We start from the raw sequence: 72,089 nt of genomic DNA on the forward strand, positions 1-72,089 counted from the left end.
TTCCCCATGACCTCTTCTGGCCAAACCACAAGGGGTGTCCTCAAGAATTGCTCAGGTTGGGGTTGGGTAAGGACTGAGTGAGGATGGTGGTTGCTGGCTGAGGGGAGCACACATCCTCAGGACAGCCTCTGAAAGGGAATTTTCTGGGCTTTCCCAGATGTTTCATGGGAAAGGCATTGAAGGGCAGTTTCATTCCTCTTCCTCCTCAGTTCTTTCCTCCTTCAGTTTCCTGGAGGGGGGAAGAGACCTCATGTAGCTCCTTATGGGCCCACTTATAAGCTTTTAAAAGAAAATGTTGCATGGCTTAGCTTTCACCCTGGGTTTTCTGGACTGTGATTTTACTTTATTTACAAGCTTACCTAAGCTTCTAAAAGTATAACTGGCTCTGGGAGAGAAATGGAGGCATCAAAGCCCAGAAGTGAAGATCCTGCAGGCTCTGTGGAGGTTTGTCTTTGGCTGTGCAGGATTTTCTCAGGTGATGTTCAGATCAGTTTCTCAGGATTCAGATTTAGTCCTAGACTGCAAAAACAAGTAGCAGTGAAGGCTCAGCATCCTGTAAGGCCAAGGGAACAGTTGGCCTGCTCAGAGTCTGTAAAGTCTTTGTTGCTTTCTGAACAAAGCGGGGGCAAAGTAGCATGTTGGAAGTTTCTAAAACATTTAAGTTCTACTCTGATTATTTTAATTTTACTGAAAGCATAGTCTGACTTGGAGGCAGGAGGCAAAACATGAAAGGCATACTCTTTTAGCTTGTATCATAGAAAAATGAGACATAGGAGATCATGCTGTGATTCAGATTAGACAGGACCTAATATGTGTTCGCACCCCCCACCACACATGTTCCTTCCCCATCCTCTTCCTTAGTGTTTTTTGAATGAGATGACCAAATTCAGATCAATTTTACAAGACTCTTGAGGTTACAAATATATCAGATTTCAATATGGATTCATAACATAAGTGGTATTTTATAAAATTTGACATTTATTACTTTCTTTAAATTAGGGGGGAAAAAAAAAGTTGAGGCAGAGTTAATTTCTGTGTAACTTCTGAACAGAATGTGTCTGCCACATCTCCACTGGGACCTCCGTGGTAATAAGGGACATTGGGGTGCCACCTTCCCCTGCAAGAGACAGCTCTCTACGCAAACAGGCGTGTGCTATGAGCAATGCTGCCCTCTCGTGCTGACATTGGAAGGAGCCCGTCATCGTGCCAGGCCTGCAGAAATTGTGTTCTCCCAGGGCTGCTTGCTGCGTAGGATGGTGTCCAGTGATAAAGTTTTGCTAGTGAGGTTGCCGTCTCTGTGCATGGTAGTTTTTGCTTTAGCTGCACTGTTATTTTAATGGCAGAAGTGTCCAGAGCAGGATGTTCCTAGAGTTCAGTTTATCCTAGACCCAGATGAAGAGTGAAGTGTAAAATGAAAGATCTGCTTTTCAGTTGCATTAAGTCCAATCAGACCTGCCAGCTTTAACTTTCTATAGGTGTCTGCTTGGAAACATGCAGAGCAAGTCACTGCTTTGTTTTAACAAGTAGTGGTTTCTGGAGATCCTGAACATTTCATAAAAGCAAGCTTGCAATAATTTATATGTCTGTGGGATTGATAATTATAAAATGAAAAGCTAATTTACAAACTAAACAACTACTTAAAGAATCCCCTGAACTCTATGTTAGAGGGGGGAAAAAAAGTCAGACTTGATCCATAAGCTGACAATAGTAAGGAAATTCAGACATGAGCAGGGAAGTGTTCCATATGTTCTCCAATACCTAGGCACAACTGGGTGCCTCTTTAATGATGAGCTGAATGCTCCCTGTTGTTCCTAGGTACTGCAGAACATATGGCATGTTTTCCCCTTTAACTGTGAATTTCCTTGCTTTTGTCAGTAGGTGTCTTAACTCTATTGTATTTTAATTTAGGGTTTTTACCTCTGAACATAGTCCAAACTTGATCTTAGGCAAAAAGGAGAGTAGATACAGCTGTTGATAATCTCATATTTTTTTTGAAACTGTATTTTAATACATAATCTATATCTATATAGACACACCTTGTAATTGTTAATAAGGGCCCTTTGAGAGTTTAGAAGTCATTTCACTGTGCTCCAAACTTAGCATGGATGATAAATGACCGTTTAGTTGCCAATATAGCACAATATTTCAATTTCCTGCCTTCACAGAGGTATTCCAGAGGTTGAATGGAGTTCATACTCACAGTATGTGTTGTCTAGAACTCTATGATCTCTTGCTGGCAAATGTTAACCAAAACCTTTTCAATTAACTAAACACATTCCTCGTGGAAGCCAGCCAACATAATGCTGGACAAATAGAATTCCAGCAATATTTTGCAAAAACCTCCCCCTGCTTCTGACTCTAGGTGAGTGTAGGCAGAGTGAGTTTATTAACTGACCTGTAAGCTATGTGATTGATAAAAGAGTAATGTAACATTGAACTGAATTTTGCTTTACAACAGTGATATAACTACAATGCAGTTTCCTTCTGTTCTGCTGGAATCATAATTTATGTGGAGCAAACCTGAAGAAAGTTTGGCTTCCAATCAGCAGAGCAGAGAGCAGACTAACAAAAGCAAACAATACTGAGATATTAGCTTTAAGCAGACTGGATCAGAGTCTGAGGTTTGGTTCTGCTCACATTTTTTCAATATCCGTATAGGGGATAGCTACTTTAGTAGCTTTGTTGTTGGCTGATGGAACTAGAGGCAATAAAGTGGACTGCAGAATACCTGTTGCATTAGGAAAAGTGGGAGAAAAACTCTTCTAGAATGTTTCAAATAAACGACATTGCCTCTGCCACTGGGATTTTCTAAAAATAGTCTTGGAGGAGTGTATTTTGGATAGATAAATCTGCGTACCTGGCTTGCACATGTACTCTTGTATGTTGTTGACTGCTCATGGAGACGAGTGAGTAGGATGAAAAGACCTTTTGTCTGATCAGTTACAGCCATTTGTGTGCTCAATATTTGAGTGCAGTGATAACCAGGAATATTTATAAAAGACAGCTTGGTCTAGGGATACAGACAGAACTCCGAATTCTCTTTATTTACACCCTTCTTAAATTCATTTGTGTCAATAGGAATAAGTCTGAATAAGGCCCCAAACAGCTAAATGTATCTCTCGCTGAATATTTACCAGCTGGAACAAAGCATGAGGATATCAAATAGCAGCTACTGAGGGAGATCATGCCTTTCCCTCCCAAATAAACTACTGGCTCTGACTTTTAGTGTCAAAACCTGGGCCTACCATGGCTCCAGGACTTAGAATCTGATGGTTGATCTGTCCTAACCGAGAAATGAAGAGACAAGCAGTTCTTTGGACTAGAAATTAGAACAGGAATGGCACAGGCTTTCCAAGAAAAACATGCATTGCACCTGGCTTTAGGAATCACACTTTGGGAAGTCAGCAGAGCCCAGCTGGAAAGGTAACCCTGAGCTATCTACAGAGGATTGCCAGGCAGTCAGGCTTGCTGTCCTCAACACAAATTTCTCTCTGTGCCTTTATACTAAAGCACATAGTCACTATCCATTGATGTGTAGCGTGGTTCCCTGTCTATGTGTCCACATGCATGTACACAGAAATAGTTTCTATTGGAGGGAGCTAGCTGCCACTATGTACTCCACAGCCTCCTTTTTTTTTTTTTTTTTCTCTGAGGGCATGTTCTTCCTGAAAAGCAGAAACCACCAGAAAAATTATCCATATGGCTGCAGCTGGACACACTGTGAATCAGTCCTTTTGAGTGTGCAAAAATCAGTGTGTGCGTGTGTGTGTGGGGAAGGGTGTGCAAAATAGCCTTTTTTGCCCATGGAAAGATAATTTGCCTATTTTCAGTTGGAGTCTGTATAAGACACTCTAATGAGCCATGGCCTCCTCCACTTTTGTGACTGGGTCAGCAAATATATTGGCATAAGAGAACTACCTAGAACACACTGGGTTTTCATTGTAGTATCCCCCCTGTTCCTGTTCTCTCTCTCTCTTTTTGAAAGAGCCTTGTTTATAGCTCAAAAATGGAGGAGAAAAAAAAAGTTTGCTCATTGCTTTTCCACAGTGCAGCTGGCTCCCAAGCTAGCCGTGTCTTTAAAGGAGTACAGACACAGTAATCCACTAAATACTGTGTGCTCTCTTTGAATAATGCAGTGGATAATTACTTTAAAGACCACGCAAATGACTAAAGCTCAAACAAGTGTGTTTTGTGCTGCATGTTAGGTGCAGCTGGAAGCAGGTTATTTTGCTGGAGCCTGATGAAATTGAAGTGAGGAAGACTCTGCTTCGTCTGGCTCATTTAGGAGGAGTGATGCCTCATGCTGTTTGTGGTCTGGAAGTGTCATGAGACACTCTCAGGGACTCCAGGTCTCCTCATATTTTCAGTAGTCACTCTGGGTTGCAGGAGACACCAAGAGGCTCTTGGTGCAGTGTGTCGGAGATAAGGAAGACTATCTCTGTGTAGTGGTTTTGTTGCTTTCTGTCCTGGCTCAATGTAAAGTCATACCTTGTGTTCAGTACCCAGATGCACCATTCTGTGGAGCAGTAGCCCATTCTAGCTGGGATCCCTTGGGATTTATTTATTTATTTTCCATTCTTTTTTTTTTTTTTTTTTTTTTTTTTTTATAAATCCCTTCTATTTTTTCCAGATTCCATCCTCTCTACCTAACCCTAGGCAACTTGTATCCCTATGGTGTGCTCCACACTAATGAGAAATACTTTACTTTCTCTGCAATCAACTTTTACAATGTTATTGCCAATCAAAATTTTCTGGTATCCATTTTTCCAGTACCCTCTCTCCCCCCTCCCCCTTTTTTTGTTTTTCTTATTTTCTCTTGAATTCCCCCTTTAGCCTATCTCACTTCATAGTCACCACAACTTTTTAAAACATGTCTGCATGATGGTAAGAAGCTTTCATTGGTTGCATTCCTTCTCTTAAGGTGGGTTTTTACTTCTTTTTGAATGCTACCTGTTTGGCTTAAATAACCCCTTGAACCTTACTGTTTTCCCATGCTAATTTTATTTTTCTTACCTTCCCTGTTTCTTTGAAAGGCTACACATTCCTTCTGGGACTCTATTATGGTTGCTTAAGTAGCCTCCATGCTGAGTTGAAGGATTTTAATTTCCTCACTTCTGACTTCAGGGCCTTTTTGACTAGCTTCCTCATTTTTTTTTTTTAAATCCCCTTTCTAAAGCTTAATGTCACAGTGCTAGGTTTTGTTGCATTCCCTCCCACAAGGACACTGAACTTAATTACACTATGCCCCTTTGTACTTAGTGATTCAGCTATAGTTAGTTCTTCAACTCACTTTTGCATATCATTTTCACTGCCAGAGTATCTTTTTCTAGCTTAAAAAAAAAAAAAAAAAAAAAAAGAGAAAAAAAAAGCTTTCAACCATTATCTCAGTTTATAATCCAAATGGGACATTTCTGCAGAGAGCTCTACAGCCCAATGAATGTTGTCCTCTTCCAGTGTACTTCTCCAAAACTACATTAACTTGTCATAGCCAACATTGTGGTGGGAAAGCTGATAACTGCAGGTAGAAAGTTTGTAGGCTTGGTTTGGCAAAGACCAAGGACTAGACTTACTAGGTAAAATGGCCAGGGAGCAGACTATCTCTTCCACAGCTCTGTATCCTAAAAGTACATGTGGGATCAGTGGATATCCTTCCTATGGGTCTATTCACTCCTGGAGTTAGAAGATCTCCATTTGTTCCATAGGCCTTTTGGAGTTTAAAGCCGTTCCCATGACCCTAAGGCAAAGTCTCTTATCGTGGGTATGTTCCCGCAGTATGAATGTGAGACTTATGTGACTAACCCACTTTTTGCTTCTAGTCCTACAGAATCCAAGATGGACAGAGTACCCAATGCAGTGGTCTCCTTCCTGAGATTTGTATCTCAGAATCTGCTTACGGTGTCCAGGCATATGTTTATACTGCAATACCAAGATGGCAGCAAGAACTGATGTTTCAAGGAGCTGAAGCCCAGGACTGAATCACTAAAGATCAGCAGTTGTCTCCTGCAGGAAAGACCCTATCATTAGTGGCATTTCATGTCCCTGTAGCTTTAGATCAGACTCATAGTTCTTCGGCTCTCTTCTTTCTTTCAGGAGATTGATCTTTCTTACAGAAATGATAATGATGTCATTTCTCCTCTGATCTGTCTCACTGCTGTCGTCTGTTGACTTACTCTGCCCAATGATGTTCTGACAGCCATTGCTTACCATAGAGGTTCCCAACTATTGCACTGTGGTGAGAATAAAGTGTGGAAGTGCAGAGGGATGCCCAAGAAAAGGGGCAAATCCAGTGTACTCACTGCTGGCAACCAGTTTGTCTTGCCTCTGTTAAAAACCTTCATGTCTCATTCTCTTCTATCCTGAACAGGAATGTTATTTCCTTTTGGAGAGTGGTAGTACAGTTTTTACCTTCTTTCACCAAGAGTAGAAACACCTTGGCTGCTATCATGGGCAGAAGTTTCCTTTTGTTCAGGGGAAGAAGCTGGCATGGCTCCTTTTGACCAAAAGTTTTGCAAACTTTCCTGTCTGTGATAGGTCTCATGATGAAGCTGTGGGAGAAGACGCTTCTGCTTCTTGATGACAAACATTTTAACTGTCTGGATTCCCATACTGTCTCATCAAAGTGCCTGACTCAGTTTCCCAGAATTCTTCTCAGTGTGTTGTTAACAAAATGGGACAGTCTATCTTGTCTGTGTGCATCTTAACACTGCAGAAAGTATTCACAGCTAAACCTTCTGAAATGCTGATGGAGAACTGAGATCATTTGCTATTTTAGAGAATGTTCCTGAGAAAGGTTAGCCATCCACTTGATTGCAATACAAAGATATCCAAACCTTGGTCAAAGCAAATCTTGTTTTGCCCCTTCTTATGAATGACTCAATTAATTTAATGGAACTTTTCTACTTATTCAAGCTAGAAACTAGTTGCAGTTGCCTCATGTGTCAGACAGAAGAATGAAAGCCAGCAGCAAGAAATTCAGTGTATAAGCTGAAAGATCCCACCATAGGTATTTTAGAAGCAATCTTAGGCTGCTGAATTACTTCAGTACAACAATTTTCTACAATTTATAATTAGCATGAAGGAAATTACTCTAGCATGTCTTTGAGACATTTTAAAAATTTGCCTTTGGGGACATGGAATATGGTCAGAGGAACCAGGTTGTAATTTAATCTTCATTTTAAAGAATCTGCTGCCAAAAAGACAATTTCTGCAGCATTTCAAGTGAGGAAAATGGAAATTTAGGGGATGAATTTTAGGAACGAAATGTCTTGTAAGTGAATTTTGAAAAGTCCTTTTGCTAAGGCCTTACATTTGTAAGACAATTATTCTCATCATTTGGTATGTGGAAATGAAGAAATCTTTTTTTTTAAAAAAAAGTAAGACAAATGTGGCTTAAAATCACATTCTGACCCAATTTTCATGCCACTTGTCTACTAGAATGTTCAAGATAGTGGCAAATACTTCCAAAATAGTTCAACACGTTAGACGTTACCTGCTTTTGGAAGGCAAAAAATGCACTTAACAGAGGCAAACCTTTATTTAATTAGCCACAGTGTAAAGGTTTCTTGTATTCCTTTGCAGTTACACGGCCATGAGAGACTGTGGAGTACCTGAAGGGTAACTCCTACTGGGACTAATTCAGTCCAGACAGCTCCAAGTATGTTCATTAAGCTCTGGCTGGGTTTCACACAGGTGGGGAAGGTTAGAAGGCAACAGATAGAGAATGGTTCTGATTGTGTTAAGCATAAAACGCCATCTGTTTCACAAGTAAGAAGGGAACAAAATCTGCACGTCTTGAGGGATACTATCCCGCTGCTAGAAGTCAGCTCTCTTTTTTATTTATTTTTTATTTTCTTGCTACATTCTAGCTGCTTTACGCTGAAGCTTGAAAATGTAGAAACCGTGAGCTCATAAATCAGAGGACTGTTGAAAAGATGGTGAAGTTTAAACTACCACAGGGGCTTTTAGACCTGTAATACATCAGGAAAGAGGGAATTTTAAATAAGTATTATGGTTGGCATGAGAGAGGAAGAAGATAGAATGAGGTTTCATTCCAAAAGTTTTTAAATGGAAGAGTACAGGCTTAAAAATCAACTAATGTAACGGTTGAAAAGTTCTTCCTTGACTACTGTTCTCTTCTCAATTTCAAGTGACCAAGTGAAAAAAGTGGTTTTGGAATGGCACAGTAAATATGACAACATATTAACTACTTTATTGTTGAATTAGATAACTTTCTTAAGGATTGCTGGTATGAAGAAACATTGCAAGTAAATATATGTGGCTGAATGCCAGTGTGTCTGAGCTGTAGATTTGTGTGATGCTTGAGCTCAGCTTATGGCTGTATGGGGAAAGAGACAACTTTCCTCCTTTCCCTACTTGTGGAAAATTCTATGTGGGAAAAGCCATGGGTAGGAGCGGGTAGGAGCAAATATCAGCAAAGCTGCAAACTTCTGAAATAAAAGGTGCCTTGGAATTTCACAATGAAAGACCAATATTTCTGCAGATTTTGATGATGATGGTGTTCTTCATTGTCTGCCCATGTGAAGTACTTCATTATGAATCCAGGGGTTGAATGTCTAAGTCCCATTTTTTGTAATTTTGGCTTGCTATATACAACCCCCAATTTCTCATTAGTGAGGGTCAGTGTAAATAGTCAACAAAATTGTACTTCTTAACTCTTACAGATGTATCAAAAGTTCAGTGGGAGTCCCTCCTTTCTCTCTCTCCTTATTTTATTTTATTTTATTTTATTTTATTTTATTTTATTTTATTTTATTTTATTTTATTTTATTTTATTTTATTTTATTTTATTTTATTTTATTTTATTTTATTTTATTTTATTTTATTTTATTTTATTTTATTTTATTTTATTTTATTTTATTTTATTTTATTTTATTTTTGTTTTCTATGTTTTTAATATAGTTCCATTACTTAAACAGGTCTAATTTCCTGATGCATTAGCTCAGTAATGGTTTTGCCAGCTCTTTAGCTATTAAAAGCTGACCTAGTCTTGACTTACTCCAATGGGTTATTCACATTAGAAACAGGATTTCCAGGATCTAAGCCAGAAGTTGTACAGGAGTGAGTAAGAAAAACGTGGACACATCTCCACTGCCAGGCAGAGCCTTCGTGAAGGTAGAAGTGACTGACACAGGCTGGCATGTGTCCCTCTGACAAACAGGTGATGTGTAGTGATAGAGAAAAATCCCTAAGCAAGTGTTTATTGGTTGCTTCAGCTTTACTTCCCTGAGGAGAAGCATCATTGATATTCACTTCATAACCTTTGCAAAAGCCTGCGTTCTTCACCTTTCAACATCTGTCTTGCAAGACTAGCAGATTCAAAGGTTTTATTTTTTTATGTTTAGAGAAGGTTTTTTGTTTGTTTGTTTTGTTTTGTTTTGTTTTTTTTGTTTTTTTTTTTCTTCTGGTCAGTTAAAAAAAAAAAAAAAAGCCCATCTATATTTACATGAAACTAAGGACAAACCTCCTCTCCTTACCGTCCATCCTGTGTACGTTTCACTGAGGTTGAAGGCTCATGAGGCTGGAATGAGAGCTGCCTGTGGTTTTGGGTGTAGTACTGACCTCTTAAGTGGTATTAATGAGGGCTTCCCTATACTCTTCATCACCTATTTTCCTGCACAGACAGACATGTTCTTGGTGGTAGATGTGAATCAAAACACCTCAGTGTCTTCAGAGAAGTTGTATGAAGCTTTCATCATGCTTGAAATGCAGTTAAGACATAATCTTTTACCATGCTCTAGGGTCTTCAGTCATGTTTGCTGAGGCACTGTTCAGCAAACTGGGCATCCCTCTTATGGGGGGACTAGTGTGGAGCTGAAGGGAGATGGCTTCAGGCTGTTGGCACAGACACCACCACGCGGGGAAAATGGCAACCTGTCTGAAAAGCCTGAAAAAAAGTTCCAGTCAGTTTTGCAGCAGCTTTAGCCTATAAAAGACCTATTTCTGTGCCCAGTCAAGCAATCATTTTGTGACCTAACCTTGAGTTTATCACACAGAGTACAAGATATTAAGTTCATTACTTACTATAAGGATTTTGATCAAACGATGATTAGAAGCACTTAAAAGATATTCTGTAGCCTAAAAAAAATAAAATCCATCAGTATATAGCATCCAGCCGTGGAACATATGTGTGTGTAATAGTATCAATATTGAAAGCCCCTACTGTGACGAGCCATAGCAAAGCATTTTTAGTCAACATACTTCTGGGATCGCTAATGATTAATTAGTGTGTATCATAATGTAAAGCAAATGTCACCCCCGCTACCTGGGGCTGCTGTCATTTGAGAGGGGAAACTATTTCCAGTTGAGCACTGGCTGGAAAACGCAAAAAGCATCACAGCCTGCCATCTCGTGGGCAGAGCCCCGCAGCTCCCACGGGGAGAGGGACGCGTTTTTCTCCGCAGCCGCTTGCCTGGCCTCACTCTTGACACTGCTTGGAAATGGCCGACGGGTCTCACCACAGCACAAAATGTTTTAACAGGAGAAAATCTGCAATAACAAATGTTTTGTCCCCCTTCTTTTTCTGGAAGGTGGCTGCCCAAAAGGAAATGACTGCAAAGTTTAAATAATAACTGGGCTGACGTTTCTCATAGTTGCCGTGCAGAGCTGTGTAAATAAAAAGTAAGAATTAGGTGCCTAGGAACCATATTATTTACTGATGATTTCTCCCATAACTCACCTCATTTTTTGAGGGTGTTGCAGTTGAAACAATTTGCAAGATAACCACACAGCAGAGTTTTTGCCTTTTGTTGAGGGAAGTCCAAGAATTTTCTTTTCATGTATGAAAATCATATCATGCTTACTTTTGGGTTGATTTAGAGCATTATGTTTTGTTCCCCCCCTCTTTTTTTTTTTTTTTTTTTAATTCCTCGAGCTACAGATTTTCAATATAATTAATACTATTTTTCATTCCCCCCCCCCTTTTTTTAAAAAAAAAAAAAAAAGTAGCTCTCTGAGAAATAGTTATTAATCAGCAGGAATTCTCCACGCTTGATCCTGCAATGAAATCTATAAAAAGAAATTCTCGTACTTGCACAGGGCCCCTTTTAATCAAATGGGGCTCCATGCAGATCCAGGGAGCTGACAGTGTGCAGACTCAGCTCGTTGCAGGCTCAACCTGAAAGTATTTGCTTACTGATTTTTACTGGAAATATTCAGTTCTCCAGGAGGGGTGACACAACTGAACTAAAGGACGAGGTTTCTCTCCAACACCATTTTAAGCAAACGGCTAACTCAGTGCATTCAACCAGTGCATTTGCTTTCAAAACTGCAGTGTCAAATTTCATAATCTGAAGTGATCAAAAACAAACGAAAAAAATCCAATGCAACATTACAGCCGAGGATTTCTTACTACTGCAATCAGATATCACTATAATCTGAACAATTTGTGTGAAGTTAATGCAGTTGCAATTCAGCTGCAATTTAAGAAGGGAGCTGTTTGATTTACCACAGTTTTTGTGCGTGCAAGTTGAAAAGCGTGCTTGATTTCCGCTATAAATTGTATCCATGCTTCATCACTCCGTATTTTTAGAGTTATACTGACATCCTAGGCACAGTAGGATCTATACTTGGCATTTTAAAGGAGTTTTTATAATTTATGTGGATGTTTGATATAACACATTTTTTCAATCGGTAAAGTGGGAGGATTACATTTTAAAAGTGAATTTAAACTTTCATTTCTGCAACATGCTAGAAGCAGCTAATTTTCACACACAAACTATATAACCTGCATGTATTTTACAGTTCTTTGCCAGAACTATATCATGGTAATTTATTTTGTAAATTAATAATAGCTGTAGTGGACAGAAATTAATTATCAGAGTCATTCCTAACTAATTGTCAGGATTGTTTTTTGTTTTGTTTTGTTTTTACTACTTATTGTAACATTTTAAACTTACTTTATATTATTTGTTAGCAAATATAATTCATGGAAATACTCTGTTACATATCAAACAATATCATGGTTGCCTGGTAAATAAATAATGCTTAAAATGACATGTTTGTTACTGAGAGATGCACAGAGAATAGTAAGGGCGGGTAGATAGTGCAGCCAAGCTGTTCTGTGATGATCTCGACAATAAACAGTGCAATTACAAGATATTTAGGTAAATTCTATCTGAGAGCTGGGAAGGTTTTTTGTTGTTGTTGTTGTTTGGTTGTTTGTTTGTTTTTGTCTTTTTCTTTGCTGACTTGTGCCAAATGCCCTCTCTGCTTCAGACTTTGGGGCAAAGCATTAATGATTTTAGCTTCCCAGGAGATATTTTTTACAGTCCATTTATTGGGGCTAGAAATCTCCCCTGTGGGGAAAGTAAACAAATTTTGAACCTTGCTTTGGACATTCCTTGCAGGAGCAAGCACACACCCTGGGGAGCCGAACACGGCCAAGCGCTGCCCAGCGTGCCCCGTGGGGTGTGGAGATGCGGAGATGCGGTGCCGCAGGTCGGTGTTGGAGGCAGCACCGCAGTGACTCCTTGCTGGGCGCCTCGGCAGGACTGCAACTCTGGCAGAGCTGGGCGTGATCGCCTCCGTGCACGCCCACTTGTGCAAAGTAGAGACAGTGTGACAGCCCGAAAAATCTTTTTCACTTCAATGTATTTATTTCTATTTATTTAGCTGTCTAGAGTGGAAAGCAACCCCTGAAGCTTTGCTCAGTTCTTTTTCCTGATTTTTTTTTTTTTTTATTTTTTTGTTAGAAATTCTATTTATGTTCTGCTTTTATGTTCTTTTAGCAAGAACTTGGCAACCTAGAAACTGGGAAGTACAATGGATCCTGTCTTATCCCCAGTATCTTTTATTGTTATGGAAGGAGAATGTGTGGCTTGTCTAGGATGCTGTTGCACACTGTAGATTTTTTCTTAAAAGGAGCTGAGATACCTGTCATTATTAAAATCTCTCAGAAAGGGTGCAAAGGAAAACTCAGAGAAATTCATAGTATCTGTTATGGACTTTCATGTTTTTCTAACTCTACACTTTTTACTCTGCCTACACTGCAATTTAGGGGAACATTTTCAGAATGACACCCAGGAGTTCAGAAGTGCTTTGGAAATTCAGGCCATTAAATTGTTACCTAATTCTCCTCTGAAGTGACCTGGATAGTGCTGGGAGATGCTTTTGGGAAGCTCTGTGTTACACCACAGACTCAGGGTCCCCAGTGGGTTCCAGGGCATTGCAGTCCTTGGGAGCTGAGCTCTCAGATGCCCTCCAGGCTCTTTCTGTCACTGGTGGGAGAGAGGCATGGGACCTGGCAGAGGGTGCTGCTCCAGCAGAGGATTTGTGTGGTGATGATGCATAGGCAGAACCTGGTCCAGTTACACACACATCTTCATGGGATTACTATTGAAGATACATTAGTATCTCTAGTACTAGATATGCTCTAGTACTTTGCTGTGTTGTGGCCTTCAGGATGAAATTTTGGGAGAGAAATGAAGAGTATCTGATGATACAATTACAGTTCAGTGCGAAGGCAGGTGCATGGCAGGGTAGAGGCAGAACAGCATGGTGATTCCTGCCTGTGGGGTCCACATCACCTTTGCTCTTACAGTGGCCTCACCTACCTTGAGCCCACATTTGCATGTGTGTGGGTTGGTTGCATGGAGATGCAGATGTATGTGTTTATAACACAATGTAAAGTATGTCTTATGGGAATAAAACATAAATACTGCTTATACGCACGTAGACGTACAGTCTCTGATATGTATCTTCTCACAGATATTCAGCATATTCAATTCATATTTAAGATGTAATTGTATTATTAATGCATTCCATAAATAGAGTTAGCTTGTTTTAGCTGAATGTATTCTCTTCTTGTGCATTCAATGTTCCTTGGACTTGCCATGTTCTGAACACGAAACAATACAGATTTCTCAGTCAAAAGGCCTGCTTTGCAGAGTGTATATGTTTAATAAAGTGCATTCACTGATTTTGTGAAGATACTACACAAGGCTGAATGCTGAGTTTCATAGACGTATAGTGCTAAAATTGCCTTCCCTATTATAAAGATAAAAATATCTTTTTGTTCAAATGTTCTGCTTGCTTCTTTACAAATGAAGGAGTTAAATACTGAAAGGCAGGTGGATGCTGTAACTACTTTAGAAAAAGATGAATAGGGCTGATGGCTAAAGCTACAGGGAATCTATTGAAGGTCCAGATGCAGACATGGCTCTTACTCCACACACAGTTCAAAGTGGGGTGAAGCTGCCTGGGTAATTGGCTATGAAATAACTAACCTCTGGGAGAAAATTGCCCTTGTACTTAATTGCTTGTTTTCAGGGTAACGTAGCCACCTGGCTGATTAGTGCCCTTACCTATATTTACACCCACCCGAGTTTAAATGCAAGCACTATTGTTGGTCTGGCTGTATGCATTCATCGAGTGGCCCTAGTGGATTAAAGAAAATATGACCACCAAGGTCAGTTTTTCTTTCCATTCTTCTTTTATCTCTTTCTGAATCCCTATTTCTCACGTAAGAAGGGCAAATTCAATCCTAAAATAAATCCCCTATTTTTAACAGAACAGCAGTGGAATGAATTCGGTCCCACGTGTTTGTTTAGTTACAGTAAATACTTAAAGCAAGGAAGTAAAATCTAACATGCTACTGGAAGTCAGAAGGCAATGCAGGTGAATGAGTGGAAGGAAAGTGAAGTACTGAAACAGAGAAGGCAGATAATGGTGTTTTAGTAATGGAAATATTTGAGAACAGGTTGGATAAACATCTCTAAGATGACTTTGATCTATCAAGTAGCAGAAAGATACTTTTTTTGTATGTCCCCACTATGTAGTAACTTTTGTGTTCAACCTTTTAGCCAGTTAAACAAAAATATTTAAAAAACAACAATAATAAAAAACATTTTTCTGGAGGTAATCAAAACACTGGAGCAGGTCTCTGTCCCTGAAGGTATTCAGAACCTGACTGGACATAGACCTGGGTGACCTGATACAGATTACCCTGAGTTGAGCAAAGGGGTTGGAGTGGAGAATCTGTATAGATCACTCCATCCTCAGCCATTCCGTGCTTCTGTGAATATGTGACAAGGTATCGGATTATTTTTTGGCATTAACATAGTTTTACATTCCTCCTAGTTTTGTGCACTTGGGTAGGTGGTTAATTCATATGATTTCCTATGAGTAGCATTTTTAGCATTTCTATTCTGAACTTCAGACTCTCGATGTACACGCTTATAGTTGATACTGGTGGTGCTGTGTCCACAGTCAAACTGAAGCAACTACAAAAAAACCTTGCATCAGCCAGTATTAAGACTGCACCAGCACTGCTCTCCATGGCTCCTGTTTCAATCTGGAGTGCATTAATCCTTGGAGTTGATTCAGAAGTGTATTAGTACCACAGGGGTTAGAACCTGATTTTGGGTTGGTTTTGCTGCTGATGATTGACAGCATGCATGAACTCTAATCAGGAGTATATTGCCAGAGAAATATGTCTGAAAGTCTGCAATAGTGCGTGGTGTAGGCATCAGCAGCCAATTTGTAGCTGCTTTCTATAGATTTTTAGAGCAAAAAGGGACAGAAATCCCTGCCCACTCCCTCCCCCCCCCCCCCCCCCTTTTTTTTTTTGAAAAAGAATTAGGTGCCATATTTCTCATAAGAGAAATGTCTTTATATTCTAGATTTACACCTGGGTTTTGTCTGGCACCGTTGGGTGTATCTAAGAAAATACATTCTTAAGTTTTTTGTTTATGAAGATTTTGAATATAGGGATGTTGTAGATGTAGCTCAGGGTCTGTAATTAATTATTACTGAGAGAGTGATGTGGATCACAGAACAGGAAGCATTTCAATCTATTCTAAGTTCCAGGCAAAAGTCTGAAGACCTTCCAGTGACAGTGTGAATGTGGGAGTATTACTGCACCATCGTGTAATTTCCATACTCAGCTCCTGGAGTCGTGTTATTCTGCAAAGTCTTAGTTATCTTAAAAGAAAAAAGGCTTGTAATCACCCACTTGGAGAATAGTTCCAACTCAGAAGCACTCACAAATTTGAACACTAGTACAAAGGGAAAACAAGCTGCATGTAGGATTGTGTGATTTTTAAATTGGTGTCATGGTATTTTGACCTCCTGTATTTATTTGGCAGTGCTTTCTGTGGAAGTTGAGCAATGCTTTCTCTGGGACGTGGACCTCTTGTAACCGGTTGTGCCGAGCACCCTCAATGCCTATTGACTTCAGTGTTGGCTGATTAGCATCTCTTGAAATCTGGCCCTCTGCTGAGATGTTGTTCAATTTGTAGGAAGGGGAAGAAGTTGTGGCAGGAAGGTGTCAAAGGATAGTTTCTTCAGGCACTGCTTTCCCTGTCAATGCTTTGACAGCCCTGTTTCTACTGTTGCCTTGTTAGTGTTTTCAGTTCCCGTCTGTCATAGAAATGCTGATGTTTTCCGGCTTTTAGAGCCAGAAAGCTGCAGTTCACACCATCTTTACTGAGGTATGATACCTTGGCAACTTTAAGTCCGGAAGACAACCAGAGCAGGAATGTTACACAAGCTTGAACTGAGAGATCCATATGTGAATATAGAGTTACTAACTGTGCAGAGTTTATGGCCATTCCTTTGCTCTCAGGAGGTATCTTATTTATTGAGAAATAGCCTGATGGTATGTATGCCAGACAGGTGGTCACATGGAAGAAGTTATGGAATTGTTGATGGGAGCAAGCCCATGGGACAAAGTTTCTTGCACTTCACTTAGCCAGCTCAGAGTCTGGCACTTTGTCTAAGTCTGTCATCCAGGGTCCTTCAACCACTGGCTCAGTACCTCCAGAGAGAAATTCATCCCCCATTCTTTAGGTGGGAGACCTGCTGTATGTCTCTGTTAACTATGTAGAAAGATTAGCTTAGACATCTGTGTTTAAGCAGGCTAATATTAGGTGAGATTAACTCATCCTAAATAATTCTGCTGTCCTGCAGCTCTCTGACTGGTAGAGACTTCTACTTCTCAGTATGATACAGAAGAACTTACAGTCCTGGTTGAATTGGCAGTTTTGAAACAGTCTGGCTCTATTTTGAGGAGATCAGGTTTAAGTGAATGTTGCTACCATATGGAATCTGAATCTCTTATGCTCTAAATATTGTCAAGCAAACTTCTGTTTAAATTATAGTTCTATTTTTTCCTATGTGAATGACTGTCATTTTATTCTTTCCTTTACGCAGCTGAGATAAAGGGAAATGTAGACTTCTTTAACCAATAAAGATCACAGTGCATTAGAAGGTAAAGGGAAGTTAAATTGAAGGTTTATTGCAATAAAAAGGAGCAGGTCTGCAAGAATTGCGACAGGAGAATAGGATTAGCACATCACAACTTTGAGTGATAAGGACCTGACAAGGGTAATTTCCTTTACAATTTCATAGAAGGATATATATATATATATATCCATACACACAGAACTTGAACTTGAGAGATAACACAGACATAAAAATATACATAAAAATGGTGTGACAGGAAAAGATTATGTTAACAACTATTTCCTAGTCTGTAAAATATGGGGAAAGTGCATAAATTCATGGGCTGGAATGAGAAATTGTCTCCCTTAACTCCATTGTGTTATAATAAGGGCCTTCCAATTGTGTTAAAAATGGAGCCTTTAGAACCTTGCAACAAAAAGAGTTCATTTGTATTAAAGATTTGTTTAAGGGTGGACCTTTTAAATTGTTTGACCAATTTGCAGAAGATTTTAATATTCCTGGAGCTCAGTTTTCCTGTTTCCTTTGGATAAGACATGCTATTTGTGAATTAAAAAAAAAAAAAAAAGGTAAAGAAATGCAAATGTCACAGATTGAAAAATTGCTGTACAAAGAGATGTCTCACTAAATTGATTTCAAGGCTATATAGGACATTGTTAGTATTCTTAGACAAAGGCAAATTGGAAGCTAAAGAGAAAAAGGAGAGAAATTTAGATAAAGAACTTAATGTATAAGAATGGAAACAGACTGTTTAGTAAAATGGATTTCTATGAAAATAAGACATCAAACTCTTCATTTTAATTACTTCCTATTCAGAGGACATATTTATGTCCTGTTAAATTGCACAAATGTATAAAGAGGTTGTTGCTATACTATAACAGCAAGGTACTGCATAAGGGGTAACATATACATATACTTAGGTATTATAAGGAGATCAAACATTTTCAGATAAAGGTTTCAGGAATTCTGCTACGCAAAATGAGATGTTCAGGCATGTTTAAACTGAATCATAAAGCTTGTTAATTGCACCAGTGGAAGAGAGAGATTTCTTGTTTTGATTCAACTCAACAAATTCTTCCTGTGTTTAAACAGGAAGATGTTAGATTATAGGCTAGGCCAGAGAACAAAGATGGACTGTGTTATCTGTGGTAGAATATATAGTTTATCCTATGCCTTAGCATCCTATCTATTAAATATTCCACAAGAATGGTGGGACACAAGAAAATAAATTAACGCTTGTGAGACATAAAGTTTGAGCTCAGGTCAAAATGAAGGCCATATAGATATGTAGATGTTGGAGACACCGGGATATGACCAAGACATAGCATTTACTGAATGAAAAGAAGTGAAAATCTTGGTACTGCAAAGCTATTATTGTGGAAATTCTCAGGGGGTCAGTCCAATGAAATACTAAATAAGCACTGAAATAATCACTAAAAGGGCCTACAGCATTTTGAAACTTTTCTATGATGTCTCATTCAAGAATATCTTGATTCTGCATCGTCAAGAATGGGAGTTGGTGCTGTGATTGCTACAAAATGATTCACCTTTGTGACAGCTGGTAAGCCATTCCTATCACGAAAGGGCCTCTGGCTCACCAGGACAGAACAGGTCCTTTCTCCATTGCTGGTTATGTGGAGCAGCCCACGGTTTCTGCTGCAGATTCTCCCACAAGACAGAGGATGCCATCCTGCACAATGTGCTCTAGGTGATCCTGCTTGGCAGCACGGTCAGACTAGACGATATTCAGAGGTCCCCTCTAACCTCAACCATTCTGCGATTCTCTCTCTGACAAAGTGTCAGTCCCAGAAGGTTTAATGCAGTGATATGTTCTCTCTGCAGCTGTTTAGTTGTATGAGATGAAAACAGCCTTATTAAGCAAGGCAAATAGGTAGATTCTTCTACTTTTTAAATATGCTCCATGTTTATCTTTTTACTGGATATAGTAGTTGCAGTGGTGAAGATATACGCAGCTTACTCCTTCTACTTTGTGCCAAAAGCTTATCTCTCAGCTCTGAGGCTGTAAATCGCACATTCCATACATTCAGTGGGATATTTTGTGGCTGAGAATTTGGGTGACTAATGCCTGCAATGTGTGCAAATGGACAGCAGCAATGTGCCACAAGAATTGTAAGCAGCCTGGTCCCTCAGCAGGACATAGGTAGAGCTTTACCAGCTGGCCTCATGGATCAACATTGGGAATGCAGTTTTGGAGTGCTCTGTGCAATTCTGAGATCTGTCTGGTGGAAAGCTCAGTTTTGATTTGATATTTGCTGCCCATAATTTTCTTCTGATGAAATTACAACCCTATCAAGCATGTGCTTATTTTCACCCACCCAGTTCAGCAGATGATAGTACTTAAAAAAACTCCTGTAAAAATGAAAGGGGATATTTTTAATGTTGTATAAAGCTTGCTATTCTTCAGCTGTGGTTGACTTATTCTTCTCAGTCCTAAATAAATGTGTTTTCTTCCTCCTGACAAATAAACAAATGAATGGAAGACCAACAGTTTAGAGAAAGAAACAAAAGGGAGGACTTCAAATGTAGTTTTACTAATGAGTTAATCAGTATGTTTGAATGCTAATAAGCACAAGTTAGTAACTGGATCATCTACTTTCTATTGTCCACTGGGAAGCTACATTAAGGAAATTAATTCAAAATTCGTATTTAACTCACTTTTCTTATGATTTAATGTGCATATTTAAACCCGCCATGCAACAGTATCATTGGTGTCTGCTTTTTTATGCTTCCTTCCTCCATTAATAATTACTATTCTCTAATAAAAATTAGAGGATGGAGGAAATAATACTAATCATGAATTGTAGCGCTGTCATGCAAAGATCCTTGTTAGAGCCTGCAATCACATGTTGTTGTTTAAATAAATGCCTGTAATTCTTCCCTTTGCATCTGGAGTATCCATTTTCCCTCCATGACATCAGTCAAGCCTTTCTCTGTTGACTCACATCTCTTTTGTAAAAGAACTGGTCTTTATTTCTGAGGAGGAGTATCAGTGTTGCTGGGCTAAGGCAGGAAAGGAGAATCCAGCTGCTGTCAGGTACACTCACGGCCTTCAGAGAGGCCAGTCATTCCAATTACCTTCATTTAAAGCCAGTGAAGTGATGGCAGAAAAATGTTTGATAGTTATTCCTTCAAATCTGTTGCATAGGATCGCTGAGGAGGCTCTGGAGTACTCAGCAGAGCAGACAACAGACAACAGCCTGGAGAGCCAGAAGCTGCGTCTGTACAGCACTTTCCAGTCCTTGTGTTTTCTCCTTTGAGTCACTGGGATGCTGTTGTCATCTATGTAACCATGAGCAGGATGAGAAACATGAATCTGAGAAAGAGCTCATGCTGTACTAATAAGTAAGGTACCTGATTGCAGGAGATGAAGCAGAAAGAAATGCTCTCAGTACAAACCAACTTGCTGAAAGTGTGATCCCACTACGTGCATGGCAGCTGCACACAAAACCTCCTGACACGTCTCCTAGCTTGTTTTGCAATAGAAAACAGTTTGGCTTCCTATTAATTTTTGTAGTTACCATTAAAGGCAATACCACAACTAACGTTATATCAGGCCCAATTACACTAGTGCACTGCTTCTATTTTTTTTTTCTTTCATGCTGTGGCATTTCCTTTCCCTTGAAAACACTCTTTCACTCAGTCTAGCAATTAACTGCTTGAACAGTATAATAAGGAAGCAATTAAGAGGTGACAGAGAAAAATTAACACTCCATTTCACATTAAAGGCCAAGTGAGTATCCTGGCCATTGTGAGTTAAATGTGTCTTTGAAAACCTGTAGTTTGGATGTATTTTTCTTTTGAATAAGAAGCCAGCTCCATGTTTTTTTGTCTAGAGTCCCAATCTGAAAATGGATGATAACTAATTGGGTGCTGTCTGCTTAAACAGGCTGTATTAATTGCAGTTTGTTCTCCTGTAAGTGTCAAGGAAAACAAAATCTTTGTAATGTGTAGGCACAATGTACGCAGCCTTAATTTGAATATGCATGTACCAGAGCAAATAAAGCAAACTACTGGATGCAATGTTGCCATGGCAGGCAGTATTTGCATAATAAATAACAGCTATCATGAGACTTTCTTTATGAAGTTCTCTGCTGTGTTGTCAGCTATAAGAGCCTGCGATAAAGGAGCCAATATTGAGAAAGTAAGAGTGTGTTTTGCTTGCAAATGCAACACCCCAACCACAGTCATTGTTAAGCATACGTGATTCTGGTGTTGCCGACAAAACGTAATGGGTTGCATTGCTTTGCACACACGAGCACATGAACTGCGCAGGGAATCATACAAAATAACTCTCAATAAGTGTTTGTTTTTTTTTTGTTTGTTTGTTTTTTGTGAAGCCAACTTTTCCAAGGCTGTGCTTTGGAAAGCTGCAGGTTTGACACGAGGTTGTTAGCTTGGCCTGCTGCATCATATCGACCCGAGGTCCAACTTTGTGACAATCCAACAAGTGGGACACAGTGGAGAGGGTTTGAACAGTGCTGCTTTTTATTTTATAAGGGGTCTAACTCTCTAGTTGAGTTTCATGGAAGTTTTGATAGGGCTGTTGATAGGATCAGGATGCACAGATAGCTCTAGGACCTGTAGATGCTGTGAGATCACGTGCATGTTGCTACTGATTCTGATGGGACTGTGTCTCAGTCAGGGCTCAGTATCTGTGCCACCCCACAGAGCTCTAGCTTCAGAGCCTGTGGTTTCTGCTCTGTGTCTCTGACACGTCTCTTTCCTGCCAGGGCCCCAGTGCCAGAATGGGAGATGAGGACAACCTGCAGCTGTTTGCCTCAGTTCTGTGCCAAGGGAGTTCTGTCTTCCTTTGGATCAAGGCCTTTTGGAGGCTCTTGATGATGTTCTGTCCTTGCTACCTGGAATACAGACCCTTCAAGTAGAGCTGGTTGAATACATATATATTTAAATTTTATATTCAGCTGAAGGATTTCAAACCTCAGAGTGCAGCAAAACTTTCATGATCAAATCATAGAGCTTTGCGAAACTCTTTTGCTTTGGGGGTTCATTACAAATTGTAAGCACTGGTTCACTGGGGAGTCACTGAATATTGATAGTGAGCTTGGACTTGGTTTCAAGTGAATGTGTTGTGGAATTTGGTTTTAAAATCCATGACTTTGATGCAATACAGGCTGAAAGAGAGAGGTTTCAGCTAGATTTTAGCTTGAGCTTTTTATTTTCTCTTTGTTGAAATGAACAGGAAACGTGGATGAAGGCAGTCATTGCTTCCAAATATTAGGGAGAGCAAAGGGAAGGTCTGAGGTAGAATGTAAGACAGGGCTTTAGGATGAAATTAAAGATAATAAATCCATAGCTGAGACTGTGTGCTTGGAGGTCAGTAAGGGTGGAGAAATATGGCTTGCTGGCATGGTGGAGAGAGCATGATGGAGGTAAAGGAGATGACCACTTTGAGAAGAAGACTCACTACATCTGAAACACATGCAGCTGAGGGCAACCAGCCTGTTCACGGGTGAGCAATCAAAGCTGACATTTAGTTCTGAAAATGGGGAGAGGATACTGACTTATACACTAATATAATCAGCCTTTGACCTGGACACTTTGTTCCTCTTTGGTTGTAAGCAAAAGCCTTTCTGTTCCTGTGCAAGACAGCTACTCTGAGGCTTTCCAGACTCATGGAAAGCAAAGCACCAAGTTCTGGAAAATATAAAACAAACAGAAAAAAAACAATCTGTCAAGGTTTGTATGCATGGATTTAATAAGCCTTGATTAGAATTTTATTTGAGATGGTAGATGTGACTTGAATGACAAGGGGATTGAGTCAAGTTGTAACACCAGTAGAGGTATTTTGATTTCAGTCATTTCTTTTAAATGCTTTTAGGTGGGATTTAAATAACTGTTTAGTCACATGAGACCTCCCATCCCATCCTTTTCCAAAATTTGAAAAAGGATGAGGCTGATAGTACTGAATATCTGGTAACACTGTTCTGATGTGGGGATTAGCAGAGAACTATAATTTGTATAATTTCTTTGACTTTTCCATAAATTACTGAGAAATGAAACAATGCAGAAATTCATGGGAGGCTTTTTGGATCATGCTACAAATTACTAATATGCAGCAAAATTTACTGTGTCCCTTATCTTGGTTGACTTTTGGAATCAGCATAGGTTTTTCAACTTTATTTTTCTATATTTGTTATATTTACTTAAAGATGTAGTTTATTCCCCTTATTTTTATTCTCTTTATTCATTTAATAAAGTGTAAGGAATAAGCTGGCTATCTGTAGATATGTTAGAAGTAACCCACCATTTTCAGGTTTTCTTTTGGTCTGAATATCAGAAATTATACCTTTATCTGGACGTATTTTTTAGCTAATGGATGGATCATGTAATATCTATAGTACTTAATATCTTCTCCTAAATAGAAAAGGAAAAAATCTCTTCAAACAAGCAACCCTAGATCTCATACAACAGCACAGCATGTGTCAATTCACACTGTGTCATGTGACATGAAACTACTTAATACAACCTGACTTGGAGTGACATTTGTATTGCCCATACCATAGAATAAAAAAAATAACACTTACTTTCACAAGTGAGTAATTATCTTTTCCAGTTGATGGTATTTTGCTATTTGCAGGTCAAAATGAAAAACAGGTAAGGGTTAGTAAGCTACCTTGAAAAGAAATATTACAGTAGGGAAGAGATTTGATAAGGCCTTAACCACACTGGCAATATGAGCAAAAGAAATGGTTCTGTTCATGAAAGGATCACTCTGTCTTTAGATGTGATGTGAACTAAAGCAGGGGGAAATCCAGAGAGGGAATGTTAGCTTTTGAACAACAGGCTTGTGAGCTAAAAGGATTTTAATTAAGGCTAAAGGACAAATTTAAGGAATGGAGAGAAGATCTTATGTATTGCTAAAGACTGAAGGCACATTCATCTTCTCCATTTAATCCCACACATCAGATTGTTAATGCAGAGACACCCCAAAGATGTTAAGATCATTAAGCAAAAGCAACCAAGGCTGAATGCTCTCTTCCCCACTGTGCTGTCTGTTCATTTTGCCTGGTGAGACTATAGTTCTCAGGTGCATCCTTACACTGAAGACACGGAAATTTATAGCTTATTCATAATGATTCTAATTTGATTTATGGTTAAGAACTGTGAGTCCTACGGATGCTGTATAAGAAAGTGGCTTGGAGTAGCTTACTAGCAGTGAGAGTCATCTCAGGTACTTTTTCTGCTCACAAAATCTCCAGTCCTGTAGTTTTTTCTAGGTAGACTGGATCTTCATCTTACCCACAGATGTGTAGTGGCATCTAAGTGTAGTTGTCTGCATGTACAGGTCATTGTGTTTCAGCTGCTCTTAAAGCAACCCCTCATTGTTTGTTTCTAAAACCCTTCTGTAATGCAGGTGTGTGCCAGCTCGCAAAGCTCCTCCATCATTCTCAATTTGCATGTGATGCTGTAGGACATTTTGCATGAACACTTTTCTGTAACCCAGGAACTGCAAGTGGATGTTACTTTCCAAAAATAGCTGTGGAAAAGAAGCTGATAATTGGGAAGAAAGATGGCAAAAACATCCTGCCATGGTCACCTTTGCTGCAAGAAGTTGTGTGGAGGGCAGTAAATAGCTCCATTTTGCACAAAACCAGGTGAATTCTGCCAGCCACCTGGGTGACTGTTTCTTGGAGGGACTCTCCTCCTCTTGTAGTATCTCAAGCCCTGCAAAGGCAAGAAATCCATTAGCACTGTCCTTTAAGAGATCCTTTTGGATGCAACCTTGTAACCTCACCAGTTTCTACAGAGTTGTACAGTTCAGAGCAAAATTGCACCTTGTCTAATCTTCTGGTGCTTGGGCGTTTCTTTGATTCCAAAGTACTGCTGAGACATTGGAAATATTCACTGTAAATTTATTTTAGCTATTTTCACAGTGTTTTTTTTTTTTTTTTTTTTTTTCCCAAAGCTTACAAAAATAAGTTTGCAGTGAATATTCCTTGTCCTTGTTTTTTGCCATGGCCCCATGCTGCCACTGCCATGGCAACCACAAAATCTGGTCTACTAGTGATGTCTCAGTCTTGGCAGTGCATCTGTCCAATACTGGAGCTGCTTCTTCCTATTTCCTAGCCCATTTGCAGTGACTGGAGATGGCTGCAGGTGCCCTCTCTCCTCATCACCCCACTTCAGTCCAGAGGAATATTCACATTTCTTCTCTGTGAAATTTGTGCAAGGGAAGAATGACAGAGTAGTTAGGGTCTGGTGCTAGTTAGTGCTTCTTCAGGTAATGTTTGGGAGGGGCTGGATGTTACTTTGTGGACATGCTTGTCTGGTGACTGATATACGTTATTTCTCATTGAAAATGGACAGTTTCAATGACTCTAAATCAAATTTTGAATGTTGCAATACACTTCATGTATACTGTAGGTCTTTTATACAGAGGGGAAGAAAGGACATATGAAATCTTAGAAATGAACATAACATAACAATTTTTCAAACTGTTGTGAAATGAGGATCTATGAATTTGTTGATCTCCCCTGAAGACCTGAGTGCAATAAAGGCAGGAATCATGCTGACTCAGGCAGAAGTGAGGAACATGTTCAAGTTGAAGGCAAATGGTTTTGCTGCACAATCCAGGGATATAGGCTGGATGAGCTCAGCTGTCACTCAGCACGTTAATCCCTCAAATCTTTAGCTCTTGAGGATTAATTTCTCTAAATATTGTGCCAAATATAATAGTCTCTCTATCTCTCACACTATTCGATGTGTATGAACTACAAGGAGCCTTTTGTCTCCCTAATAGGATTCAATCCTAATTCTGAAATCATAAAGCATGAGCTTAAAATATAATAACTAAAAAAATAATAATACAGATTTTCCATGATATAGGTAGAGGTAGACAGGTACCAGCTGGACAGTTGTAAAGCCCTGATTCTGTGTTGTTCTCCTGCCCTTTAGACCAGTCCTATAGCAGGAACAGGACAGATAACAATCAGTGCTAATAATTTTACTGGTAGCAATACTTTCAGATGAATTTGTGTGTGTGTGTGTGTGTGTGTGTAGAGTTATTAGGGCTTTCTGTTCTCTTGGGAATGGCCTATTACTGCTGGGGCATGCAGCTGGAGAGCTGATCCTGTGCTCTTCCACTCCCTTACACTACCAGCTCTTCAGCTGCAGGGAACCAGGGTCTTTGGATGGGGTTTTGGGTCCACAGGGCCATAGGACTGAATGCTGATATCCTTACTCTTTTCTGCTGTGTTACTGCTGTCTGGGCTGGGAAGTCAGAAACAGCTGGTGGAAGCAAGTAGCAAACAAGACAATTTTTCATGTCAGAACATCTAGAATTGTCTCTCGGCATTTGTGATTTTATGAAATAACTATTGTTATTTTCCCTTCCTATCCTGTATCCCTAACAGCACCTGCAGATGGCAAATTGTAACCAATTGCACTCTTATTCTAACGTGGGCTGTATTGATTTCCTGGACACTGCTCTGGGTATGTCTGAGATAACTTGCTTCAAACTGTTCTTTTCACTTGGCACCAAGAATCAGTGTGCGGTGTGTTGAAATGAACATGAATTAGAGCAGAAGGCCTGTGATGTGATGGGTGACAGACTGCTGCTTGCTGTGAAGCTGGCAAAATTTGCAGTGTACTGGGAGCAGAGGTAGAGGTGTACATGTATGTCAACAGCCTTCTGCTGAAGTTTCTTGCTAGAACCTTTGCTCTGAGCCCGTGTCAAATCCCTCCTTGCACAGCCATGTACTCAGCCTGTGCTGAGAGCTCATGCTTGTGGGTCACAGTGCTACTCTCCTCACAGGCCCTCTCCTCAGTAATTTCTACCTAGATGTAAGACACAGTTAGGTACTTTTATTATTATTTATCCCTGATATATATATATGCCTGCATACGTGTTGTTTTATCCAGTTTATCTTCTGGTCTGTTTTATTCCTCTTTGACATTGCCCACATCCACTGCCACTGTGGGACTCTTCCAAAAAAACCTTGCTCATTGTTGATACCCTGTTACAGTGGGGGTTTCAAGCATTTATTTTTGTCAGGTTAGTATCCTTTTGTGCAATTTTCTGCCAGGCTGTCTTGATGAATTTTTGGATTACAAACTAGGAAAACACCCTGTGATACCAAGTCAAATAGTTGATGAAACATTTTCTGTAAGAAAATTGCAGATCACTACACAAAAACATGTCCACAAAAATGAGTAGATTTCAAATAATCTAACCAATCTGGGAGCAAATTAGGGGAAAAAAAAAAGTGAAAAAGTGGCAATAAACAAGTTTAATTTCTTTAACCCTAAAGGACCATTTGTTTTGAAATATTAGTTATTTTATGTTTTCTGAGAAGTCAAACTTGAGATAAAGCATTCTGCTTTTATGACTCCAAATCATTTTAAGTTACTGAGTACTCTTCTTGCTGTGTTAAGCTTTCCCTCACATTTTGGGATGGCAAAGAATCTATAAATAAATAAATAAATAAAAATTAGGTTATTAACATGTTTCCATGTCAGAATGACTTAAATCCAGGATATTAACATTTTCATTATAGCAGTCAAACATGTAATTTTACTCCCAGTGACAATGAATTATCTTTAAAGTTGCGAAGTGGAAAAAAAACCTTTAAATTTGGAGTCAGGTAAGATTTTCATACTTTTTCTTTTAGGTGAAAGTGAGTACGGAAATACAGGGATTCTGGCTGTAAATGCTTTTGCTGCTGTAGTTCCTAGCAATCTGAGAATACGTGGCTATCTTTTTGTAAAACAGATCAAGTGAGATTTTGAAGTAAAAAGGTCTTCATGGTGGGACGTTAATTAGATTATTTGGAAAAGACAGCTGATTTTTTTTTTTTTGTCTGTCAGCACCCTAGTAAATACAGAAAACCTGTTACTGTATGTTTGTTAGAATTATAACAAGATCATGTATGTAGAAATTGTTGAAGTCAGCAAATATAAGAAAGTAAGCAGGCTGTTTTTAAGGTGAGATTAATTAACCATTGAAATAGCTTCTCAAGGGGCACATTACCTTTTCCACCACTGAAAGTTCTTAACTCAAGGTGGGATGCCTACAAAAATGCTGAAACAGTAGAAATTGTTTGACTAAATCTAAGCGTGTTATGGAGGAGTTCAGTTTGGAGGGGACTGCAACATTCTCCTTTGGCTTTGGCATCTGTGGGTCCAGGCTTCGTGGAACAGGTAAGGCTCTGGTCTGTAAGCTGAAACGTGGGGAAGCAGAGACTTTGAACAATGTGTGGGGTACAGAAGATGCAGTGTAGGGACATGCGGTTGCATGCAGATGGAGCACAGTGGGGCACCGTGAGCTCCAGCTGGAGTAAAACACATCCGGGCAGGCTGCTGGGATGGGGAAGGCTTTGCCCCATGGTTTGCACTTGTCTGTTTTTCCTTATCCTTTCCTGTTGCTCCCATGCGTTTGAGCGACTGTTGTTTGTAAACCTGCTGTTAAATTCTGCTACCACTGAACCCGTATTAACCTGAAGGCATTAGAGAAATCAGTTGGAAAGCTCAAAACATTCTTGAAGGTCAGGAAAAAGAGCCTTATGAACGACAAAGAAGAAAATAGGAGTCAATGAGACATGATTGTAGAGGAAAAATGTTCTCTCTTACACAATCCAGTGACTGAGGAAATTCCCCAGAGGAAGGAGAATAAGGTGCTCCCATGTGACTGTGAATGACAGCTTTTTCATGCACTGTGGCTTGACAGTTGCATTTTCCCTCCTGAGAAGCAAGTGAGAAAGAGGAGACTGACCCTTTTCTCAGAACATTAATGCTCGCTCACATCCCAGCTCTTCTCCATTTCCGTGTTCTCCATTTCAAGTCTGAATCTTCCTCTGCTCCCGTTGAGTCCTGCATCTGTCTGTTCCACAATGAGATTTGAATCAATAAGGGACCAGGGCAAAGAGGAGAGCCTTGAGCAGAAGGACAACAGCCCCTCTATCATTATCACTCAGAGAGATGGAGCAGTAACATGCCAGGGCCACCACAGCTCTCTGTCCCTCTGCTTCATGAGGCTGCAGTGTCTGATGCTGGGAGGTTTGCCTTCCCCTGTGTGTATTTACACATCTGCAGGGTTCAGGCCTTTCTGACAGTCCCCAGCCTGTTCTTTGTATTCCATTTGCTGTCACTCTGTCCCATGTGAAAACAGGATTTATCCTGCCTAATATCTGCTATGGTATTTTTATATTTTCTTCTGATGTCTAAGGATGAAAAAGGTATCTAACAGGACACCATATGGATTGTAGCAGGCTAAATATAATATGCAACTTTTAAGAGCATATGAAGCCCCTTAGGCATCCGTTATGCAATCTCAAAACAAGGTTTGGTGGGATAGCTCACATTGGTTTCTTGGGGATTACAGCTTCTTAGCAGAGAAATCCCCAGATGCACTGCCTCTTTCCCTTGGCTGTCTAGTTTAGCATCTTGTTTGCTTTTGTCTCATATTCTTCCTCTTTTTTTTTTTCTTTTTTTTTCTTTTTTTTTCTTTTTCTTTCAGTGAGCCTTACTGACTTTCCTGATGGGTTTCCTGAAGCTCTGTTGCCCAATTCATGGTTTATGGTTTGTGAGGTGAGTGGAGTGCTGCAATGGGGATGTTGGTGCAAGTCTCTCCCTTACTCCTGTAATGCTCTTCTCTGCATTTATCTTCATGGGGTAATGGATGAAAACTAGAAGCTTTCCTTGCAGGTCTCATGAAGGCCTTGATCTTTGTCTTTTTTTCAACTCCAGCCCTGTAAACCTTCTAAGCTAACCTTGCGGCTGCATCCTGCTAGGCTCTCCCAGACAGGTCAATCTCATTTCTACTTTTGATTGTTACAGTTTAAAGATAGAATTTCCCTTTCTTGCTTCACAGCATTCAAATGCTAATTAGATTCCTTAAATGTCTAGGAAGTTATCCCAGTTTACACATATATGGTTTATTAACTCATGCTCATTTCAAACCTTCTCTTTGATGTAGGCTAATGGAATTATTCTTTTAGAATCACTTTAAAAGGTGACTCCTCTTTCTTTCTTGCTGGATGACGTTTCTCTGAGGCACATTTGCGACAGTTTGCATTTGGAAAAAATATTTGCTTTTCCATGGGCTACTGTTGAGCAGTGTTGGACTTCCATACAAGAGAAAAACAGTTGTTTTCTATTTGCAGTAACTTTTTCAAGTTCACACTTCTACTCTTTGTTGAAACAATATTTATTTTCTCTCTCTTTTCTGTAGCCGTGCATCTAATAAGACAGCACAGACAAGGTTTGCAAAAATACATCTGCCTAGAGAATATGATCATGTGAGCCAGCTTTGTTTCCAGATGTTTTCTTGTCATTAGCTTTTAATTTCAGCAACTACCTGCTTGTGCCTCTCCTCTTTTTTCCCCACCTCAGGTATTTTGTGCTGTTATCGTGATTGTCAGTTCTGTTCTGCTTGAAAGGTTTCAGTATATGTTGCCATGGTTACAGGTGCCAGAATTGGAAATAAATGAAGGGGGTATCAAGGCACCGTTGTGACTCTGATGGAGGCTTAGCACTAAGATGTTAGCTATTACTTCGCTGGATTCCACGTTATTTGATGATGGATCCATTTTAATAGAATATTTAAATGCTTGTGTGAATATAGATTGCACTAAAATGGAATTATGCAGAACTGGATTTAAAATATTTTTTTAAAAAACTTTTTTTAAAAAATATTTTTCTTTATTTTTTTTGAGTGCATAGCTTTTGGGACAGTCTGCAACTAAATATACAGTGTGTGTCTAAACATGTCCTACTGCGTGAATGGTATGAGCATGTTTGATTCTGTCTACCACTGGAGTATTGTTGGGTATTAAGTATATTTCTTCCTAAAAGTTCAAAGAGAGAACAGAAAAACTTTTTTAGGAAATAGCTGCCTCAGAACAGTTTCCTGTAGAGAAAAGGAAGACATTTGGAAATTAGGTGCTTGCTCTTCTATTGTCTGTGTAGTGGTCACACATGCTTCTGAAAGCTTGCAGGAGGCTCATGGTGAAGATGACATGAGGTTTTCTGCAAAACCTGTTTCTTCTTCCGTTTCTCATTTTATAGATTTGAGACTTAATTTGAAGCCCATCAAAGTCAATGGAGAAATTACTAATGACAACACTGAAATTTCAATTGAATCTTTGGTCAGTTTTTTGGCAACCTTTTTTCCCCACATTGTTCAAAATGATATTAGTCTGCTTTAAGTCCTTTTCCTATCAGATTGTCTCAGTCCGTCCTGCACGCTCTGCATCCATGGGTAATGTGTTTCATGTGTTGCTTAACCAAGAGAATGGGCAAAATGCCAAAGCACTGTTAAATGTTTAAAATGGATGGTAGCATATCATGCTTGTTCTGAAGAAAGTTCCCATTTTCCTTTCCTAGAGAAGAGATGGAGTTTCCTTTATTGGTGATATCTAAATCAAGCTGAAAAGCTCTTGCTCATGTAAAAGGAAATTGTGTCTGCAAGAGTGTATGTACATACATATATTTATGAGTACATATAGTTAGTTATATGTGTATTAATAACATCTTTATATTTTTAAAGGAGCTTTAAAATTAAGCTGTGGCTTTCTAGTTTCAGAAATTTTATTTCTGAAGCCAATAGAAAGAGGGCAAACAGTGTGGTATCCTTATAGTGGTGATTAGTGATTGTAATTGAAAGATAATCATAACATGACATTCTACCAAAGGTTGAGGTTTTTATAGTAACTGAATTTATCACCTGTAAAATGCAGAAAACTGGAACAAGTGAAAGCAGTCACTCTTCATCTTTTTCCCTAATTTTTATCTTCACTTCTTATTAACACTTCTTCTAGCCAAATTGCTCAAAAAGAGCTATTTTACCTCTAGCTGTTGTTATTAATCTTTTGGAATAGCTTTGATAATGCTGTTTTAAACATGGAACCTAGGAAAAATAATCCTCCGCAAAATGCAGAACTTGCATTTACCCTCATCAGAGTGTTGCATTTTGTGATCTGATAAACTATATGGAAAGGCAGTGATGCCTTTTATGACCTTTTTCAGGTGACTTTCTGTCCCACTTGGGCATAAAGCAGTTGGATGTGGCTGTCTGGAAAAGGAGGGTTTAGGCAGTGGAGTGAGTAAGCTAAAGGGAGGAAAGCTTGGAGAATGGGTTATTATATTCTTATTTTCTCTTCATTAATGGATGCAGATACTAAAAGGAAATTAAGATCTAAACCCTCAAAATCACAGGTGCTTGTAAAAAAAAAAAAGGGGGGGGGGGGGGGTTGGGACACAAAACAACATAGAGCTTTGTTGCAGAGCCATGAAAACCACGTCTGGTGGTCAGAGCATTTCAGAGTCCATAGGTACCAAGCTTTTCACTAGTGCAGCCAGTTAGACATGTAACATTCAACTTAGTAATTATGGTGAGATCACCTTTTGTGTACCTTGTGGCATTTCGAGAAGGTCTGTGGCTATGCTGTTTCAACTGCCTGAACTAGCTCATACAGAGTAGCCAGGGTAACTCTGTGCAGCACTGAAATATGCTTTGCAGCCACCCCCTCAATGCTCTGCTCATATTTGTGAATTCTGCTCCACCAGCTGGATACCTAAAAGCTAAGCGCTTAAAAGCCTGTGTCCCTTTGTCAATCTAGGCCTAAATTTTTAACTCTATATACTGCAGAGACTTTGTCTGGGAGAAGCTAGGGAAAGCAGTAACTGCTTTGTTTGAGCACTTGCATTGTATAAGCACTCACCAAACACAAAACTTCCACAAAACAGAGCATCATATTTTCCTGTGATTTTGCAGTTGCCTGTCATTAGGCTGGGGGACATACATGAACACAAGATAAAAGGAGCTGCATCGAAATCAGTGTTTACATGAACTCTGTAAACAAAGCAGTGTCTGCTTGGCTTGCTGCAGTGTTTCCAATTCATTGCGACACCTAATTGTTGTCAAACTGTTGTGTTTTCCTTGACACTGAATATAATTTGCAGGGAGAGATAAGTGTAACACCCATTCATCTCCTGATGAATGAGCAGATCTGCTGTTTTATCCTTGACTTTAAAATTTTGACTATGGTTCGTACCTGGTAAAAATAATCTCGTGGAAATTGTGTTTTCTGTGCTAAGTCTGGGAATTATTGCTGCACAGGACAACAACGACCACTAGTGGCTGAAGATAAATTTTCCAAAATTGCTAAAACTGGAAGAGAAAAACTGCTCATCCAATACACTAAATTACTGCCACACATGACAATGGATGGATTTTGTGTGTTAAGACTTAAAAGCACATCAGTGTTTCGTAACATGCACATGCTCTGCTTACTGCTGTGATTTGTTTCCTTCTTTCCAGGACTGCTCCAGCCCTCCAATGTGTCCCTGAGTTGGCTGCTTGCTGTCTGGTCAGTATTAATGCAGATCACTTCATGTCCACTTCTCCCTCCAGGTCATGCTGTTTTGCCCTTACTTAATTCTTTATCAGTTCAGCTCCTGTGTTCATGCATGTTGCACTCACAATGCAAGGTCTTCAGCAGCAGAGTGGCTTCCAGCGACAGCCTCAGTACAGAGAATCCAGACCTCGCTTCCCACGTAGGTATACCGCATCAGCCCTCTCTTTTGCACTTACTGCTTCTCCTGTTGGTTAGAATCTTCTGTCACTTGTCTTTCATGCACTTTTAAATTGGTTAATTACTTTCTCCATATGCTAACACACACTAGAGAGCCAGTTATTAGCAATACCACATGTTCAGTTCACTCTACACATCTTTAAATGCTATATTTAGGCATTTTCTAGTCTCCATGTCTTCCTTGTACAATACCACAGGTGTCTCATGTAGACCTTTTGTTAGTTCTTTAATGGGCTGTAGGCATCCTGCTCGTTAGTCTATTATCTAACTGCTCATCATCCATGCTCACAGGCTCCCCATGATTTCCCTTGTACAGCTACAATAATTATGCACCATTTTTTCCTTGCTAAGGAAATGCTCTGCTACTCTGTAGTGTTTCATGGACAGATGCAGGCTGCAAAATGTTACAAGGACTGTGTTTCCTGGCCAGGCACCGCCTTACCCTCTGCCTGCTTTGCATTATGAATGACATTTGCAGTGAAACTGAGTCCATCGTAGCATGCAGTCAGCTCTGTGGAGGTGAAGGGACCACAGAGCATCCAATCCCTTTTGCATTGCACTTAAATGAGTGCAAACAGTACAGGGCAATGGGAATCGGGCTTTATAAATCCCAACCTCAAAGTATTATTCATGCGCCCCCCTACTCCCATTTCTAAAATCGCTGTGCTATTTTGCAGTGGTTGTTGCAGTACCAATTGGCAGAGGAAGGTGGCACAGGAGGAAGGGGAATCAGAGAGGCACGTTAATGCCTAAACTGCTGCAGTTTGGGCACTGCTTCTCTTGAAGCCCACGTAAACTTAGTAAAAACAGAGGAAAATGGTGCCGTTTGTGTGTAAAACATTTATGGTAGAATAAAATACAGATAATATAGTAGTACATGCAGAATTTGTGTTTTCTCTCTAACTTTTTGTAAGCCTTTTGTATTTCCTGTTATTAGTCCAAATAACAGCTTAAAACTCAGTTTTCCACTGTTGAATTGACGTGCTGGGGGGGCTGCAGCAAGAGCAGGAAAGTCATTTGATCCACAGCAGAGCTGATTTCCCCCATCCATGCAAATGTGTGCAAGTCACATTATTGTTAATGAGCTGCAGGCGTGATTGGAAGGGGAATGTACTCCATGGCTTACTTTACGAGCCAGTGTGTAGTTATTGTTCTGAATGGTCTCTGCAATGTGTAGTTGAAACCAAGCCAGGGGCAGGGTGCCAAAAGAAAGGGGAAAAATACTTAAGGCAGACAGTTTGCCAGTAGCTTAGCAGCTGTCAACTAGTTGTTCCAGGAAGATATAAATATTTAAGATTAATGATACCTGGCTCTTACTCTCTTACTGTGTGTATAATGTATAACAGCATGTGTATAACTATACAATGCATGTGTTGTATTTAAAGGATATAATTGTTAATTTAGACTGCTCACCATTGTAAGGAAAAATAAAAAGATAGGCTGAACACTAAATGCTAAAGCTACATCTTTTATTTATAAGAAAAGTTCTTTGTTTCCAGATAACCATGGTGAAAGGTAAGGTGGTTGGGAACTTGGGCTCTGGAGCTCTGCACTGATTTCTCCTGTGGGGAGACTCCTTTCCAGGAAGCATCAAATTGCCTTTTTTTTTTTTTTTTTTTTTTAACAGTAAAACTTGCATTTAGACCCCCCAAAAAACTATTTAAGGTGTTAATACCAAGCCATGTACATAATTTCTACTGAAAGAGACGGAAGGGGAATATTTTCCTCCCTAAGGGGACTATTAGGATATGTGATAAGGAGCTATACCCATCAGCAGGGAATCATATCTAGAACTAAAATAAAATTTTGGGAATTTCCCCTTATCCTCCTTTGGTTTTAATTGAAATACATATTTTAAACAGTTTCCACATTTTTTTCAACTGTTCCACATCTTCTGGTCAGAAGACAGAAAGAAAAATCACAAAAAAATTAATGAAAATTTTCCTTCTGTCTGTAAAGCCAGTTACTGTTGCCAGGAGAAGCTGGAATACTTTGCTTTTTGAGAGTACAGGAGGTGATTCACCCATTGCCTAATCTCTATTGTTTGATTTATGGGTTGATTGTTCTTGGACCAACCAAAAGAAGGAAAAAATGTATTCTTCCTTGTGGGAAGACTCCAAAATCTTGAAATGGGCACAGATTTCTGGTTCTTTGTTAGCGTGGCGAGCCTTGGGTAATGTTCACACTCAAGCAGCCTTCTGGGATGGACATGATGATGTTAGCTGGCTCTCCAAATATCCCACCTGTGCTGGAGAAAGTAGGTCACAAATTCTGGACTCAAGAAAAGTCAACAGCTTTGGAACAGCTGATGTGGCCTTTATATCTCTGTACCTTCAGGAACTCCTTTTTGCTTTCCCAGAGCATTTGAACAAATATATTCACTGAGATCATAAGGTTCTTGAGGTCATGTCTGAAGCCACAGGCAGGACTGGGATGCCTGTTACACCAGTAAATCATTTCTGCTTCCTTCTCCGTCATGGTCTGGGAATGAACAACACCATGTGGCTCATCACAGGTCTCTACAGCTTCAGTGCCACAGTTGCTGAGTGCAGGCGCTTCTCCCAAAGTGCCAAACCATTTCAGATGGCTTCTTCTAGGAAACTGTGATGCACTTGTGGGCATTTCATAAATGTAAAGAAAAGAAAAAATAATTGAATAATCAGCCAAGTGTGAATTACGTGCTGGGAGCTATTGATTCAGCCACAGAAAACTGTCCGTACCCTGGGAGGAGTGTGACCTGTCTCACTATCACATCCAGAAAGAAATATGCTTTTCCATTTTAAACACTTTTACAAGTTCAGTTCTTCTACCCTTCTTCCTGCTTGTGTTATACTTTTTGTCTTATACCCAGCACAAGTTTGGTCATTTCAACTGCTTGTTAGTAGGTGGCAGTCTCGATCAAGTTTTGAAACACAATGAAATGTCTCTCCTTCCTTCCTAGGCGAGCCCTGAAAATGGTGCAAACCTCCTGCTAAGGACAGGCTGCTTGGGCCAGAGGGAGTCCTACTCTCACTTTCCTATAGCAGTATGTATGTAGTATACTGCCAGCAAAACTCACATGAGGACTTCTGTGGTCTCATTTCCTCCTGGAATGTGACTTGTAACCATACCTGTGAAAATTGTTCTCATTGAGCACAGTGATCAACTAGTTGTAGACATTAATGCTCTTCTGCAGTTATGGAGTAAATGGTGCAGTTCAGGTGGTGTAATTGCCCTTGCAGCCTGGCCTCGCACCCATGGGGCCGTGTTGGAGTTGTGTCTGAAAATCCTGTTAAGTGACTGTCCAGACCAAACAGGAAAGGGGAAGCGCAGGGCATGGGGAAAGCGGGGCCTTCTGGGGCCCCGTGAATGCTGCTGGCGCACAGCCAACGAGGTGCTAATTTACTACAGTTATTTCCCAGAAGCAAAGGGCTACCTTCGTAAAACATCAACCTGTGAGACACATCCTTCCCTGTGGCCTGAGCTTGCAGTGATGCTCTTCCTCTTCTGACCCAGGAAGGAGGCAAAAGATGGATAAAAACATTTCAGTGTGCTGTAGGATAATCCTGAGTTAGTCTGCAGTAGAACTGTAGACTTAGTCCTTGGGCTGCCCTGAAAACTGAGCACGCTGGTCCAAGAGCATCTTCCCTTCAGAAGAGGCTTGCAGTAGGAAAAGCCTTATTTGGGAGAGCAAAAATCCAGCAAGACAGCTCTTAAATTACTGTCCCAAAAGCAAGATGAAGAGCTGTTTAGCAGGGACTACAATGTGTACCTTGAGTGGTCAGAAAGTTTTTTTGAAGTTGGTGCTGCTGTGGAGGTTTCCAGGGAGACAATATAAAATTACAAAATACATCTATAGGTATGCTTATATAAATAAATATTTATAGGTATACTCTTGGGTCACCTGGTGAAGGAAGAATGCCAACTGTTTTCTTTACCAGGGTAGTATATAGATATAATTCCCTCAGAGAGGAAGACCTGAAATGCTGTGTGTGGAGAAAGAGCAGATGTGCTCTGTCGCAGATGGCCACAGGCTGTAAACCTCTGGTGATGCTGCCTTTGGCCATGGGAGGACAGAGGGAGGAATGGTGCGTGTGCCTGCCCACACCTTCATGCAGGAGCCATCAGATGTTTGTGGAACCCTTCAGCTCTCTTCTCATTGCCTTGGAGACTCTCAGCTGAATCACTTCTCTAGCCTGGGCTGTCTTAACCTCCATCTCTGAAGAAAGAAATGGGAAGTCTTACTGAGCTGTTTTGAAAGCTCCTCTGTGTTTCTTCTTGGATCCTTTCCCAGTCTGATTTATCTGTATCAATAGACAGGTCACCTTTTTTCTCTTTCTCTGTTGATGGTCTTGTGTTTGTCATCACAATATATCTCTCAAAAGTTAGCAAAGAGAGATGACTTGTGTACATGTCTTCCAAAGAAAGATATTTTTAAAGTAATCTTCTACATTACAGATAAATGGAGTAGAAAGTGGGTGATGGATAAGTACATTTCTCTCTGAGAAACTTCACATAACTGGAATATCACTCCATTAAAATAGACTGAATGTTATAATAGTCATACAGTGAATTGGAGAGAAGCACTATTTTCAGCCTAGCATTAATCTAAATGGACATTTTCCCCAAGTTTTTAATTATTTATTCCTTTGCTATCTTGCAAGTTCAAGATAACCATGGTTTTAAGAACACCTCTAGTCCATTTCATGAAGGAAAGGCTTTGGATATGGAGTGATCAGGCAGAATTGGTCTGTGGTGTACCTGTGGCATGGCAGAGCAGCCGGTGTTACTCTGCAGGGAGGGAGAACCACAGAGCTGATGTGTTAAGTGTGTGGCTCATGCGGTGTGCTTGGGGGATCAGGCTGGAAATCATTTGAGACCTTATTCTCATGCCTCTTAATAGAATCTCTTGTTTAAAGCTCTATCAGAAAAATTGATTGAATCCTCTCTCTCTACACTCAGGCAGCGGCCTCAGGGCTGTGAATAAAGATTGCAGGCCATGAGGGATGTCTGGCCTGACCTTTCCTCCTAGGACAGCACCAGAATAGGATTTTGGACCTACTCCCAAATTCCACTCTCTTTATCTAGAGTAGCTGTTGTGTAGGTTTTGCCCTTTAACTGTCTCCTGAAGAATTCTGTGCTATCCTCTGGCTACTGCAGTGGGTGTAGTGGGGAGAAATTAAGGAAAAATAATAACAGGCAAATGAGCAAAAGAGAAAGGTATGAATTCATAGTAAGTTAAAACTGCATCATTTTTCCTCCTGGTTGGATAAACCTGCATTCAGTTGCCCTATTGTTCATGTGTAATCTCATCTTGCACAGCACTGCAAAACTCATCTCACTCCCCAGGGTTGCTGACGGCTACTGGATTCAGGCAGGAGACAGACTGCAGGAGTCCTCCAAGGAGAAGGCATCTGCTTCTGGAAAATAAGCACAAAATAAGGGAGGAATAAACCCTCCACAGTTAGTTTCTACTTTACTATCTCTTTTGGGGGCCAAGGGTACAGGAAAGAGTTCAATAGAAATGTTTTAATTGGAGTGACTTTTGGCTTTTCTCAGCTATCAGCAGATTTTTTTTTGGTAACGTGACTATTGCTAGCGTTGAAAAGTGAGACAATCTAATTTCAGGTGTTTATTCTGCTAACCCTGAGAATTTTACTCTACAATAGCGTGGTCACTTTCGCAAAGCAATTGGGTTATTGGTCTGGCACCACTGAGCAACCAGCAGCTTTTTCAGCAAGAGTGAATTTATCTCCAGAGTGCCAGAGATCTGGTGCTGCACCTGCACTGAGCACTTTATGACAGATTTTTAAACCAATGAGATGGAGAGGTAAGAGGAGAAGGGCCACTCATGTAATGAGAACTTAACTTGGGGTGCAATGCAAGGGGAGAAACTCTGGCTATTTGTTGGAGAGGCCGGCCTGTATTTGGAGATCACAGCCCAGGACTGTGATATTGGTTCTGCATAACCCCAGATATTCAAATGCTCACCGTGGTACAGCAGGAGCTTCAGCATGGCTTTGCATTCAGTGCTTAGTTTTTGTTGTCTGAGATAAAACAAAGTCAGAATTTATGGCTGTGATGCAAGAATCGGGTGGTAAAAGTTTTATGGACTTCTTGTGGGAGTCAGACTGATAGGGTGACTGTAAATCTTGAAGGCAATGTCTGTAGTCTTCTAAAGAGAGCACATGCCTAATAACAATGAAGTGATTTCTTTTAATGCCAATAACTATGCCTACAGCATACAAATACATCCTGTCTCTGACCAACTCCTAAATCTCATCTGTATCCATGCAATCTCCTGTGCGGTGCATGTTGATCCACAAGATGGCACTTGGACCTTGTATTACTCAAAATTTGCTTTTTCCTCTGCTACAAGTTAGACTCAATAAATAGTAATTGCCTGGATGTCTGAGTAGAAATGTCTTTTCATTCTGAGTTAATCCTTTTCTTTTTTACCTTGCTGTCAATTTTGAAATATTGTAATGATAAATGGGTCTGAAAGCAATTAATGGACTAGATTCCGCTGTGATCCACACATAGTGTTATAACTTTGTAAAAGAGAGCCCCTTGGGAAAACTTACACCCAATACATAAATATTTTAATGACTTCTAATAGGATTTTGCAAAAAACTTCTAGGTATTTTAACTTTCTGCTTTAGTATTGACCTGCTTTAAAAGTATGTGAGTACAGGAATGTATAAATCCAGAGAGACAGGGAATTATTTCAACCCACTGAGAGCTCCATCCGCAGAGAGCTGCTGATGCTATTACATTGTAGAGAGCACCATGGGGTGGCTGTCATGGCCCTCTGTAGTGCGAACCTTGAAAATGAGCCTTCTATGTGTGATGTGAGGAACCAAATGCCATGCCAAGAAGTGCAGAAATTGAGTCCACAGCTGGGCTTTATTCAGCTGCTACAGGAACCTGGACACAGCTTGCTGCCTCAGGTTGGGAACCTGCCAGGGCTGAAGGCATCTTCCCTGCAGAGGAGGACACCTCCAGCCCTTCATTTATACCGTTTAGCCGTTAAAACTTAACAGATGTGGCACAAACGAGAAATTAAATGTTAGCTCTTGATCTAGGTTATTGGTTGAAAGAAATAACTGCTAATTTTCATCAATTTCACATGGCAGACAGGTGCTTTAAGGAACTAACATAAGTCTGAATTTTCTCTTTCAGATTTCTTTTTAGGAATTTTTCAGTATGATGCTACTTGGACAATGGACCGGAGGACCTTTTGTGGAAACAAATTGAGCCTGAACTTGCTAGATATTTCTGGAATCATCTGTCTCCACTTTTCCAAATGCCTCTGTCCTTGTTGATGCACTTTTCCCCCTTTCTGCAGGTTCTCCAGCAGGAGTATTAGAGTCTGCTTCTGTTTTTCCACCTGACAAATATCTCAATTGTAAATGACACTTTCACCTGTGGGAGAGACAGCAGTCAGTCCACCTCCCATTTCTAGTAATGTCTGTGTCCACTAGAGACAATGAGATTATTCTAGATCGAAAGGGAAGCTTTCTGTCTACAACAGTGTTTTTATTGAAACTGTAAATCTGCAAAATGTTTTGGAGTTGACAAAATATCTTGTGCTGTTTTCATTTAAACTCAGACCAACAAAGCCAAACACCAGTTCTGACTGTATTGCAAAGTTTTAACTTCTAACGCTTTCCTTCCATTTTAATTGGGATATTTTATAGTATGGCTTTTAAAAATCTTTATTTCATTGAAATTTCATGAGTTTTCTGGAAAAAAGGTCCTTCTGTCTGCCAGAAAGACCTTTGTCCTCCTTGGAAACTGCATTTGTCCTTCTACCTATTGAATTTGTGAAAAACTGTATTCCTGCCTGGATTTAGTGTACCGATTTGATCTTTACCTATTGAATTTGTGAAAAACTGTATTCTTGCCTGGATTTAGTGTACTGATTTGATCTCAACTCCAAAATCTGATTCTGCTCCCAGTTCTCCTTTCGACTGACATGAGCAAAAACAGGATTTTGCCCTTTTGCTCCCAGAAGATGGCCTACGCAGACAGACCTGTTTGTTTAGCAGAGCGTTCATACTAAATGATACCAACAATGTTAAGTATTGAACTTTGCTAATAGATTTTGATGAATTTCAAAGACCAATTAAACCAAGAAGAGTACAAAGTAGTGTTGTATAAATATTTAATGTAAACTTATGGATTACATTGTTCTGGAGACTGCTATCAGAGGCACTTTGAAACCACATGTGGCTCATGATAGCAAGACAGAGCCAGTTTCAGTCAGAGATGAGTTCAGACTCTAATAAACAGTCCTCCAGGGATCACTTCGAAGTGGTAAAATTTTATGAGTAGCTAAAAAATCAGAGTTCTGGAGTCAACAATAAGCACTGTTGCATTTCCTCTCTGCCCTAATGAAAGTGACAGAATATATTTTTTTAGTACCCTTCTTCTCCAAAAACAAAGGCAAGATAACATGGTTTTGGGAGACAAGTGACAAACAAAATGAAATGCTCTTGTGGAAAGGGAGCCTTTGTAGCTGGCATTGGTCTCCAGATGCTCTTAGAGCAATGGATTTGGAAGGAAGCTGTTTGTACCAGCTGCTGTTGGTGACGTGCGCCTGGGCTGGAGTGGCTGCTGCTGGGCTCCATGTTACACAAACGGATCAATCCCTGCGTGTGCTGCGGGCACTGGAGAGAACAGCATGTTCTGCCCTTGGGCTTTATGAGCTTGTGCTGCTGGCACAGCCACGAAGCCCCTGCCCGCCCCTAAGTGCGGTAAGTGCCTGCTGGGTTTCGCTTTTCCTCCTTGATTCTCTGCTTCTCTCTTCCCATTTCGGCAATCAGACATAAAGCGAGCTTCCAGGATGGGGTAACCTTGATGGCAGAGCAAGGCAGAATCCACCAAAGTGATCTATGGGCAGGAATTTTCCACAGATTGGAGAGAGGCTGTCACACTGATAGAAGAGCACACAGTATTTGGAAGGAGAGAGAAGGGGATGAAGAAGTTATATGCCTGTTAGAAGCTGCTCTGAATGACCCATTCGCTTAACTGAAATCACATGTAGAGATGGTGTCTAGCATTCACCACTTCTGCTGAGCTTTTCACCCAGTGATGTAGGACCACTGGAGCTGTGCCCATTTTCCAGCTGGGGATGCTGAGGCAGAGAAGGGCAGAGGTACGGTGAAAGCTGGCAGCAAGACTTCTGCCTGCTGACTCCCGTTGCATCCTCCCTCATCAGCCAGGGAACATGTCCAGGAACAGGTTTGCATGGAAGACAGGGCTGTGTCTGATGGAGGTCTCTAAATGAATTTGGATTCATGTGGCCAGTCAGGAGCACTTGAGGATACCATCTCTACAACTGTAAGCCCTCCCTTGACAAGAAAGGACTTTAATCTCCTTAGGGTCCCAGATTTCTCTTTGCATGGTAGATGAAGAAAAAAAAATAATAAAAAAGAAGCAAACCAAACCAATTATATGACAAGTCACCAATGTCACAGGAAGATTTTATCATGTTTGCCTCACCAGTTCATGACTAGCAATGAGTGGCCTGTTGAAAGTGCACCATGCACCTTGTACAAAGTTGTTTTTGAAAAAAAAAAAAAAAGGTAAAAATGGCAAATTGCAGTTGAGTCTCAAGCACTTGCAACAAAGGCAACTTAGAATCTTCATTTCCAGAAAGTTTCATAATGCTGGAGACATCTGTGTTTAGCACTGTACTGGGTTTTATTTTCAATCATTTTTCTCATTAAAAAAATGTGTGTATCTCATTATGTCTTCAGATCTGAGCCAGCATTTAATTCTCTGATTGCATATGGTTGGTACAGCATGTGCCATTACACCCACCAAAATAATGAAATGACAGTTCCCTTTGCAAAGTAGAAGACTAGAAATAACTTTCTGCTGAGAGATGCTATTAATCCCCCCTCCCCCTCCCAATAAAAGTGAATAGATAAGTGGCCATGATTCAGATCTCAGAAAGTGTATTCTGACTAGTCTGTGACTTGTCATATACAGGCTGTACTGAGGCTTTGATATTTATGGTATTTTATACCCATTCTAAAGTTATTTTAAACAGATACAAGAAATATCAGTCTCTTGTTTTTATGTATTATTTATAGGCCTCTTGTTCTTTCCTTTATGCCACAGAATATTTTTTCTTATTTGCCTTGATGTTACAAAGTAATAGTTATAACAACAAACTCCATCGGGAAGATGCTTCCACAGTTTCCTTTGCTGGCAGCTAGGACCAGAGTGGGCTGTGCTGGACCTGGGCTCCACGCAGATGTGGCTGCAGTGCTGCAGAGCCCGGTGAGCGGTAGATGGCTCTGTCAGCTCTTCTTCAGGAAGCCATGGGTTTATTAGCACACCTGAGTTTTTCTCAGTCTTTTTTTCTACCTTTATTGCCAATGTTCATCCTTTTTTTTTTTTTCCTTTCCTTTTTCTTTTTTCTTGACTTAATATTTTCTCCAACTTAGCAAAGCTTCTCCATGCCTAATTCAGAAAGTTTCTTGTGGTTTTGTGAAGAGCTTAAAATAACTGTGAAAGCAGTGAAAAGCAGCACTGAGGATTCTTGCCTAGCTAGACAACAGTGTGAAAGCAGTGTTTCTGGTCCAGCAGCATCAGCTGCGAGGGCTTAAAGAGCTCCCATAGCCCAGGGCAGTAAATGCCCATCTGCTGAACACATGTACACCATACTCCTGGTTATGCCAGAATGCGACAGTCCCAGATATCAAGGGGGTGGTTTGTGGATGGTCAGTTTCCTTTCATTTAGCAGTGGGGAGGATTATTTATTAGAAATACAAGATTTTATTTTATTTTTATTTTATTTTTTTAATTTGGAGTTTCCAATTTGTTAATTTTCCTCATTAATCATGTCTCCAGGCACATGCACGTATGAGAAACCAGTCTGTTAGTTCTTGCATCAGCTGCCTTGTGCCAGTCTAAATTCCTGGGGGTTATTATTATTGGTCATCCCAAACATGAGACAATACCTTTAGGGAAAGAGCTGGTGCAAAAAAGCTGCAGTGCTAGCATCATGATGTGCTGGAGAGCATGGAGAGCACCCCAGGGCTCTGGGGCTCAGGGTGGGCAGATGGAGCACAGGGCCCCACTACTGCATGTCTCTGAGTTCCCTGCACCTACAACTTGATCAATGTGTTTTGTCAAAACCCCAGTGACTTGTTTTGTTACCTTTGTATCCCTGCTGCTAAGCGATGAATGATGCTCCTGGAGATAATAAAGAAGCAGCTGTACAGTTACCCCAAAGGTATCTGTTACAATTTAATATTTTTTTCCTCTTTTTATTTATTTATTTATTTTCCCTCCACGTGAACTCTGACGACATCTCTTTGAGCAGCTGTTTTCTTCTACTGCCATTTTATCAGGTCCCCTGTAGTTTCAGAGTGATTTTCTGCAAACCAATTGTGGTGATTAACTTGAGTCTGCACACAAGTTGGCTTATTGCTGAGCAGTTTGGGCAGGGTGGGACTGTGTACTCCAAAGGGAAGGCTCTGCCACAAGAAAGAACCACATGGAAAGACACATGCCAACCAGCCCCAAAGTCATTGCAATCCTCATCTTACCAGCACTGTTTAATCAGATAGACTTTGGTGAATGGATCTCAACAAGTTAAGACAATAGCAGGAAATGGGTGGGTGTTTGTTCAAAGGAAAATAAACCTAAATGTGCTTTTCAACAGAATTCACCTTTCAAGGTGTCAGCTGTTATGAAGTGATCTCTTTTCTAGACTGTCCATGCTCTTTGAAGTTACAGTCCTATGTTTTCTTTCTCTGATGTTGACAATATGCCTGGGAGGATGCCCCCTAATTTATCAGTTACCCTACAATGACACATCTTTTTTACTTCTCCTAGCAGGTATTTTTTAAATAAAAGAAAAGGCAGACTTCTTAGCAGCAGCTTGGTTATTCATCAATATTATTAGATTCTCCCTTCCCTCTCCTGAAGCTAGGAATAGAAACCTATGAAATTACTGTGGAGGATGCACTCTTAAAACAAAGCACCGAGTAAGGAGGATGTGAAAAACATGTACAGCTGAACTACAGAGAGAGATTTTATGCACCGCTCTAGGGGGAATATTGCAACCAATATTCAACATACAAGCTGGCAGGACCGTAGCAGAGGAGAAGCATGAGACAGGTGGGCAGGGTGCACTGTGCTCTTTCCCTTCTGCTTGTGCTCATTTCTCACTTGCATGAAGCTGGGGGGAGCTTCTGATCAGAGCCATCAGGGTGCTTTTGAAGAACTGGATTTATTCCTTGCTTTCAAAGCTGAGACTTAGCTTGAACCCAAGGAAAAGGTGATGCCTCCATGATGTCTTGGAGTAGTGTTTTTGGTGCATTGCTGGTGCATGGGCAGCTTGCACTGGAACAGCAGGTGGCAGATGGGGTTGTGTTCCAGGTGGTTTACCCAAAATGAACCAGGGAGTGGGAGCACACACAGGAATTCATAAGCTTTCAGCACCCTGGCACCAGCAGCCTGCCCAGGCAGGAGTCAGCGTGCAGCATCCTTCCCAGTATAATCCCAGAGGGTGCTCACCTGCTTCCCAGCCTGGGGAAAGGAGCTTTGCCCTGGGAAAGTGCTTTTATGGTGTGTTTATTTCTAGTCCTTCCTAGTCAGGTTCAGCTTTGGCATCACATTTTTCAGTGGGTGACCTGAGGAAACTAAATCTGAAGTGAGGGATGTGGCTGGCATGCTGTGAATTTTGGCAAGAGCTTGTTGGAGGGAGAAGTGCTTGAGGGCCTATCTCACCTACTCATAGCAGCAGGTGGCTTTTCAGTTAGTGCTTGTGCTCTCTGTCTTTGGGAGAATTGGGAAGTTCTAGTTGGACAATGCTCAGTGCTCTCATTAAGCAAGCAGAAAAATAAAAAGAGGCAGCCTTCACTCCAAGCCCATCAAAAATATATACAGAGGCAAGGAATTTAACAGGGCAGAGCAGTTGGTGTCAAAGCTCCTATTATCACACCTGTGCCCTAGTTACAAGCTAACAGATCTTAGGCACAAAGGAGAAACTGGAGAATCTGCAAGGTGCAAATGCTGTATGCAGCAGAGCCGCTCCTGCAGCCAGCGCAGGGAGAGCAGCTTTCATCTTTCAGCTGCGGCTGCTTTGCTTTTGGGTCTGTTCACAGTCCATGTTATCACAGAAACACAGCTGCTATGTTTCTGCTGCAAACACATAGCTTTCAGATGTGGTACTGCCTAGAAAAGTCCTGGGCTTCCCAGGAAGTTATTGTGCTGGCTTTCTACTGCCTTTCTGGCAAGGGTTAATAAGGCCATGGCGTTGTCGATTGACAAAATGTGGAGCTTTTCTCTTTGCAGTTTTCACAGGCACAAGGTTCACCTGTGGTTCAGTATTTAACTAAAATTAAGGCTGACAGCTTTTCTGTATAAATTAAATTAATGAGATGTTTGAACTAGTACTAAATTGTTTGTGTAGATCTTTGCTGCTTGATAAGATCTCCAGGCTCCCTTCCCACAGGCACTCTCTGTGGCCCTTCAGGCTCCCCTGCCTGTGCTGGGAGTAAAGGAGCAACTGGTACCAGTGCTGCATGTGCTAGAGAAGTGGCCACACAAATTCCCTGCTTGAGGCAGAGACACTACTGTATAGGGAAAAAAGTTTATACATTAAAAAAAAAAAAAGGCAGTTTTCTGTCTTTCTGATCAGGCATAACACTTTTATGCTTTTGCTGCTGCCAGTCCATGGCACTGTCTGGTAGCAGTTCTGTCTCACGATGCTTATGCTTTAGGGAGGTCTCTCTGCTTTGCCTGTTTCTGCAAGCTTTTCACTTTAGATCTGCATAACTTGGCCTCTTCTAGCCCCTTGCTGCTCACAGTCATCTATTCATAGTTACTTTTACTTCCTCACACTCCACATGTGCTGCTGCTTCTGATCACTTTCAATTAAAATGGCCTGGGTTTACAGAGGCTGCTGATTAAGTTAATGAGCTTGTTTAGGCCAAAATGGCCAAAAGGAAGAAGCATATATAAATATATAACCTGAAGTAGCTTTTTATTTTTTAAATCTTAGAAGCAGTGGTGAGGGTGTTGTTGTCTGTTAATCACCTGTGTTGTTATGTGCAGATGCTGCTGGGACCTCAATGGACAGATTCAATCTGGAGGTCAGCTTGCAGAGGTAACAGAACCCTGGCAATTAGGGGATGCCAACCTAGTGGTATGTCTGTTCCATGAGCAGCTAGGTGGAAGGGGGTTACATAGAGTATGCAAGAGCTATAAATGCTAGTATTTCTTCTTAAAGAGATTCAGTGCTCTGAGGAAAGCATCAATTCTGCAGAGAGAACAGAGCAATAGCAGCCTTGTAGAAGACAAGCAGAAACAGAATTTTTTTTTTTTTTTTTTTTTTTTTTTTTTAAATCTCTGAGTGCTTACTTTGTTGTGTCTGTAAAAAAAGATTTTCTTCATTCTAGGCACAACTCCCTGCTGCAGGGTATAGAGGTGGCTGTGACCTGGGAGCTGTGGCTGCCCAGCTAAGGGGGGAAGAGAACATGTCTGCTCTTTGTTGTTTGAAAACTAATCTGAGCAAATATCACTGCCTGAGGAGCTAATAGCTGGGAAGGAGATAGGAAAGTAAAATACATGTAACAAGACTAGTTTACATGTATATCTTAAGAGACCTTTAGCTCTGGCCTGATACCTCAAGAAATTGGGAATTTCATGGCTCTTTGTGGTTAAAAGTCCATGGTTTGCAGTGAAAACAGTATCTGTCTTTAAAATTTTCAAATTTTGTTGTCTCATTTCCTTTCACACCATTTGCATTGAGTCACCATTACAGTTCAGGATGGATGTACAAGGTGTTGTTGAGTAAGTGCTTGTTTTATTTCCTACTCTTTGATCCATGTTTGGACCAGTGGAAATGCCACCTAAATGAACAGATTTCAAGGCTGGAATACAGGTAGCATGAGCATCACTTTCATTTGCTCACAAATTAAAACAGGCTACTAGACTATTTCAGTAAAAGTAAGGGGGGGAAATGTCATCACCATTGCTCAAACAACTGTGCTCCTTCTTAGGCTACTGATATTATTGTAAATGTTAGGCTGAGTAGCAAATTGCCAAACAAGACTGAATGTCATAAAGGCAAAGGATTACTATCCTTCTGGTGGATGGAGAGTAGGTTTCTGGCAAATGGTTTGTTATCTAGGATTCCTCTGCTCCATGGAGCTGAAATTGGACTGAAAGTAAAGTTGTGTTTACAGCATTGTCTCTTGGCCACTGACATTCCCATCAGATCAATATTTCCATGGGAAATCCAGATGCTGTCTTATGATCAGAGCATTTGATATTCTTTGGGTAAAACTTGCTGCTTCTTTCTGAGTCATCAAATGAATAGTCTAGCCATTAAGTTATTTTTAAAAATAGCATCCATTTCCCTCACTCTGTGCTATATGTTCTGTTTAATATATGCAAACACAATACAAGGATTGTTTAAAGAAGCAAATCAAAGACCCATCTAGAGCAAAAAAACCTTAATGCAGGGAGCAACTAGTGCAGGAGACAAAAATGAACATATACAGCCCTGACCTGCAGACTTTGCAGCTCACAGGCTGTTGTGTTGAGAGGGACTGAGAAAGGAAGAGAGAGTCTCTTCTTGTCCATGTCATCCCACCTAAGGCAGGGGAGGGTTGTAGTGATGGGAAGAATGTGGGGATTAAATTTAATGAATGTAGTGTCTTTGGTAGCTTGTCCCTGCCTGGGATGTCCAGTTTGAATGGCACTCCAGTATTACAGGGTGTCCAGCCGCTGTTTTAATTATTGCCATATGGATACATCAGGCAGCTTTGAGTAATCTGAGCCTTTTGGGCTGATGCAGTGTTTCTTCAGGATTACCAATGAATTTTGTGTCCTTTCCTGTTTGCATTCTCATTTGAGATTTACAGCAAACAGCGATGAGAAATGCCAGAGGGCAACTTTTCAATTCTTAGCAAAATAAAAATATGTGCCAGGATTCATGCATATATTCATGTGGACACCTGTGTTATTGAAACACATTTCCTTTGCTATTTGTGATGTATTTACTTGAATCATTCAAAAATTCAAGTAATGCATAATACTAAAACTCCCCCATGGAGCTTGGTAGGAAACATGAAACTTTATAATGCAGTATTTTCAAGCACAAAATATATTACTTACTCTTTCCTTCTAGCATAGAGCTTTATTCTTGGCTAGAGCCAGTGCAAACCCCAGAGGCTTTCAAACTTCTTTGCTCTGACCAGAGTGAAGCTGTAATTTTTTAAGGTCAATATTTGTTTATAAACCCTATTTCTGGGCTGTCTTATTTTTCACCCGGTACTGAACTTACTAGTTACCAAAATGTCTGTGTCTTTGGTGCTGCTTTTCTCCCATCTTCCCACACAGAGAACTTGAGTCTTGTATTTCTCTCAGGCTTGTGTTCCAGGTGATTCACTCTTCAGGGAGATGTTGGCCATATAAAGACCTTGCCTCTGTGATTTAGAGGAGCTGGGACTTCATGGCTGTGAAAGGATGACAGACTGTTAAGACAGTACAGTAGGGAGAAATATGGTGTGATGTTTGGTGGGAAGTGTGGCAAGGTCCTGACTCACTGCTCAGACACCCTCCTATTTAACATATGTCCAAAGTGTAACTCTAAGCACATTTGCAGAACTTATTACTGTAACAAACTTCAACAGCCTGAACATTTGAGATGAAGAACAGGAACAGAGGCCTTCAGGATGGAACAAGGGAAGAATACCAGAGAAGATTAATATCCTACATCTATCTGCATCTATGCTATGGTATCATGCTGTCGCTCCTGTCCTGCTGGCACAGGTTCCTGGTGTGATGGATTTGCTCAGTAGCACACCACTGTTAGGAGATGGTGGTGCGTTCCTTCCTCACGCCATGTGGAACTAATGGAGCTAATCGAGAGTTCCTGCTCTATGAAATTGCAGTACACTGTGCCCTTCCTGTAGTGTGATTTCAGCCTATGAAAGCATATCTTGTTTTCTACCATGAGGCTGAAGCAATGGCACTCATTCTATACCTTCTAGCCAAACCTGGGTTCAAGGTCTCTTGCTGGTGAAAAATCCATAAATCAAAATACTAGGACATGCCTTGCTGATAATTGATTCTTCCAAGAATATTTGCCCCAAATCTTTAACTATATCAAACAACAAGAAGTTATAATGAAGACTAAGTGTATTTATGAAGTGAAATCATTAACAATGGATTAGACAGTGGAATCCAATTTCCTGTTCCATCAGTGATGCTAACACAGACTGAAATTTCATTGATGTATTGGGCATCATTGTCATCCTCTTAACTGAGAGAAAAATTGTTTGCCATTTTCTACTGGCTGTACCTTGCAGGCAAAATTGCATCTTATACAAAGCATCAAGCCAGAATCCTAATGGAGAAAGTATTTACAAGAAAATAAATATTTCACAGTTCTCTCATACGTGCTTTGTATTTCATCATATTTAATGTATGAATATATTTTACTAGTGTGTATTTTTTCCTCTTAACTGATGTATTAAGAAGCTTAAGGTAGAGAAATACATTTGTGTGAATGTCATCAGGGCTTTCTAAGAAGACTGTATAGAGTACAGGAAACCTTCTAAGTGCAATCTGTAGTTCTTATTTTGTTTTACTCATTTTTATTTTCTTTTTTTTTTTTTTAGAACAGACCTGGAGAGACTTAATTCACCACTTCTCAAGTATTAAGTCCTAAAATTCAAGAGTTTGAAGTTCTCCTCCCTGCTTTTATGTGACATACAGTCAGCCCTGCTGTGGCTGGCCCTGCTCCCATGCTGGGGCAGGGTGGGCACAGGCTTCCTCGCCAAAATGGGCTTCACAGCCAGTAGCAGCTGTAATTGTTGATAGCAAGGGTTATTCCAGTGGACTAAACCCCATAAAGATGAATGGGGATCTGGACTAACCACTGAATCGTAGTGTCATCTGCACAGGTTGCTGCCTTGCTGTTTGTTGCTCTTCTGGTCCATCAAGAATGTGTTAAATAGCAGGAGATCTTGCAGGGAATGTCAAGACTTCTTTCAAAAGGGAAAACAGTTTAATTCTGCTCTTTTCTTTCTGAATGCTCTACGTACTCCTACCCCAAGATCAGGTTTTAGCATCTTAAGTGGTCTTTGGTAGAAGACTGGTAAACTGCAAGAGGGATGTCTGTGTTATGGACGCTGATATGAGTTTCTTGCTGTGTGTATAGTGAAGTTGTATCTTTAGTCTAATGAGCACAGAATAAATTCAAGCTGCCATTTACCAAGTTCTGTGAGGGGCACTTGGTGTTTCAGTGGAGTGCACTGTCATCACAAGGTCACTGGCCTGTAACATGATGTTCTGGGATGTTAAGTAGATCTGGAGAGTAAACTTATTTTCATATGCTGGTGTTTCTCTAAATATCTCCCTAACAGACTAATATTTGGCAAAATATTCAGGAGAGCCTCAAGGCCAGGAAAATCAGTTCCTGATTACTGGTGGTAGTGGCTATGCCATGTGTGGCCAGGCAGGTAGCAGCCATACCTCTGAGCAAAGGCAGCAGGGCCCTTTGTGTGAGGAGAGCCTTTCTCCAGATTTCAGACCAGTGGCTTATAATAAAACTAAAATACCAGATTTTGATCCCAGCAATATAACGAGGCAATGACTGATACAAAGAAAAAAAAAATCAATACTTCTTTTTTTTTTTTTTTTAGGGGAAGGTAATTTTTGGAAACTTTATTTTAAAAATGGACGTGAAAACTTTAACTTCAAAAGCCAAACAAATGTGGCTTTACCGTAGGCTTCTAATGAAGTCTGTTGCTTTTCTGCTGTCATCTAAAGAAGCCTAAAAACCCAAACCAATCAATTTCTGAACCAGCTCCAGGTGACCAAAATGAAAATCAAATAAGATAACAAAGAACTGTGTGCTCAGCCTTGTCTTACTTTTTTTTTTTTTTAATACATGTAACCATGATATTTTTTGTCATTGCTGTAAATTCTAGAAAGAGGAAACTGTGCACTTTTATTATGTGTTTTTTTTTTTTTTTTTTTTTGTGTGTGTGTTTTAAGTGATGATGCTAAAATCCTCTACTTGTGAGCATTTCTGTGATGATAGTTGCAGTGTTGCCTCCCCCAGCCATCTCCTCCACTGACAAAGATGCTGGGAGCCACATGGCTGTACTTGTAGTGCACCCGATCAGCTCCCTCTGTGCAGGATGCAGGCTTTGCTCTAATAAGCCACAGCCTCCAGGCATGGGGTGACCTCGCTGGAGGGCTGGAGGAGACAGTGTTGAGGGGAGATTCACTAGAGGAGGCCTGTCACAGTGCTTAGTACCTCTGCCTTTTAACAGAATGATTAAATACAAAACAGAGCTCTAACTCAAGCAGCCAACAGGGGCTTTACTCCTTGCTTTCGCTTAGTATGCAATGTGGCCAGCGTGTGAAGCCAGGTAACTGTTACTTCCTCAAGGATTAGTGCCCCCTTGAAGAGCACACAGGTTTTCTTTTGCAGAAATCCATGAAAAGATCCCAGGCCTGACACTCCAGATTCAGTTTTAAATTGCCCTTTGGAAAAAGCAACTCCAATGGTTTCTGTGAAGTTGGGTCTTAAAACATTGCTGTGATGCTGAAGGACACAAATGCAGCACTGTCCTCACCACAAATCAGTGTGGTGACGATGTAATACCTACTGCACTAATAGCATGGATGGGGTTAACTTCAGCTCTTGAGTCATTGTGTGTATAGGGTGAGATCTCTGTTTATGTCTCCAGCATGTTGCCACATCCAGAGGCCAAAGAGGTACAGAAAGCCATCCAGCAAGGACCCCAGCCTGCTACTCTAGAAGCTTTTCTGGCCAGCATCCCTCCTGGGTAGATGGAGCCCTTGCATGGGTATGGGGCAAGACCTGGGAACTGGGTCTGGGCTGGAGATGTTGGTACTCAGCTGGAAATGGGTGCCCTGGAAATGGTCCCTGGAGAGGAGCATGAATTTGGAGACCTAGTGCTCAGGACCTGGGCTGGAAAAGGTGCAATCTGGGTCCTTTCATGGGAGGCCTCTGGGAGGAGGTGGCATGTATTGCAGAGGAGTGGCAAGGTTAAAATAAGAATGATGGAGAAAACTGAAGAAGGAGCTAACAAATGGGAAAGAGGCTGTCCATGTAGTGGCAGCAGGCTGGGGGCTTACAACGAGGGAGGATGCTTGCTGGATGGGACACACGGGCTGGCACCAGTTTGCAAAAAAGAACTCTGCTGGGGATGCTGAGCAGAATGGCTGTGAGCAATCCTGTACTTCTGTCTCTGAGCACCCCTTTCCTGTGCTTAATGCTGTGCTTTCAGGCTTGGGAGACCTAGATGTGATTCCTGCCTCATCAAAGGGAATTTGGAGGCTCTAGGAGAACACAGGCTACCTTGCAAAGTCCATCCTGTGACTGGAAAAAAACAACGTTCCTTGCCATTCAAATCAGAATGTGCCACATGCAGCATTTCCCCAGGGGATGCAGCCAGCAGATGCATTGGCAAGCTCCTGCAAACCACGTTTGACAAAATAAATGCTCGCAAAACTGATCATAACCACTCAGAACCATTCAGCTTTGCCTGCAAAACCAGAGAGGCTCTGAGACTTGTCTAAGATCACACAGGAAATCTGCAAAGCGGGCAATTGTATTAATGTCCCCCCCCTCATAGGATAGTGCTGTAACATCCTTGAATAAAAGCAGTGTAAGGAAGGCAACACTTAAATGTCTGCCCTACTGGGAAGGGAGAATAGAGGCTTGAATGTCTGTGGTTAAAGAAAAGGGGGCAGGGGAATGAATTATCTGTTTCCTTCTGTGTTCACAAATTACCTAGAGAATATCAGGAGGTCACAGATTGGGGGAATTCTTCTTAATGCTGAGACTATTCTCTTAATGTCATGGTTGTGTTTTGCACATCAACATCAAATACTATGCGGAAAAATTATTCTGTTTAGAAAAGCATCAAAAGCTGTCTTCAAAGAATAATGCATCATGATCGTGTAAGTGCTCTGGCATTTTTGATGTTGCCTTCTTACTCATTAGACTTTAATGATGTGATGAGTGACTTTTTGTCTATGAAAAGTTGCAGAATTCTAACTTTCTAAGCAGCTTGCCTCTCAGTAATGTCTATTTTTGGTAGTCCTCCCTGTTGCTTTATGTTTTGCATGTATGCTTTTAAGCCATTTTTTATACAAAGTGAGGGCTTTTATTTTTTCTGGGCAAACACTCCTAATTTACAAATTCTGCAGACTTTGTCTATTTACAAATCAAATGGATGAGTTAAATTGGATTGGGACAATGAACACCCAAGGGATGGTAGATGATGCCATCTTCTGAAGCGTAGCCTTCATCTGGCTTAGCTGCATTGGCTTGGTGTAACAAATCAGCTCTGTTTACCAAAGTGCTCCTGGTGTTTGCTTTGTGCATCCCTAAATGTCATCGCTGAAAAGCATGTGAAGTTCCAACAGGCCCACCAGTCTCAGCCGTTAGCTGTTGTTAGGGAAGGTAACAGAACTCTGGTCTGGGTGGCTACTTCTTTTTAAAGCAGGAAACTTTTAGGAAAAAACAGATCTTAATGTCATAACTAGAAATGAAGGACACAACGAACTGATCCTGTCACTATTAGCAGAAATCCTGTCTCTGTGCTTTCTTGCAACTGCATTGGAGGAAAAAGTCCTTTTCTAAAACTCTGACATTAAGATTATCTATCATATGGAGCTTGCACTTAATAGCCAGATGATGCAACTTATTGTTTTCCAGGGAACAGTGTATGCTGCGTCCGTTTTCTTTTTACTATTTTTTTTTTAAAGTCGTATGTCTCCATTACTCTGACAGCAAGGGAAGTGAGCAAGATGTATAGCCTTCAGTGACAGTTGCTTTTTGCCTCCCCTCTTGTGTGCAGGGAATAGGGACACCAACAAAATTTCTCCTCTGTAGCATGACTGGTTGCTTTACTCTGCCAAAGCAAGCTGTCCCTGCTGCTCCCTGGCTGGAGTTGTCAATTTTGCAGGTAGCAAGGGAGGAATCAAGAGAAAAAAAATCCAATTTTTCTGCTTGAGGTAACTGAACTTAATTCTTTGTTACCCTGAGCACTTTGCTACCTCTTCCCTCCAGTTCAATGGGATATTTTGTGAGTTCTCTGATTTTGACATCAGTGTGGAATAAACATGTTGTTCTGGCTCTTGCCATCAAAGTTTGAGCTATCCCAGTGGTCCTTGTAATGGCAGACACAGAAGGCAGTATGGGGTGGAGGTGTCTGAATTGGCAGTGCATCTTTGGGGAGCATCATTCACTTTCCCAGTGGGACATGGTGTGTGCAGGTATTGGTCAGTGGGAACAGCTGCAGCACTTGTCATGGGAAAGAATACCATTTAAAATGAATTACGTGCTTGAGATAAACTACCTCCTGCAAGTGTGTTGCATCGGGAGAGTCTGTAGCTTGTATTTAAGAGGATTGACAAGGTATTTGGGCTTCTGTGAAATAGGGAGAGATTTAAAGTCATGAAGGAACTACAAGTTCTCATCTTCCTTGGAGGTCTGTGTTTCTCTAATCCGTGTCTATACTTGCTTACATTTAATTAGAGACAGGCCCTGAAGTGACTTAGTGGGTTGTGTACATGCTGAATCTGCAGCTGAGACCAATTCATTTGTCAAGTACACGTCTCGAACACAGCCCAACACCTCGCTCTGAAATGCCTTAGCACTTGGGCCTCCACAAGCAGGGGAGAGCCTGTGGGAGGCTGTGGGAAGGTCATGCTCCTCTCTGCTTGTGAAGGCTTTTCTGACTTTCCATGGTGGCAGCAGCAACGGAGCTGGTGAGGTTACACAAGGCTCTGCACTTGTAACTTTCTTCTCCAGATCTGGAGCTGCCAGCCACATGTCTTCCTGTATTGCAGTAAGCATCAGAGTGGTCCAAAGTCCTTCTCACATGTTCCTCACTGACTTTGCAGATGCGCAGCTTTCAAAATCCCTGTGGCCATGAGATCAGGTTGGAAGTGACTGTGAGTTAAACATCTGCTTTGGAAAAATGCGTGTGCCATAAAATCATGTCTATGAATGAAAACAACCTGGAATTAAACATTTGAATTACTGGAGTAATTATGCTCGTAAGATGATACGGAACTAACTGATGGAGTCATGGTGATATGGCATGTGTATCTTGTGGTTTCCATAGATACAAATGTGACGGTATTTTGCAAACACTATACACCACCTGAAACATATTTCTGCTACTTCAGAAACAATAATTACACTTAAGTGCCTTTTGCACAAAACATTCCTTAAGTGTTTCTTGAATGATGAAAACTTAACAAGTTTTCAAAGGTCACTGCACTTTCTCAGCTCTAATATTAACTCCCTCCCTCCCTCACCTCCCCCCAGGCTAGAGGTGGAAGAAAAAGGAAGCAGAGAGCACCTAACCCAAGGTCTGTGAGTGTAATTTTGTAATGGGCTCCAGTGACCACAATTCAGTTTGGCACGAAAGACTAGGGTGAACACATGCTGTGTCTGTGGCAAGGCTGGTAGTAGCCACGGAAGGCAAGGGGGAGATCTGTTTGGGAGATACAGCCTTGAGAGAGGACTGAGAGCAAGGGACAAATGAAGGTTCACAATAAAGCAATGGGGTGAGCAATCACTTTCACATCAAGCAGCGACTCTGAAGGTGGCAGATAGGTGGGAATAGACAGTGGTTCCTTTGAGCACATGAAGGCTGAAATCTCCAGTGGTAAGAAGTTGTAAAGAAAGGGACACTGAACCTAAGGCAGAACTTTGCTGATGGGAAGTTTTCTTCTAGAAACACAATTTCCAAGTGAGGTCAATGGTTTGTAAGTGTGCCAGCCCTGCAATCAAACCAAGGTGGAGTTGTGCTGGGGTGAAGGCTGGATCTCCCAAGTGCCTCAGCCCCACAGAGCACAGCAAGTACTTGCCTCAGCTCAGATCCGGTGCTGACCGTGGAGGCTGAGCTCTGACAAAAATCTGGCTCAGTTTGCGTCCGAATAATTGAAACAGTCAGAATTATTATTCTCCCTTTCCAGTTCTACTTCATATCAAATATGCATTTCCCCCCTCTATGCTCTAATTAAAAACTAAAGGAGGAGGAGGAGAAAACTAATAATGCCAATTACACATTTGGCTTACGAAAAAGAAAAGAAAAGCACACTCTAATGCGTTTGTGGACAATAAGTAGGAAATGATTCACGCGTAATAAACCTCTTTGCTGTTAATCTCCCTTAACTTAGGGGTTCTGTTACTTATATTGAAATGTCTCCTCACTTTCTGTTGCGTTATTGCAAAGAATGGGTTTTCATTATTACTTTTTGCAGGGGCTATTGAACCTGATGCCTCAGGAGCACTGGGGCCCTGTGCAGCTCTCGCAGAGTGTGCAGTGTGATTGCTGTTGTTGTACAAGCATTTTTTTTATTATGGTGTTCCTTCCTCTTACCCACCAAAGCACCAGAAGTTGAAGAGGAGGTCTCAGGCCATGTACCAGTGTTAGGGAAGGGTTGGCCATGGCTTTTTTGGCCTTGTGTTCTTTGGGTAACCCTGCTGTCCTCTATCCAGGGGGTGGGTGCTTTGCTGGGGGCAGGCATAGGAAGGCTATTGGGGTCATCTGCTCATAACGACAATTGAATACCACTGCTGGAGAGGTTTCTGGGTGGATTCCCACCACCTGAAGAACTGAAGATGAGTCTGTGCTGTAGAGTTTATGAAGGGACCCCCAAGCTAAACATCCAGCAGGCCTCCTGCTCATCACTGGAACACCAGGAGCAGAATGGATGGATGAGATTAGCACATTGTGTTAAAAACATATTTTTCTTGTGTGATGCATAGTCTTTCACAGCTTTCTCATCCCATGGAGTCGTGCCCAGAAGCTGATGTTATGCCGTTGTTATTGGGAAGGAGTGGGTGTGGGTGTGTGTGTGCAAGGGGCAGAACGGATATTGTTGACAATTCCTCATGTTCACTTACTTTCTTCCCAGCAGTGTAATTCTCCACCTTTTTCCTTGTCCTTGGGCTTCACGCATCGAAAGATTTTTCAGTTTTGGTCTGTGACATTAAATTTCTCCATGCTTATTCTGAAGCAGCCATGTCTGCAGAGGCTGGGTGACTCATCCTGTCTGTAATCAATGGCTCGGGAGGCCACAGATGCTATCAGTGTTATTGAGAGCTGCAGATAATAACTGAGCCCCGTGTGATGCTGCTGCAGGTGTGTGGCCAGGTCAAGGTGAGTGAAGGTGCATTGGTGAGTGGGAGCTGAAAAGGACAAGCAGCACCAGCGGTAGCAGATGATGTGTAAGAAGAGGGGAAAAAAAAGGAGATTTCTGTGGAAGGTCTACTGTCAGATGTACAGCCCAATGCTTTCACTTTATTGTGATGGCAGATCTTCCTTTACAGCCCAGATGGACCTGAGTTTTCAGAGAAAGGCAGTGTTTCTGGCTTTCTGTATTGGTGTTCCAATACAGTGTTCACAGGAGAGTCAAATCTTGATTTGGTGTCAAAGCCATGAAAGGAAACTTACTTTTTTTAATTTTTTTAATTTTAATTTCATTATTTCTATGAATCAAACCATATGTCTGAAATCCTTTAACTTCCTTTCTGAGTGAATGATATACTAAATTCAGAGCTGGATAAAAATTAAAACAGGAACATTATCTGGCTGGATTGTAAGTCCTTTATCAGAGATTCAGAAAAAGTCTGTACAGCTGTATGTTTTTCCCTGTTAATGTAATCAATACACTGCTCTCTTGCCCTGTTACAGACAGGTTACATTTCTCTAGCTCTGGTCAGTGAAGTTTGAAATGTAGCTTGCATAAATTTGTCTACTTCTCACTGTGTTTACTAGAAAAGGCTTTTAACTATCTCAAAATCTGTTTTCCAAATATAACCTTTTCTCCCCTCTGTGATTTGCTATGGAAATTTCACCTGGAAAATCAGAGCTTTTAAGAGGTCATTTCTACTTTCATCTTTTCCTTTTGAGGTTCTAATACATCAAAAATCTGTACTTGGAAGCATACATCTCTACTCAAACATTTAAAATACCTAGAGTTCTTCATGGTCTAGAATGACTGAAACCATGAGCATCTCATCACATCTGTGAGAATACAGGACTCACTAGAGCTTGAGGTGAGGTCCCAAATCATGTGAAAGCTTGGGACATTTGGCTGAAGCAGAGCAGGAACACATCAGGACTTGATAAAAACTGGACAGACAAGATCCTAAGAGGCTGTATTTTCTAGGGGAAAAAAGGTCTGAGCTGAGGGAAGTCAGTACTGGGTGGTCTGCAGCTGGTCACTGATGCTCTAAAGGCTTTCTTTACCTGGGAACATTAAATATTTTGATTTTTTTATTATTTTTTTTTCATCCAACCTTACAAAAACTCTCCCTAGGTGTTCTGCAGGTCACCACTGGTAACTGAAATGATCCAAGAAACCCCACTTGAGTGGAAGCACTCACCATGGTGAAGATGAACAAAAAAGCACACAGGGAAGCAGCCATCCTGGCAGATTCTTACATCTGCATGTCATGTTTCCCTCCCTCAATTTAAAATGCAAGAAGCAAGCAGATGCAGGGAGGCACTCACTTTAGGTTCAAAGAGCTGTTTGTGTAAAGGATCAATAGATTCAGCACTGTATTTAGTGTTGTTCAAAGTGCTAGACTAGGCAATTATTTTGATTCATCAGTGTGGTAAGTGAAGCATCCAAGTGTGACAGAAAGTTCTCCATATTTTCTTTTTTTTTCTTGTGTAACTGAAATATTTCATCTTAACAGGCAGTTATATTAGAGATTAACATTCTGTTCTTGACAGGTATTGTCGATGACTTGTTAATGTAGTGTTAATTTTACAGTATTTTTTTGGCATTCATTCTGTCTCTAATCCACAGGTTATTAGTGCCAGAGGGACACTTCCAGTAGCACCGGTGTCTGAGCATTAGGCAGCAGATGTGCTTCCTATCATCACAAGGGAAACTGGAGTTGGATCCATCTGACTTTAACCATCTGTAGGGTATAAACTTAGGGCAACAAATTAGAAAACCAGTATATTACATGTGCTCAGCCACTTGCTTCAAAATGCTTTAATAGTTCTGTATTCAATAACAGCAAGAGCCAGGTGTCATAGTGTCTGAAATATACTGCAGGAAAAACTCATGCACTTTCTTCTTGTTATAAAGCAAAAGCAGGACATGCTTGTGACATCTTTCTCAGTCCACAGGAGAGCAGAGATACCATGAATTTATGACCTGAGCCTGCAGTGGATTTCCCACACGAATGACTTGCAAGTACTATTTCTTCCAGATGAAATAAACAGAAGTTTTGATCATGGAAACAAATGCTGTCCTGAGCATAGAGTGGGTGTGCAACCAAGATAATGACTTTTGCAAACCTTTTTAGTTGCAGAAGGGTGAGTTGAAGCCAAAAAAATCAAATGCTAAGGGAGCTTCTGACCTTTCGTATGAGTGATGTGACATTCTGCTTAGGTTATGTAGAGGCCAAGGACTACCATTTTTTACCAAGGGTCTTCATGGTCTCAGATACCTTTTCTACTCCCAAGTTCTTGTTTCTGCAGGTATCAGAAATGAAATAATGTTATTTATTTCATGCCTGGGAAAGGCACAAACACCTCCCTAAAGTACAGGAGACCGACTATGCATCTGCTAGAGGCTTTTAAGGAAATCTGCTGCTTCTGAGAACAAATAGAGAACCTGATGCTGTTTGGAACTCTGTTTTAAATCCTTTCAAGTGCTCTGTGCTGTTTGAATAACTTGTAGATTTTATAACTGTAGCAAATGCCTCAATCTGGGTGCAAAGGGAACTGATAATACCAGTTCTGGAACGTTTACCTTATTGCATAGTGTTGCAGCTCTTCATTATTCAGTATGATTTGAGCACACAGCGAGAAATACTGCAACTCTTCAATTACTTGTGCTGTGATGGATTAGAAACACAGGCATGTCCTGTTATCCCTAGGTGAAACTGTAGGCACACTTGCTCAAAAAAAACAGATGTTTGTTTAAATAATGTGTATATATGTATACATATCTCCATTTCTTTTAAAGTAATTCAAATTCCACTGATGCTTTCCATAGAAAGTTATTTAGGAAACTGCCAACTCTTAGAGTCCATTTCATGCACTTACTGTTCGCAAATGTACCTTTCCAACAGCTGCCTTGTGTGTTCAGTTGAAGTGTAGTTAAGAGGTGTCTCTGCAGCCTGTTTGTTGCCTATTCTTGGCAATATTTCTGCCACAGTTAAACCCTTGTTGCTGATTCAGGCTACAAAGTCACCTGGAGGGGGACTTCAAAACATCAGCAGTAGGGCTGCTGTAGCCTGCGGAACATGACAGGCAGCTGAAATCCAAATTGCTGGAAGTATCAGGAAAGCTCAGAATTTATATCAGATATAATGTATTACAAGTGAGATTTATAAAAGGATTACAAAAAGCAGTTAGTTAATGCTACTGGCAGTGAACAGGGATTAAAATATTTATCTAGTTACTGTTTGAATCATGGAGCCATTTATTTAGTTTTGTAATGAAGCTGCATACTTTAAACTGACAACAAATAATGCTTTTATTATCACTAATATTTTACAATGTCCATCTATCAAAATCCTTCCATGCCTTTCACTTCCAAGCAAAATCCTCTTGCATATAATCAGTGCATAATAGAGAATTTCCTCAAGCAACAGACATGCTCACAAGGGGGTAGATAGCTCAACCATGTTATTGTCTGCCTTTCTACCTCCTTTCTCTCTCCAAAGCTGTAGCATTTGGAGATCACCTCTTTCCTTTTCTTCCCTCTGGGAGGTTATGTGATGCTGGTTACAAGGCAGCCTCCTGCTAATAATGTTTCCTGCATCGTGATGTTATTCCTTCAGTTGCTGTGTTTCTGGTAATTTGCACTTGTATGACTAGTATTATTTTACAGGAAAGTCAGGTCTTTATTTCAGAAATGGTTGCATTTAGGCCCCTGTAATTCCACTCTGAGACTTGAACCTTTTTCCAGAAAAGCATCCCTCTTTGCCCCAGACCTTGCTGTGATTACCTGCTGCAATATTGCTGCAGTTCAGCATCTTGGCAACAGAATCTATACAATGATCAGCAAACATAAAGTAAAAGCTTGCTGCCTCAATTAAAATGCATTTGTGACCATGGCCAGTATTAGAGGTTCACTTGCTGCTGTTTTTTATTTGTCTACTTGCCAGAAATAATTTTCAGTGTGCTGTATGTCTACAGTAATGCTTCCAGGTGCACTGTAGTGGTTGATCATGAAAAAGCTGCAAGTTTGCTTATTGTTATTGGTCTGTAAAGCTTGCTGAAGTCTGCCTGGGCTGATAACCTGGTGAGGAATCATCAGCTTCAACTGGAGCTATGGATCTGTGCAATGCTTTGATGGCCAAAGCACAGCCCTTGGATCATTTTCTTCCCAGTGCAGCTTCATAGATTTCAGTTGCCACCAGGTTTCTCAAACTTTCCTGCTCCCAAGGTCCTGGGTGAAATAAAAATACTGTTCATTCCTTATTTAGGACCAGGGTGGGAAAACTCAATGGTTTTCTAGTTTTTGCTCTTTACTCTTAAGTCAGCTTAATTTTTAAAAATATTTAGCAAAGAATCAAGAAGCACAGCTGGACTTGTTTCTGTGCCTTCCTGGATTCCCATGACCATTGGTCACACTGCACATTGAGCGGCTTCCAACAGCTGGTTATTTCCTATGTTGTCTTCTGCTGACAGTAATAAATTTAGCTGTCGGTGTGATGGTCTGGGAAATTGGCATTAATAGTGATTTTGAGAGGCTGGTTCCTTTCCTCCTGGGTCAGACCACCACTGGTACTTCACAGGCTTTGCTCCTTTTCCTTTATGATGTACTGGTCCTGCTACACATTGACACAAATTACTCAGTTGATTTGTGTTTGAACTCTGTCTTTTATACGTAACTTGTGAGTTATGCGTGAGCTGTTCGTGGCTTTTGTATGCACAATGACTCATCCCCTCCTGGACCATCTGTTGGGTTGAAATTTGCTCTTCCTCTCAAACAGCACATCTCTTAGCAAAGTCTCAGCCTTTGTGAGCAAGAAGCCAGCCGACAGCTGGGCACCTGTTCACAAAGCAGGGAGCTGCAGCTTGGGTGTCTCTTCGCCTTTGACACTGCAAAGTGATTTTAGGGCTCATAGAGAGCAACATGTAATAGTTGAAGGAATATGAACAGTGGCAATCAAGGAAGGCAAATACAGTCTTAAATAAGGTTAAATATAAAATATTGAAAAGATACTGTAATTATTCCAAATAACCAGTCATGTTATGTATATACTTGAAAATGATGTAGCAGGAATCACGAAGGAGAAATAGAAAAGGCATATGTGTGTGTGCACATATAGCAAGGACAAATAGGATCTGGTTACCTGAATGGTAGATGCATGAAATATTTTCATAAAAAGAAGTTTTGTCTGCACAGATAGGAAGGAACAATTTCCATTGTAAAAGGTTTTCTTCTTCTGTCAAGTAAGGGAGGTTTGAGAAAAATGACAATGACACCTGGGATTTATTGCCCAACTGCATTGAATGTAGAGCCCTCTTCAAGGTATAGTCAGGAAATAGAGCATGTGTGAATTACAAAACCATGATATCCTTCTCCCGTGGATTCAGCTAAGGAGATACCCCAAGGTTTCCCATCTCTACAATTATTTCTAATTCTTCATAACCTACTTGCTTTGGATTTTATTAAGGCAATATTAGCATGTATTCTTCAATCATTATGTTGTGATTCATGTGTTCTCAGGGCTCCTTCAAACCATTATCTAGAACTGGTTTTCCACGAGCCTGGGGATGTATTAAACTTTGCTGAAGTTATTACTCTGCTTTCTCATGGGCAGCGTGGGAGAGGACGTGCTGTACAGCTGTCCTGCCCCACATAAGTGCTGGTGTCAACTCCTTCAAAGATTTCTCCTTCTCTGCAAGTAATTTTAACGCATTATTTATTAAGTGTTAATAAGCCACATATTGGGCATCTGTGACTGTTAGGCAAGTTCTTTAAAGTGTTTAGCTTAAATATATGCAAAAAAATACAATTCAACAGTAGCTAATGGTGCACAAAGGGCCATCCTGAAATTCCAAAGTAACTTCTCAGTTTGCATGGAGACTCTGTCCTTTGCTTCTCCTCCTGACTGCTTGGGCAATGCCAGAAGCTCCTGAGCAGGTGGGAGTTAACTGTGCTTGGAAGTGAACTTGCCTGGATCCTTAATGACGCTTGTTTAAGGTGGCCAAAATGAGGTTCACAAAGGGTAAACGCATGGATCTCTAGACATAAGGTTTGTGAGGATTTTGCAAAAATGAAATTCACCTTTCCAGAATATACTTCTTTCCACAGCATGTACCTTGCTTGCGGGACCCACTGTTACTGCTGAGGTAATGTGAAAACCCCAACCTCAGCAGAATACAAAGAAAAACACAATAAAAAACATATTTTCTTCTGAGGTGTGCATATACATATATATAAATTTAGACTTTCAGGCATAACTCAAGTCTGCTTTGGAAGCTTGTTGTTCCACAGGATTGCTACTACATTCCTATGAACCACATGGACTTGGCCACTGCCTTAGCAAGGACACCAGACAAATGCCTCTCCAGACTAATTCAGAGCTACATTCTTATTTCCATGTGACCACAAAATAGAGACAGTTTTGTCAAAGTGTGTTAAAGCTGCTTGAAGTCATTGGTCTTCAGAAGTAAATGTGCTCCCAGGAGAAGTTATACCAAACCTCAGACCATAGCCAGTTTCAATGCAGTCCTTGGACAAACATCTCATGAACCACCTGCACTAAACATTAATGTTTTGTCCCTCTGGGAGACTCGCAGCCTGCCCTCCCTGGTGCACATCCAATGCCTGCAGTGTAGAAAGAAAAACCAGCACTGCAAAACCCCAAGTGTTCTGGGTCTGATGCAGCAGAGGTTACAGCTACGTGGACAACTTGAAGCCTGCGAGCAGCTATGCTGTGGGTGCAGATTCAGCTGTTCTGCAGCCTGGAAGGATGGAGCACCTGCATGGACGGAGCCACCACCTGCTGACTCACAGCTTATTTTGGAGGAGTTCCTTCTGCCCTGGGTTATCCTTCCCAAATTCCTTGCACAATGGGTGGGACAGCATTAGGAAAGCTGGCTAAGAGCTGCCTGGGGTGACCCAAACAGGATGGTCTGTTGGTTTTGAAGTGAGCTATATGATCTTACCTTGTTCTGCTTGCATTTTTTTTTTTTTTATTATTATTTTTTTAGCTGGGGATGCAATGACATGCTGGAAAAAGAAAGGGAAAACACAGGAAATATTGATATTCATGTTGCTTGACACTGATTTTTCTTCAAACCTTAACTCTAAAGAGCATAGCACACCTAATACAATACAGAAAAGCTACATCGGAACTGATGGCTGGGTCAGAGGCTGTGCAGCCTGATGCCTCCAACATTCTGATTTGCTGCATTATTTCAAAACTCCCTGACACACAAGGTCAGATGTTTGGCAGGTTACAGAGGAAGAAAGAGAGTAACTTTCAATTTCTAAAACACTATATCCAGTAACTAGGTGGGAAATCCACTGTGTGCTTCCTACTTCAGCCACGTGGATATGGAACATGTTGTACCATCCAGGTTTGGTTCATCAGACATCACTTATCTCTGTCTGCAAGAGTCAATGGCTGCTGTTGTCTTCAATAGCAGCAAGTACAAGCTAGCACTATGTGCTTTTTAAGAATACCATTCTTCATATGAGCAAACAATTCAGAATTGCTGCTTAGGCTATGAAATGCCCTTGGGCTTCAGCACAGGCAGTGCAGCAGCTGTGCTGGTCAGGGATACTCCCCCTTGCTTAGACTCTCTGTGAGAAGCGAGGATTTCTGTGAAAAGCACATCAAACTGTTTAGTGTTTTGCTATTTGCTTATAGTTCCTTCTGAGACTAGAAAAGGGAAAATAGAAGAGAAGCTGTGGATGCTCCGTCCCTGAAGCTATTCGAGACCAGGTTGGATGAGGCCCTGGGAAACCTGTTCTGGTAGGGGGTTTTGTGCTGAATGGTCTTTAAGGTTCCTTCCAACACAAGCCACTCTATGATTTAAGGGGAACAGGTTAGGAAAAATATCAGAAATTAATATAAAATTATCCTTTGTGAAATGGAATTAAAAATTATATTACAAAAGTAATTCTTATAAGAGTGAAACAAATTTTTAAATAAATTTCTGAATATCTAGGACTGAAGAAGGGAGAGCCTGCGGTACCTTGTTTTGTTTTTAAATCCAGGGCAGATGCTTCTCAGTCGTGCAAGGTGCAAGGCACTCGGCTCTCTCCAACAAGGCCACAATACATGTCACAGAACATCAGATCAGGTCCACAGATTTCATGCTCAGTCACTTTCTTGGATCAGACTGGAGCACTCAGTAGTCTGCCAGAAAAAAACACATTTCCATTGAGAGAGAAATGTTTGGGGCATTGTAGGGGCAAATTGCTGCTTTTTTTTTTTTTTAAATCCTGGAAAGTAGAACAGAGAATCCCCTATGTTCACCCCCTTGGATTCTTAGTGTGGAGTAACTTCAGTACTGTGTCTGATCTTGCTTCAGAAATCTCAAGTCCACATCCACCACGTGGAGGGCAGAAATTAAAATACAGGATAGGAGGTAACTACAGCAGAGATAGAGGAGTTATCTGGGAGAGGTATGGTCATTGACCCTGTAAGAAAGCAGGGTGCCTCAGTTCCAGCATGGATGGGTCAAACCCTTCTCTGTGCCTTGAGTCCTTTGTGTTAGTTGGACAGAGCAGCACCAAAGCAAGGCACAGAATGCAGAAACATCACTTGCTGGTGTGCAAACCTGTGTGTGACTCAGCAATGCCAGGGTTTGCTCAGTAATGATGGATTGCTCTGTGTTTCGAAGTACTTTTTTTTTTTTTTTTTTTTTAAATCTTTTAATTACCTTCTCTTCAGTATTGATCCTGTGCTCTTTTAGAAGCTAGATTCATCCCTTGCTTCTCAACAGAGGCAGAAAAGAAAACACTTGGAGTCTCAGGTGCTCTGCACTCCAGCAGCCACGTCTGCAGGGCTTGTTTTCTGCCTGACAGTTGGTCTGGGACTCCTGATTGTTTTATTTTTTTTTAGGGCTGTGATTTTACAGCATGTCAGGATCTTATGTCCAGCTCCCTTCTCTGCAAACCACTTGTGGACAGTTGACCAAGCATAAGTTTAATGTTTAAAAAAAAAAACAAAACAGTCATGAGATTCTGTTGCCAATTCTCCTGTCATTCCCCTGTCCTGTTTATTGCTTAGACTTGAAAAGCATAACAATTTTTGAAGGCTTTGCTTTTAAACTCTGCTCTTGTTTTTCCTCTGTGACTGTTTTGACAGACTTCTCTGATGTATATTTTAGTATAGGTTGACAGGAAGCTAATGAGAAGGCAGCTGTTTATTTACAGAAATATGGGTCCTATTTGTAAAATTATTTCCTGTTGAGAAAAACACTGCTTTCCCATTTCATTACATGCTTGGATTTCTTTATTTCTTTCTTTTCCTTCTCTCTCTCTCTTTTTTTTTTTTTTTTTTTTTTTTAATCTGTATTTCTTTACAACTTGATTTTACACCGTGTATCACTACAGACTTATAAAACAGCCAGTAAACTCTAACCGTACCAGTTCAGAGACTGTTATATCACACAAAAAGATTCGTCTGCTATTTTAGGTCAAGAAATGGATTTGCACAGCATAAAATAAGTTTATAAATAGCATTGGTGATTTATAAACTGATTAAGTCATCTAAATAAAGTTTGTTTATAATCTCTTAGGCTATACTTTGAGATATCTGTTAACTGATATACATGAAATAAAACTTTCAAACTTCTTTGTTCTTAGTTTTATACAGTTCTGTCTTTCATATAAATCTCAACCCTTGTTGTGTACTTAAGGCTGATTTTATCTGGGAAAAAAAATGACCTTCTGTCCTCTTCCTCCTTCCTCTTTGCAAGTGAGATGCTTTCCCATTAGCCCCATGGCAGCTCATGTACTGCTCCAGGAGTCTGAATGTGGTGGCGAAATCTGCCCTTATCATGCTGCACACTGACTTGTGTGGCAAGTCAGCCTGAGGAGTTTTCCTTACCTTGTTTTGAGCAGTACCTTTCCTACCTTGTTTATGGAGCAGTAAAATATCATGGTATCCTTCCCTTCATTTGGGCTTCCAAAGCCAAGTTTTCTACCCTGCCAGGGAATGGTCGCAATGATAGAAAGATCATATGGGACCTGACCACTCTGCAGCCACTAGGGATGTCTTGGATGTCAGCGCAACATTAGGTCTGTTATTTCCATAGTCTGCATTTCAGTAGCTGGGCAGTTTCCCACTAAATCTTGGAATCTCTGTCAATAAAAGAAAAGGGAGAAATGAATAGCTTCAGTAACAAATGTACCCTATTGGACAACTTATTGGCATGGCAATTGGTAAAACCTGGCTCTGTTCCTGTTCAAGACTTTGGACTATGTTTCAGTTTTTGATATACTTCTCTGAATGAAAATTACGGAAACCCATTACCTTGTCTACAGGGAATCAGTTTCTAAGACATCTTCTATTTGTTTACTTCTAGGTGAAATTTTACCAGGCTCCTTCTTCACCTCTGCATTTTTTTTTATTTTTATTTTTTATTTTATTTTATTTTATTTTTTATTTTTTTAGGAAAACCCATTCTCTTGCTTATGATTAGAGCTGAAAAATATGTCCCCCTTTTAGTAAGAAAAAAATAAAACCATTCGGAACTGTTCTGTGTGACTTTGGTGGGGGAGAAGGAGTTTCAAGATGAGTATTTTTAACCAACCAGAATGGGAAATCCAACCTAGAAGCATGTGTATGCTGGGACTCAGTTTAACCTCTCTGCTGGGCTGCACCAACAGCAGTGGCAGCGTGGGTGGCAGGACAACTGCTGGGCATGGCTCTTCCAGCGCAGCTCGTGCATTTGCATTCCGTTCACAGGAGCCGTGCAAAGGACTCTATGCTGCTAGAGGGTTGCAACTTGCCAAATTGTCTTGGCAGCCACATCCATGCAACCTATCCAAGAGGGGTAAATGAGAGCAGGATTTGGCCTGCTTTCTTTTGGTTAATCTCTCGTTTTAGAAGAGCTCTGTGTTTGTCTGGTTGGCACAGTGATGCTCAAGAGCTCCATTCTACTTGTTGAGGATGTTAGTAGTCTGACAGCAGCCTATAATTACTGTATGTCATGCAGAGCTGGTGATAGATATAGCAGCACTGGAATCTAGGGATTGCTGAATTCACGAGCCACTCGAGGGTATCTTAGTGAAATGATACTTGGTGTGACTAAAGCATGCAAACACTTCAGAGTGAGCTTTAAAGCCTGCAAATTGTCCCAATGAAGTAAATGGAAATATTAGTATACATGTACAAAAATATCTGTAGGTTTGGAGGCTTAAATATAATTTCAGTTTGAGAATTAGCTTACATTCATCTTGTAATGTTTTTGTTTACGTAATTATATGTGCTCAGGTTATCTTTCCCCACAAAAGTCAGTGTGCATTGTGGTGGTATTGTGTTATGCAGTAAGTGCATGTACTTGTGCCATTTAGGCCAGTTCTGTATTTGTGTAAGAGAAGCTTTGATAAATGCAGTTAATGCAGTGTTAACATGACCTTCAGTTTATACACTAGCCACATTTATTTTATTTCTAACTTAATTCAAGTTTTGGATCATAACCCTGTAAGGGCAGATGATGCAGGTCACTGAGGTCTGCTGACTGCTGTGGGAGATGCTGTATTAGGTCCTCATCAGCCTCTTCCACATTTCCATCTCAACAGCCATGTTACACTGGAGTGTTATTCTTTGATTAAGTCTTGATTTGTCTGGAAAGATGACTCACCTGTAACAAGCATATTAAATGAAGGACCTACCTGATTTGCTATTGAGAAATGCTCATAAATTCAGTAAAACCTTAATTCCACATTTACAAATCCTGATGTTTTCAGCTCTATAATCACAGTTCCCTGTTAATCATAGAAGTCTTGTAATTTCTTCGTGTATGAATGCAAGCAACTGTGCAAGGAGCCACAGGCTTGCTTGGTCTGCAGCAGGATCCTGCATATTCAGACATCATCTCTCCTCCTTGGCAAACCCGGGATTTTTATGTTTCTAAGGCCTTTAATGGAATAACACATCTAATAAGAGCATTACATCTGTCCCTGCTGGTGCCCTGACAAATTGGCCTGCTAGTGAATGGAAGAACTCAGTATCAGACAGGTTCCCAAACTTTCTCCTAGTCTGTATTTGGTAGTGTCCAGGTCTAATTGAAAGGAACATGGTTTCTGGAATCATTTTAATCCTGATGAAACCTTGAGGAAATTTGCTACTCTGTGAAACCAAATGAATCCCTCATCATTATAATGATTGTCCCCAAGGAAGCCTCATGATGAAGCAGGGCATATCGGTAGGCAAGAAGAGCAGTATGCCAGCTGATTCTTGTTGGCACACATCTCTGCAGGCACTGACACAGGGAAACAAAGTTTTTCCTAGCTGTGCTTTGTGTGTACGTTCCTGTATAGCCAAATTCTCAGTTTTGGTTGAGGTGGTCTTCTGAATGATTCAGTAAAATAGAAGAAGTAAAGAGAACAACAAGGTCATTTCACAAGCGAAATTCCCTGAAGGTTAACTCTATTCTATATCTTTGTAGTTTTAGAGAGAAAAAATAAAAATAATTAAAAAAAAAAAAAAAAAGACTAAATCAGATTTTTGGGGAAAAAGGATTTGGTATGCACTTTCCTGTGTAGGTTTGAAGAAGGCCAAAGGCAGTGGGTATCAATTCCAAGGTGGGGGAAAATAGGCGAAATCACTGACCAAAGTACTCTGGATCTTCAGTGGCTGTGTTTAAGTCTGTTTTACAGATTTAGTAGAAGGCAAGGTTCATGCAGTCAAAGCTATGCAGTAAAAGGAGAAGAAACACCATAGTGTAAGATATGTGCATCCCTGTTCTGTGTTACTTAACAATATCATGTCTGAGGAACTTTTTTTATTTTTGGGGGGTGGGGGACGGGGAGGAAGGTTAAGAAAGTGAAGAGACCGACAGCTAAAGGACTGATGTTTGTTGTATGTAATTACTAACTTGCACCCATATGTAGAAGCACAACAAACAAGTGTGTTTTTCCTCCAGCAGTATTCCTGGAGCTAGCACTTAGTATGATAGTTTCTTACAGAGACAGGGAGTGGCAGCTTTTATACCAAGCATATGAAGGATTTTCCCCTCACTTGGCACATGCAAGCTCAGTTAGACTCAAAGTGATCCTAGGGTAATGACAGAAGCAGATGCAAAACAAGAAAATCAAGGGAAGTGCTTTTAACTGTAGTGATCTAAA

General features: G+C 40.7%; 3 long non-coding RNA genes across 3 annotated transcripts in view; all 3 read left to right on the forward strand.

Moving 5' to 3' along the window:
• Positions 1–14,365: 14,365 nt before the first annotated feature.
• On the forward strand, positions 14,366–35,225 carry LOC137863720 (uncharacterized). The gene is made up of 4 exons (XR_011101076.1): positions 14,366–14,425; positions 33,500–33,548; positions 33,629–33,735; positions 34,451–35,225. It is a non-coding gene; the product is annotated as an uncharacterized lncRNA (long non-coding RNA).
• A 12,533-nt stretch (positions 35,226–47,758) lies between these two features.
• Positions 47,759–57,814, forward strand: LOC137863505 (uncharacterized). Its single transcript, XR_011100925.1, has 3 exons — positions 47,759–47,886; positions 53,492–53,611; positions 54,056–57,814. It is a non-coding gene; the product is annotated as an uncharacterized lncRNA (long non-coding RNA).
• A 903-nt stretch (positions 57,815–58,717) lies between these two features.
• Positions 58,718–72,089, forward strand: part of LOC137863506 (uncharacterized) — a 64,086-nt gene continuing 50,714 nt past the window's right edge. The window contains exon 1 of the long non-coding RNA XR_011100926.1: positions 58,718–58,954. This is a non-coding gene — a long non-coding RNA (uncharacterized lncRNA). The remainder of the gene's footprint in view (positions 58,955–72,089) is intronic.

The sequence above is a fragment of the Anas acuta genome, chromosome 13 (assembly GCF_963932015.1).
Source record: "Anas acuta chromosome 13, bAnaAcu1.1, whole genome shotgun sequence".
In the NCBI taxonomy this organism is placed as follows: Eukaryota; Metazoa; Chordata; class Aves; order Anseriformes; family Anatidae; genus Anas; species Anas acuta.